The sequence below is a fragment of the Bos mutus genome, chromosome 18 (genome assembly GCF_027580195.1).
Source record: "Bos mutus isolate GX-2022 chromosome 18, NWIPB_WYAK_1.1, whole genome shotgun sequence".
Lineage (NCBI taxonomy): Eukaryota > Metazoa > Chordata > Mammalia > Artiodactyla > Bovidae > Bos > Bos mutus.
The window spans coordinates 37,222,473-37,293,106 of record NC_091634.1 but is presented as its reverse complement, the minus strand read 5'-3'; the positions used below and the strand labels follow the sequence as shown (position 1 = coordinate 37,293,106).

General features: G+C 47.8%; 2 protein-coding genes across 4 annotated transcripts; both read left to right on the top strand.

The window, feature by feature from the left end:
- Nucleotides 1-20,843: 20,843 nt before the first annotated feature.
- Nucleotides 20,844-28,872, top strand: CCL22 (C-C motif chemokine ligand 22). The gene is made up of 3 exons (XM_005899882.3): nt 20,844-20,935; nt 22,334-22,457; nt 27,095-28,872. The coding sequence occupies exons 1-3, from the start codon at nt 20,863-20,865 to the stop codon at nt 27,177-27,179; spliced, it is 282 nt and encodes a 93-aa protein (XP_005899944.1). The 5' UTR covers nt 20,844-20,862; the 3' UTR covers nt 27,180-28,872.
- Nucleotides 28,873-38,660: 9,788 nt separating this feature from the next.
- Nucleotides 38,661-49,826, top strand: CX3CL1 (C-X3-C motif chemokine ligand 1). 3 transcript variants are annotated; one of them, XM_070388383.1, is made up of 3 exons: nt 38,661-38,852; nt 45,227-45,347; nt 47,651-49,826. In XM_070388383.1, the coding sequence occupies exons 1-3, from the start codon at nt 38,783-38,785 to the stop codon at nt 48,864-48,866; spliced, it is 1,407 nt and encodes a 468-aa protein (XP_070244484.1). In that variant the 5' UTR covers nt 38,661-38,782; the 3' UTR covers nt 48,867-49,826. The 3 variants fall into 3 exon arrangements, with proteins under 3 accessions (XP_070244484.1, XP_070244485.1, XP_070244487.1); XM_070388384.1 differs by having other exon boundaries at nt 38,695-38,852; nt 45,227-45,351; XM_070388386.1 differs by lacking the exon at nt 45,227-45,347 and having other exon boundaries at nt 38,696-38,852.
- Nucleotides 49,827-70,634: the final 20,808 nt, after the last annotated feature.

Here is a 70,634-nt window from a genome sequence, read left to right as displayed (position 1 = left end):
AGGTGATTTTCATATGTTGATCTTCTACACTGCAGTCAACAGGATTACTACTGTTTCTGCTATGGTTTTGTAGTTTTATTTGTTTTGGGTGTTTTTGTAATCCCCTTAGAATTTTTTGTATGTATGATTATGTTTACTTCTTCCCTTCCAGTATGAGTGCCTCTTATTTCTTTTTGTTGCTTAATTTCTTGACAAGAAATATCCTTGTCTTGTTCCAAATCTCAGGGGGAAAGCATTCGATTTTTCACCATTAAGTGTGTGTTGGCTGTGGGTTTTTTTTTTTTTTTTTTTTTGGCTGTGGGTTTTTCATGGTTGCCCTCTATTAGATTGAGGAAGTTCCCTTCCGTTTTTAGTTTGTTGAATAATTTTTTGTTATTAAAGGGTGTGGAATGTTATCAAATTCCTCCTCTGGATCCACTGAGATGATTATGTGGTTTTTGTTCTTTATTCTGTTAATATGGCATATTGCATTGATTGCTTTTGTATGTTAAACTAACCACGTATCCCTGACGTAAATTCCACTTGATCATAGTTAACTTTTTTTGTGTTTTGCTGAATTTGGTTGGCTAATTTTTTTTAATGTTAGGATTTTTTTGCGTTTAGATTCATAAGGGATGTTGGTTTTCTTAGTTTTATTTATTCCTTAATTTTTGGGGGTGTGCTCTGTCTTTCCGGTTTTACTATCAGAGTAATATTGGCTTCTGGCTTACCAGGTAAGTTGGTGGTAAAGAATACACCTGCAAAGCCGGAGACTGAGGAGACGTGAGTTTGATCCCTGGGTTGGGAGGATGCCCTGGAGGAGGAAATGGCAGCCCACTCCAATATTGTTGCCTGTGTAATCCTGTGGACAGAGAAGCCTGGCAGGCTACATTTCATGGGATCACAGTGAGTTAGACACAACTGAACACACACAAGCACAGTGTTGGCTTCCCTTTGTTATTGAGCCGGGTACTTGAACTCTTCAATCAGTGGAAGTTGGTAAGAGGCCAGACGAGAAACTCAGGCAAGGCTTTATGGGCTGCAGCACAAGGGAGTGAAAACAAGAAACAAGTGTCCTTGCCTGCTGTCTGAGGAGGGCGGGCTGATTCCTCAATGGGGTGAGGGTAGTGGGGTGATCAGTGGTCATCAGAGGGATGGCTTCGGTGTGCTGTCTTGGTGGTGCTGTGTGCAGGGATCATGTGCAGTACCCTGCTTTTGCTCCTGGCACCTCAGAAACGGCAGTTGGTTTTTGGCTTTCTTGTATCTTATACATAATTTGCCCTCCTTGTGCATGTATGCAGCTATTTTTAGCCCCTCATTTTTTCTTGGTATTCTGTTGCTTCAGGAGGCATTTGTCCAGGTGCAAGCACTCCAGGGAAGGGCCCCGAATGCCAGGTTCCCAAGTCCCAGACTATCTCAATAGAATAAGTTGGGAAGTATTCCCTTCTATTTTTGGAAAATATGAGGATTGGTGTTCAATCTTCCTTAAACTTTTGTCAGAATTCACCAGTGAAGCTACCTGGGCCAGGCCTCTTCTTTGTGGGAAACTTTATGATTACTAATCCAGTCTTTTGGCTTGTTGTTATTTATCTGTTTAGACTTTCTATTTCTTTCTTAGTCAGTTTTGTGTCTTTCTAGGAATTTGTCCATTTCATCTAGGTTATCTAATTTATTGTCATACAATTGCTGACTGTATTTTCTAGGTAGGAATACCTCCTGTTTCATCCCTGATTTTGTTAATTTATGTCTCCTCTTTTCTCCTTGGTCAGCCTGGCTAAAGGTTTGTCACTTTTGTTAATATTTTCAAAGAACCAACCTTTGGTTTTATTGATTTTCTCTGTTGTTTTTCTATTTATTTCCCTTCAATCTATGTTACTTCATTCCTGCAGCTTGCTTTGGATTTAGTTTTCTTTTTTTTTTAAATTAGTTTCTCATGATGTAAGTTTAGGTTATTGATGAGATCGTTCTTCATTTTAAAAATAGGCATTTACATCTTTAAATTTCCCTCTATGCACTGTTTTAGCAGTATTCTCCAAGTTTCTTTGTAAATATTTTAGTATTTATTTATTTCCTTTTGGCTGTGGTGGGTCTTCAGGCTTTCTCTAGTTGTGGCCAGTGAGGGCTTCTCTCTAGTTATGGTGCATAACTTCTCATTGCCTTGTGGAGCGGGGGCATAGGTAGCTGTGGCACATGGGTTTAGCTGCGCCGAGGAATGTGAAATCTTCCCAGACCAGAGACCGAACCCCTGTCCCCTGCATTGGCAGGCGAATTCTTAACCACTGGACCGCCAGGGAAGTTCTCCTAAGTTTTGATGTTTTGTGCTTTTGTTTTCATTCAACTCAAGGTATTTTCTAATTTCCTCTTGTGATTTCTTTTTTACTCACTGGTTATTTAGGAATTTGTTGTTTAAATTTTAAGTTTCTGAATTTCCAAAAATTCCTTTTGTTATTATATTTAATGGTGGTTGGAAAACATACTTTGGATCATTTCAGTCTTTTAAAATTTGTTGAGGCTTGTCTTATGGCTTAACATATGGTATCCTGAAGAATGTTCTACATACACTTGAGAAGAATCTTTATTCTCTTGTTGTTGGGTAGAATGTTCTATAGATGTCTGTAAGTTTCAGTTATTTTATAGTATTGTTCAGGTCTTCTATATTCTTATTGATCTTCTACCTGTTTATATTCATTATTGAAAATGGGGCATTGAAGTCTCTATTATTGTTGAGTTATCTCTTGGATTCTGTCAATTTTTGATCTGTGTATTTTGAAGTACTGTTAGGTGAGTATATGTTTATAATGATTGTCCTCCTGATTGATTGACCCTTTTATCACTATAAAATACTCTTATTTGACTTTAGTAACAAATTCTGCCTCAAAGTCTACTTTACCTGATTTTATAGATACTCTAGCTTTCTTTAACATTTATATCTCTTTTGCATTTTGTATCTTTTTCATCCTTTTACTTTCAAAATATCTGTATCTTTGGCTGGAAAGTGTATCTCTTGTATACATAATATAGTGGGATCATACTTTTAAAAATCCACTCTTTAAACTCCGCTTTTAATTGGAGAAACCACCACGATGAGAAACCTACCTTCCCCAGCAAAGAGTAGTCCCTGCTCACAGCAGCTAGAGAAGGCCATGCAGCAGTGAAGACCCAGCACAACCAAAAATAAAGTAAATAAATAATTTTTTTGTCTTTGTTATTATTTTCTACTTGATAAATCTTTGTCAGCATACTTTCCTTTATTTAAACATGATCTTTTAGTTCTTTGAGTATGTTTATAATAGCTCCTTTGAGGACTTTGTCTTCTAACATATGGATCCCCCCAAAGACAGTTTCTGTTGACTGTTTTGCTTTTTGCTGACAGCTAGCTGTTTTAGACCATATATTGCAGCAGCTCTGGTTTCTGTTACCCCTTCCCTATCACTGGGGCTGTTTATTGTTGTCTGTTTTTTGTTAGTTTCTTTTCTGTTTTTTTGGTGACTTCTCTGGACTAATTTTATGGATTTTGTTTCCTCCAAGCATGTGGCTGCTGATGTCTCTGCTCAGTTACTTTTTATTCTTGTTTTTATAAACCTAGTACTAGGGGTTGCCTCTGGGTCAGCATTCTTTGATGGTTATCCAATGATTGGCCATAAGTTGTGCTTAAATCTCTTGAGCCAATAAGACTTCTACCATTTGCTGAATGATCTATTTGTGTTTTGAGGTATATATTCAGGGTACAGCTAGTTTACAAGTTTATTCCAGATTTTAATTCGTGTGTTTTCAAGGCTCATGCTGAGTAGCTCGCTCTAACCTCCAATATCTCCTGAGATTTGTTCAGTCTTTTGTATGCACATCACCTGCCAGTAAAATCTTACTGAGAACTTTGGCTGTCTTGTTCTCCAGATATCCCTGTTAAAACTTTTGGCTGACCTGTTGGTCTATTGCTTTTCCTAACCAGTACAGAGACGTTAGACTAACTTTGATATTTGTCTCTCTGATTGCATGACACTGAGATCACTATTGCTTTTGATAATGCCTCTGGGCATGGAATTTTCTGCACTCTGCTCCAATACAGTCACCTCTTTACCATCACTTTGATAGACCTTCTATTAATATATCATGAAGCTGAGGGAGGAGAAATATGGACATAGCCTCAGGCCGAACACCACGGATGTATGCTCTCCTAACTGAAGTTTAGTTGATTTTCTTAAGTAAATGTTTCTCAATTTCTTGTATGCTATATTAGTTTTCTGTTGCTCCTATATCAAATTATCACAAACTTTGTGGCTTAAAATTATAAAAGTATATTACCTTATGGTTCTATGGGTCGGAAATATAAAATAGGTCTCATTAAAATCAAAATGGGACTCCTCTGGTGGTTCAGTGGTTAAGAATCTGCTTTCCAGTGCAGGGGACATGGGTTTGATCCCTGACTCGGAAACCAAGATCCCCATTGCCTCAGAGTAACTAAACCCTTGAGCTACAACTAGAGAATTTGAGCTCTGCAACAGAACATTCCTCGTGATGCAACAAAGATCTTGAATGCCACAATTAAGACCCAAAGCAGCCAAATAAATAAATAAATATCTTTGGAAAAAAAATAAAAGAAAATCAAGGTATCAACAAGGCTACTTTCTTCTGGAGACCCTAGAGGAGAATGCATTTCTTTACCTTTTCCGGCTTCTAGAGACTGCCCGCATTTATCTTATCAGTCAGTTCAATTCAGTTCAGTCACTCAGTCATGTCCAACTCTTTGTGACCCCATGGACTGCAGCACCCCAGGCCTCCCTGTCCATCACCAACTCCCAGAGCTTGCTCAAACTCATGCCCATTGAGACAGTGATTCCATCCAACCATCTCATCCTCTGTCATCCCCTTATCCTCCTGGCTTCAATCTTTCCCAGCATCAGGATCTTTTTCAATGAGTCAGTTCTTCCCATCAGGTGGCCAAAGTATTGGAGCTTCAAGCTTCAGCATCAGTCCTTCCAGTGAAGGAAGAGCTTTATCTTATGTCAGCTAATTAACAAACTTAATTCCATGTGCAATCTTAATTCCCCTTTGCCGTGTAACAATGTATTCAGAGTTTCTGGGGATTCGGACATGAACATCTTTGTGAGGTCATTATTCTGCCTACCATGGATGATTTTGATAAATTTCCAGTTTTCAAATGATTGCTTTTGGCTATTTTGCATAGCTTTACCATTGATCTTTTGGAGTGAGGGTTTTCAGAGGTTCTCAGTCATTCTGGAAATCCCACCCCTATATGATGAATTCTTACGATGGAATGCTAGAGAGAAATGAGAATGAGTGAATTGAAAAAAAGCAAACAGCATAGCTGAATCTCACTCACACTTTTTTTTTTTTTGCCTCAACATGTGGCACGAGGAGCTTCCCTGATCAGGGATCGAATACTCACTCCCCTCACCCTCCACAGTGGAAGCTGGGAGTCTCAACCTCTGGACCACCTGGGAAGTTCCCCCATCAACACAGTTTTAAAAGAAAGAACTCAGACACAAAATTATGATTTCTACATGATTCAAATAGAAAAACTGTCTAGATATTAGGAGTCAGAATGGGGGCATCCCTTGAAGGAGTACTGATTGGAAGAGGTCATAAGGGGGCTTCTAGGTGCTTATAATCTTCTGATTTGTTTTTGAAGTGATTTTAAACTTATAGCAATCTTGTAAAAATAGTATGAAGAATTCCTATATTCCCATCACCTTGATTCATGATTAATGTTTTGTCACTTATTTTTTTTTTTAATCATCTTCCCTTTTCAGATAAGAGGTACAGGCTTAGGCAGAAGATACAGCATCCCTGGGCAGCAACTCCTTGGAGCTCAGAATAAAAGGATGCAAAAGGAGGGTTCCTTTACTTCATGGTTCCTCCTTTAGGATCCTTTCCTCAAACAGGCAGCTTTTGACCATGGGAGCAATATTGATCTACATCTGCCTCCTATCTGAAGGCTTCTGGGGATTCCAGATGCCATGAGTTCCCACTCTACTTCTCTATAGTCCTCCCTCTTTGACTAGACCACCAGGCATCACAGAAAACAAATCACAAGAAAGTGAGGGTTAGGAGGCAGTATGGAAAGAACCCTGGGCTTGGGGATGTACTTTCGTGGGTTTTCTTCATTCCTCCTTCCACACCATTCCTTATGCTTTTCTGCTTCCCTCTTCTGATGTTACCTCCTCTCATAACTTAAGTCACCACCTCTTGCCTGGGGACTGTGAAGTGGGGTTTCCCTGAGTCAGGCATGTCACCTCTCCAGCTCAGACTTTCCCTAACTGTGAAATAAGCAATAACCATTCATGCCCTTTCAGCTCCAAAGGGCTCTTGTAAGGATCCCTGGGAGCAGAGAATGAGCAAGTCTTTGATTCCCCAACAACATGGCCGTGGCAAGGGTTACTCATTCCACAGAATTGGAGCTTGAGTCCCAGGAGTGTGAAGTTTGTTAGCCAAGCTCTTGCTGCCAGCTGGAAGTGAAGCTATGCCATAGTCCTAGTCTTAGGGTACAGCCACACTAGTCACACTCTACAGGCTTTAAGGTACCCTTGTTTTTATGCAACACTGAAAAACCATATTTGGAAATCCATAAAACATATCAAATGGCAGCAGAGATAAAAGGAATGTTAGAATTGTTTGCTTTTCTAAGGGATTTCTTCCCAGAAAAAAACAAATGTGGTTTTACAATGGGACTTGCTCTCTGAATCCAGGCCAGAGCAAGCTGTTCATTCAGGATAAGATGCTAGAGGATGAATCATCTTCTTCTTGCCTGCTCATTGGAAGTCCTTGGAGGACTTCCACTGTTTGCAAAGACTGGCTGGCTCTTCATCAAGCCTGTTTTCTTTCCTTCTTGGGCAGTCAGCTAGATAATTTCTCAGCCTTCCTTGTGGTTAAGCAAGGCCATGTGTCTGAATTCTGAATGTGAGCAGAGCAGATGCACCCCAACTTCCAGGTCTGGACATAAAAGCCTCCTGTGCTTCATTCCCTGCTCTGTTTTCCCTTCTTTGGCTTCCTGCAGGTGAGCACAGCACTCTATTAACTACAGTAGAACCACAGATGGAAGGAGCCTGGGCCCTGAGTCATCAGTTGGAGAAGTTGTTATTTAGTCTCGTTGGACTCTTTGGGACCCTATGGACTGTAGCCTGCTAGGCTCTTCTGTCCATGGAATTTCCTAGGCAAGAATACTGGAGTGGGTTGCTGTTTCCTTTTCCAGGGGATCTTCCTGACCCAGGGATCAAACCTGTGTCTCCTGCATTGGCAGGCAGATTCTCTATCACTGAGTCACCTGCCCCCACTTGGAGAAGAGCTGCCCATTAACCAGGAACACCTATTTTGGACTTCACATGATGGGAAGTCAACTTTTAATCATATCTGAGCCATTATATAATTTGGGGGTTGTTTGTTACCACATCTAGTATTCCATTATTTACTACATGTTAGTTTACCTAATTCCAATAGTTTTTTAAAACCACGAAAGACATTTTATATCCTTCATGTGTTTAACAATTTCTACATCCTACATAGACCAAAAATATCTTCTTTTACCTCTGCCAATACCTTTGAAATACAATGTACTCCAGAGTTTCTTCTCCTCCTCCCCTCTCTGAAGGATCTTCTCTCACGAATCTTCCATCACAGGGAATGCCAAAGGAATCTTTGGAATCAGCATGGGAATAGAGAGGCAAGGACAAGGGGACTTGAAAACTGCAAGGATAGATGCTTCTTGAGGTTTGCTATAAATGGACAGTATTTCGAGGCAGATGTGGGGTCAAGGCACCGTTTTCTTAAGATGCAGGAAGTAACGGTACGTTGCATTCAGATGAGCAAGATACAGTATAGAGGGGGAAATTGATGATGCTGGAAAGAACGGGAGAACTGAGGAGTAACGTCCTTGAGTAGGAGAGGGGATTAGTCAGAAGCAAGGAAGATGGAAATCCATGGGTAGATGCCGTACTTGCAGGTGGGTGTGCTCTTCTGATAACTTCCCTTTTCTCAGGAAAAGAGGAATCAGGGTCATCAGTTGAGAGTAGGATCAGGGAGGAGGGATTAAAGGTTTGAGTGAAGGGAAGAAAGGATGAAGTAGTCTAGGAGGATGCAAAAGCAAACAAGCCAGGAATATACAGCAGGACTTTGGGGGCAAATGGAAGGACCATGGGAGATCTTGAATTTTTGGTTGGCATGACTGGATGCTTTTCTCCAGCCTCGTTTGGCTACACTGGTGCAAGTGCAACGAGTGAAGAGTTGTTTCCACCCAGTCATGGATTTGCTAGGATGTAGCAAGAATGGGTAGCAGATAGTTGAAGTTATTTGGGAAAGAGAGTTGAGGTAAATGATGTTTGTAAATGAAAGACCAAGGAAGTTGAGTTGAATAAGGAGAGAAGCAAAGACCTGAGTGGAGAGCAAGGGACAGGGGAAAGGGATGGGATTGGTTTGAGTGTGGTGGAAGGATTGTTGGAATGGTATATTCAAGCTGACAAGCTGGGCTGAGAGGTGATGGTAGTTGGAGAGTGGGGTATGTGAAACTGAAATTATACAGCTGCAGTTACTGGTAATGATATGGTCAACATGTATCTTAGGAGCAAGGGGCTGAAGTAGGTGGAAGATAAGCTTATTGGAGCAGAGAAGGCCGTGGAACTGAGAGGCTGGTTATTGAAATCATCATGACTATGACAGGATCATGCTGGAGGGAATGACAATGAGCTGGTAGCTAGTATTATCTGTGGGACGGGGAGTGACTAGTGGTGTACCAGGCTGCAACAAAGGGTGGGTAATGGATGGAGAGTCTGCTGACATGCATGTCAAAGAATCTGGGAGTTTTATGGGGAAGATGGGAAGAATGGCTGGCTTGGGAGGAGCTATGAAGAGTGAAGAGGATCCTCTCCTGTGCCAGTCATGTGGTATGCAGTGCTCAGGGAGAGAACTGTGGCTTGCTAAGAAGGCTACAGGGGAATCAGAGTCCTCAGGGGAGAACCCAGCTTAGAGCAAAAAGTGAGCGAAAAGATGAAGAGAACAGGAAGACACCGGCAAGGATGTCCACTCATTACAGAACTCTCAGTAATAGTCAACATCTGGAAAAAACCTAAATGTCCACTGCCAGGCGAGTGGATGAAACAAACAATAGATTAGTTCTATGTTGAATTTGCTATATACAACAATGAAAATCAATGTACTAGATCCACATGGATCAACACGGAAAAAAAGCTTACAGACATAAACTTGAGTGAAATAAGCCAGTTGTAAAAGGTTATGTTCAGTATGATGCTACTTACGTAAAATATTAAGACCCCAAAATAATACCATAATAAAAGGCTATAAAAGGATAATGGCATCCTCAGAAAGGAACCCCAGCAACTTCAGAGTGGTGGTTTGTGGTTACCTGTGGAGACAGAGGGAGGGGAAATGACTGGGGGTAGGAATAAGATAACTTTAGTTATATCTAAACTATTTTATTTCTTTTTAAAGAATAATTTTATTTGTTTATTTATAGGCTCTGCTGGAGAAGGCAATGGCACCCCACTCCAGTACTCTTGCCTGGAAAATCCCATGGATGGAGGAGCCTGGAAGCCTGCAGTCTATGGGGTCACTGAGGGTCGGACACGACTGAGTGACTTCACTTTCACTTTTCACTTTCATGCATTGGAGAAGGAAATGGCAACCCACTCCAGTGTTCTTGCCTGGAGAAGCCCAGGGACCGGGGAGCCTGGTGGGCTGCCGTCTATGGGGTCGCACAGAGTTGGACACGACTGAAGTGACTTAGCAGCAGCAGCAGCAGCATTAGCTCTGCTGGGTCGTCATTGCTGTGCTTGCTTTTCTCTGGTTGTGGTGAGCTGGGGCTGCTCTTTAGAAGCGGCAGCTTATTGTGGAGTGCGTGGACTTCAGCAGCTGTAGCTTGAGGGCTCAGTAGTTGCAGTTCCTGGGCTCTAGAGCACAGGCTCAATAGTTAAGGCACACAGACTTAGTTGCTCCGCGGCATGTGGGATCTTCCCGGATCAGGGATTAAACCCGTGTCTCCTACATTGGCAGGTGGATTCTTTGTCATTGAACCACCAGGGAAGCCCTAAACTATTTTACTTCTTAATGAAAAAAAAAAGTGAACCAAAACACAGCAAAATGTCAACTGCTATTAAATCTAGGTTGTAGGTTCCCAAGTTTATTTTAATTTTATCTGTGTTTGAAATATTTCATTTGAAAGTTAAAAAAACCTCTGAGGATATTAGAAAATATGGTAGTCATAGTAGAGTAGTATTGGCACAAGGATGGGCATACAGATCAATGGATTAGAACTGAGAGTCCAGAAATGACAGCATCCATTTAGGGGCAACTGATTTATGACAAGGGTGCCAAGATAAGTCCATGAAGAAAGAAGATTCTTTTCAGCAAGGAATGCTGGGACTGGATAGCCACATGCAAATGAATATAGTTGGACCCCTACCTCACATCACATACAAAGATTACCCCCAAATGAAGCAAAGATGGGAATGTAAGAGCTAAAAGTACCAAGAAGAAAACATAAGGCTAAGTCTTCATGCCCTTGGATTAGGTAATGGTTTCTTAGATATGACTCTTTCCTTGTTATAAGCAACCAAATAAAAAATAAATTAGTATCATCAAAATTTACAACTTTTGTGCTCCAAAGGACACTATCAATAAAATGAAAAGACAAGCCAAAGAATGGAAGAAAATAAAGATCAAATATTAGGATACATAGAAAACTGTTACAATTCAACAACAAAAACATAAGCAAAGGATATGAATAAACATTTTTCCAAAGAAGATATACAAATAGCCAATATTCACATGATCAGATACTCAGCATCATTAGTCATTAGGAAAAATGTGAATTGAAATCACAATGATATACCACTTCACACCCACCAGGATGGCTATAACCAAACGGGAAGATGATAACAAGAGTTCACAAGAAAATTGAAAATTGGAACCCTCACACATTGTTGGTGGGAGTGTAAAATGTTAGATCCCCCTTGGAAACACTCTGCTGTTGCTGCTCTTTAGTCACTAAGTCGTGTCTGACTCTTTCTCTGCCTCATGTACAGTCACCCACCAGGCCCCTCCGGCAGGTCCTCAAAAAGTTAAACATAAAATTACTATGTGAGCCAGAAATTCTTTTCCTATGGAATTCATTTCCTAAGGAATATGTGTATTCCTTAGATGCACATATAACATAGATTTATACAAAAGCCTGTACACAGATGTTTATAGTAGCATTATTCATAATAGCCCAAAACTATTTGAAAGGATTCAAATGGATAAACAGAATATGTTATATCCATAAGGAAGTATTACTCAGTCATAAAAAGAATAAAGTGCTGATAATGCTACAACATGGATACAACTTGAAAACTTAAAATGAAACACACAAAATGCCACCTATTGCCTGATTTCATCTATATGAAATGTCCATAAAAGGCAAACTCATAGAAGCAGAAAGTAGGGTCTGGGGAGGGGGAAAAATGGAGAGTGACTGCTGATGGGCGCTATGCTTCTTTTTGAGGTGATGAAAATATTGTGGAATTAGTGGAAATGGATACACACACCTTGTGAATATATTAAAAAAAACCACTGAATTATATATTTCCTTTATACTATTTAAAAGGGTGAATTTTAGAGTACATAAATTGTATCTCAAAAAACAAAATAAAAAGCTTAGGGCGACAGAGGACAAGATGGTTGGACGGCATCACCACTTCAGTGGACACGAACTTGGGCAAATTCGGGGAGACGGCGAGGGGCAGGGAAGCCTGGTGTGCTGCAGTCCATGGGGTCTCTATGAGTCAGACACGACGTGGAGGCTGAACAACCACAACGACAGAAAGGATCAAATCCAGACTCCATGTAGCCCCAGCAGCAGGCTTGCATTCTTTAAGCCTTGGTTCCTCATCTTAGGGCACTTCCGGTAACCCTGGCTGCACTGGCCTGAGAGGGACTCTCACCATCTGAGCCCTTCTAATGGGGCTCCTCACTCTCACTAGTGCCTTTGGTCTTGTCTGGCTACAGCGATGAGTGATTAGAATGCGCCTAGACTCTGGCCTCAGACCTGAGTGTGAATTCAGGCCTCACCACTCACTGGCTGTGGACTCTGAGTCTCAGGTTCCTTATCTGAGAACTGGGGGTGAGGATGGTGGCCCCTTCTCAGCAGGGGGATGATGAGACAGTTGGTATGAAAAACAAGGCACAGTGCATCTGGCACTCACGATGGGCTGTCTTCATCTTTTTTTCGCCTTTTCCTCCTTCTTCCTCCTTCTCCTCCTTCTTCCTCTTATTACTGTAGTGGTTGCCACTGTGCCAATTAATCCCCAAATCTTTTACTTCTTCTTCCTCACCCTCCCTTCTCCATTTCCCTCTTGCTTCTCAGTCCACTTGTCTGGCCCAGGTGGAGTTCTGGACTCAAGTCACCTCTTGGCCAGGCTCTTGTCCAATTCTCTTTGCTCACAAAGTCCCAGGCTTGTCCACCTGCTGCCCCAGGCCCTCAGATAAATGTGCATATCCTTCCTTCTGTTTGTGGGACAGTCTGGGGGTGCTCATCTCCTCCCTGCCATGTAAAGGGGTGACAGGCTGTTCCCCCAGAAAATTTCAGGGTGGGGATCCCAGCCACTCAGAAATCAGAAGCCTGGAGTGGTCCTCAGAGCTCCACGAGGAGCCCTCTCCAGGGCCCCTCCGGCTTTGCTGAAAAGAGGAAGCTCTGAGGCAGCAGCTCTTCAGGGCAGGGACTTTCTCTTTGCCTCTCAGTGGAAGCAAAAGTCCAGACACTACTTCTAGGAATTTATCTACCAGATGTGTTCCCTTTCATGAACAGCAAACAGCATGTAAATGCAAAAGACTGGAAAACCCCCAAAACGTCCATCAATAAGCAGACCAGCTATATTAATTTTGGTAGGTCCATACAGCAAAAAACCAGATGGCTACTGGAAAGAACGAGGCTGATCTAGACTACAGATAGGGACTTTTCCAAGATGCATTTCAGGTGAGAGAAGCAAGGAATAGAACAGTATTAGTGGTAAAGAAGCTGCTTGCCAATGCAGGAGACGTAACAGACGTAAGTTCGATCCCTGAGTCGGGAAGATCCCCTGCAGGAGGGCATGGCAACCCACTCCAGTATTCTTGCCTGGAGAATCCCATGGACAGAGGAGCCTGGCAGGCTAGAGTCCACGGGGTCACAAAGAGACGGACACGACTGAAGCGACTTAACACACACATATGCTGCCCTCCTTCCCACCCTTCCTCCCTTCCTTATTTAGGCCTTTCTCCCATTTCTTTCAAAGAAATGCCTTTGTATATATGCTTACATAGACTGTTTTTGAAGGACAAATAAGAAATCATCAAGCTTTTTTCTTCTGAGAAAGGGAAATGAAATGTGGAGGGGAAGTCAGAGGTGAGAAAATTGCTTTTCAGCCTACCTTTTTCTTTTTTTTGGCTGCATGAATTTACATTTTTTTCTTTCTGAATAGGTCAATCATGCACATGGAAAACACTTCAAATCACTCAAAAGGGTATTTGGTGGAAAGCAAATCTTTCCTCCTCTAAACAGCTGCCCCCATCCACTATCCCAGTTCCCTCCTTAGGGGCAGCTCACGTGATGACTCGGTTGTATATCTTTTCAGATGTAAGCTAAGCATTTGTGTAAATACGTATTTACATATAATATTTTTGTAGAGATAATATATACATAGGGGTTTCCCAGATGACACAGTGGTAAAGAATCTGCCTGCCAAGCAGAAGAGAGTTTGACCCCTGGGTCAGGAAGATCCTCTGGAGAAGGAAATGGCAACTCACTCCAGTATTCTTGCCTAGAGAATCCCATGGACAGAGGAGCCAGGAAGGCTACAGTCCACAGAGTCACAAAAGAGTCCAGCATGACTCTGCAACTAAACAGCAATACATCAGAAGCTTTAAGTCATTTTAAAGATTTAAACCATTTTAAGGTGCACAGTTCAGTGGCATTAAGCACATTTACATTGTGCTTCTGTCGCCGCATTCCACCTCTAGAACTCGCTCATCTTCCCAAAGAGAAGCTCTGTCCCATCAAATAATAGCTCGCCATTCCCTCCTCCTCCAGCCCCTGGCAATCACCATTCTACTTCTTGTGCCTATGGATTTGACCACCTCTAGGTACCTCATAGATACCTCCGGGAATCCTCCAGCACGTGTCTTTTTGTGACTGGCTTATTTCCCCTAGCATTAATGTCTTCGAGGTTTATCCATGTTGTCGCACAGCTCACAATTTCCTTCCTTTTTCAGGTGAGTAATATTCCATTGTGTGTGTGTGTTTCCATTCATCCACTGATGGACATATGGGTGGTTTCCACTTTTATGTATTTTTTTTTTAATAAGCAAAAAAAAATTTAAACAGAAGAAGAAGGACATCTGGGGAAAGGAGAGTTTGATCTGGGAGCCTCCCATGCATTGCCAGCACTGTGGAAGGACAGAAGCACAGGGCAGCTCTACTTCTTCACATGAAGAGGGAAAACATCCCCTTCCTTGGTAACTGCCGGGGATTCCCCACCCTCAGCCCTAGAGAAACTCCCCTTGCCTTTTTCTGACAGCTGGTCCCCTGAGCCCTGTCTGTGAACTCAGGGCTCTCCTCCTGCACAGGGGGAGCAGGCTGGGGGAGCGCAGGCTGGCTGGCACAGGTGAGGCTCACCGTCTTTCCGAGCCCCAGGGAAATGGGGCACTGGGGAGCAGAGGCTGAGTCAGCAGGAAAGGCTGGGGGCCCTGCCTCATTGCTGGGGACAAAGGTGCTCTCCAGTGGGCAGCCCCTGATCCCACCCCCTGAGGCCCTGTGGAAGGAAACCCCGAGTTCAGATGAAAAGCCATTAGACCAGTTCTGTGCCTCTCCCTCCAGTGACGGTCCACTTTTCACAAGATCACTTCCACATCTAAAAAATATTTCTTCTTTTCTCCCCGTGTTTTCTTATGAAACATTTAACATTTTCAGGAAAGTTGTTAGAGCAGTTTAAAGATCACCAGTGTATCTACCACCTCACTGTAACATGGTTAACATCTAGCTGTGTTTGCTTTCTTTGGGATATTGTACGGGTATATCCATATACACACACACACGTAACACACATTTGCACATATACATGCATGCGTACACACACATACCAAGTGTACATACTCACATGTATACGTATACAACACACAGATGTAGGCATATGCACACTTGAATGCACGTCACCTATATGTATATGCGGTACATACATACATATGCATATATGCACATACACATATCCACACGCCTCTGTCTATACACACATCAATATGTACTCATATACATGAATACCTCACCTGAACTGAACTCTTTGAAAATAAGATCATCATGAATTTCACCCCTAAAAACTTCAGGTGCATCTCTTAAAAACAAGGACATCCTCCTACACACCTTTATAGTCTTTATCTTACCTAAGAAAATCAACAATAAAGCCCTAATATCATATTACATTTAAATTTCCTGGTTTCAGGGAGCTTAGCTCTGTGCTCTGTGGTAACCTAGACGGGTATGATGGGGTGAGGTGGGGAGGAGGCTCACGAGGGAAGGGAAATATGTATTCCTGTGTGCTCAGTCACTTCAGTTGTGTCGACTCTTTGCCAACCCATGGACTGCTTCCTGCCAGGCTCCTCTGTCCATGGGATTTTCCAGGCAAGAATACTGGAGTGGGTTGCCATCTCCTCCTCCAGGAGAATTTTCCTGACCCAGGGATTGAACCCACATCTCCTGTGTCTCCTGCACTGCAGGTGGATTCTTTACTGCTGAGCCACTGGGGATGCCTGGATATATGTATACATATGGATAATTCATGTGGTTGTACATCAGAAACTAACACAACACTGTTAACCAATTATCCTCCGATTAAAAATAAAATTTAAAAAATAAAAGAAAAAAGAAAAATAAATAAATTTCCGTGTTTGTCCTCAAAAGATCTTTTATAACTGTTTCTCAAAATTAGGATTCAACTAGTCTATATATTGTACATATCTGACTGTCTCTTAAATCACTTTTAATTTTCAATGTCCCTAATCCACATTTTGTAAAAAAAAGAACATTGACTATGTGTTGATCCCCGGACAGCTGTCTTTTTGGAGGCCTGGAAGGTTCCACCTTCTGCAGTTATCTGCCTTCTCGTGGGATCATTCATCTTCCTCTAGACCCTGTATTTCTTATAAAACGGGATTCAGGGCTAGAGCTTGATTAGACTCTGGGTAACATCTTTCTTTTTTCTTTCAAGATAATTTTCTGGAGTAGTTGGGTTCACAGCAACACTGAAAGGGGGGTAGAGAAATTTCCTGTGTACTCCCTGCCGCCACACATGGGTGGCTCCCTCGCTATTAACATCCCCCTCCAGACTGTGCATTTGTGACAACTGATGAGCCTACTTTGACACATTGTAACCACCAAAAGTCTATAGTTTATAATATTATGGCTTATTCTCTCTTGGTGTGTGGTGTACGGGTTTGGACCAAAATACAATGATGTGTATCCATCGTTATGGTATTGTATGGAATATTTTCACTGCCCTAACACTCCTCTGCACTCCACTTATTCATCTTTTCTTCCCTCTAACCCCTGGTAACCACTAATTTTTTATCATAGTTTTGCCTTTTCCGAAAGGTCATATAGTTGAAGTCATACAGTAGTTAGCCTTTTCAAATTGGCTTCTCTCACTTAGCTAGTCATTGGAAAAGGAAATGGCAACCCACTCCAGTATTCTTGTCTGGGAAATCCCATGGACAGGGCTGCCTGGTGGGCTATATGACTTAGCGACTAAACAACAGTAACCGTGATATGCATTTAAGTTTCCTCCGTGTCTTTTCACACTTTGATAGCTGTTTTCTTTTTAGCAGTGAATACTGCAAGGAGATCCAACCAGTCCATTCTAAAGGAGATCAGTCCTGGGTGTTCTTTGGAAGGTATGATGCTAAAGCTGAAACTCCAGTACTTTGGCCACCTCATGCAAACAGCTGACTCATTGGAAAAGACCCTGATGCTGGGAGGGATTGGGGGCAGGAGAAGGGGATGACAGAGGATGAGATGGCTGGATGGCATCACCAACTCAATGGGCATGAGTTTGAGTGAACTCTGGGAGTTGGTGATGGACAGGGAGGCCTGGCGTGCTGCGGTTCATGGGGTCGAAAAGAGTCGGATACGACTGAGCGACTGAACTGAACTGAATAATTCCATTGTCTGAAGTACCACATTTTATCCATTCACCTACTGAAGGACATTTTGGTTGCTCCTAAATTTTTGACAATTAGGAATAAAGTTGCTAAACTATAGGCTTTTGTGAGGACATAAGTTTTCAGTTTTCCTTTGGGTAAATACCAAGGGTTGTGATCATTGGACCAGACAGTAAAAGCATACTCAGTTTTGTAGGAAACCTCCAGACTTTCGAAGTGGCTGTGCTGTTTAACATCCCACCAGCAACGAATGGGTCCCTGTTGCTCCACAGCGTCACTGTTGTCAGTGCCCCAGACTTTGGCCATTCTCATAGGTGTGTAGTGGTATCTCCTCATTGCTTTAATTTGCATTTCCTTGATGACATAAGATGTGAAATATCTTTTCATATGCTTTTGTTTTCTTACTTTTAATTGATAATATATACATAATGTAAAATTTACCGTTGTAATCACTTTTTAAGTATACAGTTCAGTGGCATTAAATACATTCACTTTTTAAATTCTTTATTTAGTTTGGCTGTGCTGGGTCTCCACTGCTGCAGGCAGGCTTTCTCTAGTTGCTGTCAGCGGGGGCTGCTCCCTGGTTGCAGTGCTCAGGCTTCTCGTTGCAGTCGGTGGCTTCTCTTGTTTGAGGCTCGGTAGTTGCAGCAGCCGGGTTTCGTTGCCCCGTGCGGCATGTGGAGTTTTTTGGATCATGGATGGAACCTGTGTCCTCTGCACTGGTAGGTGGATTCTTGACCACTGGACCACCAAGTTGTGCAACCATCCGCACCATCCATCTCCACAACTTTTCCGTCTTCCCAAACTGAAACTCTGTATCCATTAAAGACTAACTCCTCATTCCCTCTGCCCTCCAGCCCCTGGTAACCACCGTTTTAGTTCCTGTCTTTATGAATTTGACTCCTCCAGGAACCCCACAGAATGGTAATCATGCAGTATTTGTCCTTCTGTGAGTGGCTTTTAACGAGGTCTTCCAAAGCAATGCTATGCCCTTCCAGGGCAGATCCATCAGGAGGCCCATCGGAATCGTAGTTGAACAAGCCCCGCCCGCCTCTGCCCGCCTGCCTCTCCCAGCTGGCTGCCCTCTGTTCCCGCACGCACTCTGCCCCAGCTTCTCAGCCCTTTCACACTTGACCCTTGCCCTTTCCTCCCTGGTGGGCTTCTTAGTATCATCTGAATTTCAGCTTGCATGTCACCCCTCATAGACTACACAGCCTGCTTTCCCATGGTCACCGTCTGTTTTGCTCTGTTTCATTTCCTTCCCGGCGCTCGCTGCAGCCTGACATTACCTTGCTTGTTTTTTTTTTTTTTCTTCCTCTGTTTATTGTCTGTCTCCAAGGTTCACTGCTGTGTCCCCAGATCCTGGTGGTGTACCTTGCACACGGCAGGTTCTTGTATTAGTCTCCCCTTGTGTTGTGATAAATGGTGGTTTAATACAACACGAATTTGTTATCTTACAGTTCAGAAGTGGCTCAGTGGGTAAAGAATCTGCCTGCAATCAATGCAGGAGACATGGATTTGATCACTGGATGGGGAAGATTCCTTGGAGGAGGGCCCAGCAACCCATTCCAGTAGTCTTGCCTGGAGAATCCCATGGATAGAGGAGCCTCGTGGGCTACAGTCCGTGGGGTCGCAAAGAGTCAGACACTACTGAAGCAGCTGAGCACGCACCCATGCACAGTTTAGAAAGTCAGAAGTCCTAAATCAGTCTCAGTGATATGAAATCAAGGTGTTGGCAGGGCTGTTTTCCTTCTGGAATCCCTAGGGGAGAATTTGTTTCCTTGCCTTTCCCACCTCCTCGAGGCTGCCTGCATTCCTGGGCTCACAGCATCATATCATGTAAACTTCTGCTTATGTCATCCCTTATCCTGTCTGTATCTGACGCATTTGCTGGCCCTTCTTATAATGACCCTGCGATTGGATTGAGTCTATCCAGATAATCCCGGAAGTCTCTCTGTTTGAAGGGCTTGAACTTAAACACAACTGCAAAGTCTTTTTTACCATTTAAGGTCACATATTCACAAGTTCAGGGAATTACATGTGGACGTTTTGGGGGGTTCATTATTTTGTCTACCAAGGGCTCAATAAGTATTTGTTGAATGGATGAATAAATGAATGCCTGCATCCCTTTACAAGTAGAGTACTGCTGAGTCCTGAACTCCAGGCTGGCTCAGCCACTTACTGGCAAGTCCCTTTTTTCTCCTCCATTAGATGTATTCTGAGCACCCACAATGTACCCCACTCTTGGAAGATCCTGGACTGCCAAGCAAATAAATGGAGACCCTGCTTTCCAAGAGATGAATCAGTTTGGCTTCTGGGAGGAGCCCAAGAAAGAGAAAATATGATGTAATTTGTTTGAGTCCATGTTCTAGGTCACCCCAAAGAATTTTAAGTCCTGAGGGGGTGTGCTTACCTAGAGGCTGACATTTCAAATGGCTCTTGGTGCACGAGTAGGAGTTTATGCAGTAGGGAAGTGGAAAGGGCATACATGGCCAGGGACAGGCCACAGACCTCTTTGAGGAACTGTGAGGAGAGTGATGTGATTCCTCATGGGAGGGAGACCAGTTTTAGGGTGAGGGTCATATCTGGAATAGAGGTCTTGAAGGTCACAATCAGGAGAATGGGTTTAGCGAGGGCGCAGAAGGGTTTTGAAGCGGGCGTGTGGAGGTTGGAATCAGGGCTGCTCCCTCTGGTCACTGCATTGTGGAGTGGGGAATGAGGGGCCAGCACCTGAGCCTGGGGTGGAGGCGGCCAGGACAGGGTAGGGACAATGGGGACAGAGATAAGGGGACAGATCTGAGAGAGACTTAGGAAGTAGGATCAGTGGGACATGGTGGTAGATTGAGAAGGGTTGGCTGAGGAAGAGGGTAGAGACAGCTGGAAAGAAGGACAGAAAGAAAGTGAAAGTCACTCCGTTGTATCTGACTCTGTGACTCATTGAATTCTCCAGACTGAATACTGGAGTGGGTAGCCTTTCCCTTCTCCAGGGGATCTTCCCAACCCAGGGATGGAATCCAGGTCTCCTGCATTGCAGGCAGATTCTTTACCAGCTGAGCCACAAGGGAACCTGGAAATGTAAATGACCATGAACTGGCCCAAGTTGAGACCTTGTGAGAAGCCCTGGAGAATGCTGGTGATAGGGGAGAGAAAATAAGCCAAGGGGTCCATAGGCTTCTCCCTTTGAAGACAGATCCATGATGAAGGTCACCAAGGGGACAAGATGGGCCTCAGTTCCATGTGAGGGCTTGGGGCTGTTTGTCTCCTGTCCCCATTCTCACTTGATTTACAAACAACCACTGGGGTAAGTCGGTGGGACTCTGAAAACGTCTCCCCCATTTCCAGATGGGTAAATTGAGACCCAGAGGCGTCCAGTGACATGGCCAAGACCACACAGCCAGCAGACCCCAGGGAGCACAGGCCTCCAAGAAGCCCAGCTCAAGGGGGATTTCACATCTCTTGAGACTCAGGGAGAGGTGAGCGTGGGGGTCCCCTTTGAGTGATTCCTGGCCACAGAGAATTTCCTCCTCTTTGAAGGAAGCAGGAGTTCTTCTTTCATAATGTGAATGTCAGAGACTCTGGCCTCACGGGTGACTAAGAGTGTCTGAGGCTTGTGGGTGTAGCAAGTGCTTAAATACCAGACCTCCCTGTCCTTTGGTGATTGTAGACACCTGAGCTGGGACACAGGTCAAAACGATGGCCAGCCTGCAGACCCCTCTCCTGGCTGCCTTCATCCTCCTGGCTATGATACTTCAAGCAACAGAGGCAGGTGAGATTGGGAAGAGGCAGGGCTCTCTGCAGAAGTCAAGGTCAGACAGTAGTGGTGGAGAGAGTACTGAACTGAGAGCCGAAAACACCAGTCTGTTGGCTGTTGGGCTAGTTCCATTGCTTCTACCAGACCTGAGTCTTTACGTCTGTTAAATGAGCAGCGCTGAAGGCTTGGAGTCTAGGATCTGCCTCAGCTGGGTTAGGGGTGGTGGTGGGCATGGCCCAGGGCCCCCCTAGAGAACTCAAGAATAGGGTCTTGGGGTGTGGAGAAGGAGCCCCTGAAGGAGGACCGCCTGGGTGGGGAAAGGTGGGAGCAGGGGTAAGGGCTATTCCCTTGGAAGACTGGTCCTGCCCTCTCACTGCCCCATTTTTGCTCTGGAACTTCCCCTCAACACTGGGCTGTTGATTTCTCTTTCCATCTCAAGGTCTGCTCTTCTGCCCTGTGTTGGGTAGGGGAATGAGGACTGGGCTGGGAGTCAGGAACGATGACTGCTCATTTACTGGGGGTTCATGAGCACTTTTCCCTGCATTAAAGGCCCCAGAGAGTAGGTACTATTATTACCCCCTGGATCTGAGGAGGAAATTAGGTCTCAGAGATGTTACGTGACTCAGAGTAGAGTAAGACTCGAACCGGGGCTTGGGTGACTGGACTCTGTCTGAGCCCTTGACCTGACACTCTCCTGGGTCCTGCTGTGTGGTCTGGGCAAATCCGCCTCCTTCTCTGGACCCCAGTCTCACCATTTGCTCCAGGAAGGGGATTAAAGTAGATGTGAGCTGAAGGGAAATTCTCCAAAGACCTGGAGAGTTCTTCAAAGTGCACATCTGTTTCAGCCTGGCTGGGACGAGGCACTGAGCTTTTCTGACAAGCTCTTAGGTGATGGTGATGAGGGTCCACAGACCTCACCTCGAATAGCAAAGTTCTAAGGCTCCTTCCTGTTCAGAGTCTCTGGATCCCATCTAGAGCTTCAGCATTGTTCCGTTTGTTTGGTTGAGTTTTGGTGGGTTTTTTATTCTTGGCCACACTAGGCATTGTTTTTTGTTGTCTGTTTGTTTGTTTCTTTGGGGAGTGCTATACCACTTAAAGAACCTTAGTTCCCTGACTAGGGATTGAACCTGTGCCCCCTGCAGTGGAAGCACAGAGTCCTAATCCCCGGACTATCAGGGAAGTCGCCTTAGGGCATTGCTGATGCTCAGTGAGTCTGACTCCCTCTCCCCTGAGCTGGCTGATGCAGAGTGTAGACTCTGGGTGCTTAATGGCTTCTTAGAGATCCAGAGTGGGGTTTTGAGGACCCAGAATCGTTTGGACACCAACCTTCCGCATGAGAACAGAAAAGCTAAGACAGAGGTGAGGGCCAAGGGAGACCAGCCTGTGACGCCCCTGAACACCCCTCTCCCCCAGGCCCCTACGGTGCCAACGTGGAGGACAGCGTCTGTTGCCGGGACTACATCCGTTACCCTCTGCCCCTGCGTTTGGTGAAATATTACTACTGGACTTCAAATTCCTGCCGGAGACCTGGCGTGGTGTGAGTAGGGAGCTGGGGAGACAAGGCCCTAAAGAGCCTGAGGGGTGTTGCCTGGGAGGATCCAGGTGCTCGTGGGTGGTCTCTACCCGGGGCTGGAGGAATGCAGCTGGACGCCTGGATGCCAGGGGGAGCCCCTGGCTGGACTAGATAGCTCAGCTGAGGCTTGGGTGTACCAAGAAAAAAAAAAAAAAAACCCCATGTGATCATTCGACAGATCTTATCGGGCACTTCCTTTGTGCCAGGCAGCACGTGCCTGGTTCTGAGATCGCAGAGGGTGCATCCGTGGGCATGGTGAGATAGGTAGTGTAGAGCTGCTATAGAGCGCAGGGTGCAGGGGACAGGCTGATCCCCAGTGCCCTGAGATTTAGTTATTTGAGGCAGTCCATTCTAATTTTTTTTCTTTTTGTTTATTGGGATATAGCCCATTAACAAATAATGTTGTGATGATTTCAGATGAACAGCAAAGGGACCTGTAAAGGGATATACATACACATATATCCATTCTCCCCCAAACTCCCCTCCCATGCAGGCTGCCACATAACACTGGGCAGAGTTCCATGTGCTGTATATAGTAGGCCATTGTTGCTTATCCACTTTAAATATAGCAGTGTGTACATGTCCATCCCAAACTCCCTAACCGTGCCTCCTCCACCATCCTTTCGCCCACCCAGGAGCCATAAGTTTGTTGTCTAAGTCTGTGAGTCTCTTTCTGTCTTGTAAGTAAGTTCATTTGTATCATTTCTTTTTAGATTCCACATATAAGGGATGTTGTATGATATTTCTCCTTCTCTGTCTGACTTACTTCACCCAGTGTGACAATCTCTGCTGCTGCTGCTAAGTCGCTTCAGTCGTGTCCGACTCTGTACGACCCCATAGACAGCGGCCCACCAGGCTCCCCCGTCCCTGGAATTCTCCAGGCAAGAACACTGGAGTGGGTTGCCATTTCCTTCTCCAATGCATGAAAGGGAAAAGGGAAAGTGAAGTCGATCAGTCGTGTCCGACTCTTCGTGACCCCATGGTCTGCAGCCCACCAGGCTCCTCCGTCCATGGGGTTTTCCAGGCAAGAGCACTGCAGTGGGGTGCCATCTAGGTCGATCCATATCGCAGAACATGGCATTATTTCATTCCTTTTCAATGAGGCAACCCATGCTTACCAGGAGAATATTAAGAGCTGACACTAAGTGCTTCCTCTGGGCCAGGCACTGCTCTGAGCATGACTGTTTCATTCTCATAGTGATCCTACAAGGAGGTGCTATTATTTCCATTCCACAGATAGAGAAACAGCCTCAGGATGGGATGAGGAGAAATGACTTGCTCAAGGTTGCCCAGGCTGGAACCAGGACTCTTGGGTCCTTGTTCTCCTTTGCTGCTTTCTCTCAGCTTCTTTGGTTCCTTTTCCTTGGCCTGGAGTCTGCTGGGGGTGGGGTGTTTGAACCTGGGGATTCATGAGCCCCTTTGGGTCTGTGTCATCATCTCCTCTTCATCCTTTTCATTCATCTTCCACCCCTCAAAGGGGTAAAAGGCAAGAAGACTGAAGCAGGAAGCCCTGCCAGGGTCTTGGTTACTTCAATACTGGGCCTCAGTTTCCCCATCAGTATAATGGGAATGACCACCTTCATTTATTTTTATCAAACGTGTAGAGAGTGCTTGTTAAGTGCCAGTTACTGTTATAAACACTTTATAAATATTAATAAATAGTAGTCCTTCAAACAACTCAGTGTAGTAGGTACTGTGAAATCTCCTTTTTACAGGTGAATAAATGGACACAGTGAGTTATGGGGCCTTTTTGAGCGTCGCAGGGCATGATAATAGGAAGTGGGAGGTGTAAGACTCAATTTCTGGCATATAATAGATGCTCAGTGAGAGGCAGTTGCTGTTGTTTAGTCGCTCAGTTTCTTAGTTGTTCTTTTGTGACCCCATGGACTGTAGCCCACCAGGCTCCTCTGTCCATGGGATTTTCTAGCAAGAACACTGGAGTGGGTTGACATTTCCTTCTCCAGGGGATCTTCCCAACCCAGGGATTGAACCTGAGTCTCCTGCCTTGACACATGGATTCTTTACCACTGAGCCACCAGGGACACACGTGATTATTGGATCTTGAGCCAGAAGGGATTCTAGAAGGAATGTGGTTCAATGAATGGCCGGGCCTTGTCCGGTGCCACAGAGCAGCCAGGGCAGGCTGTCCATGGCCAAGATCAATCCTGCTTTGCTGCCTTCTTTGTTCTTTCTGTTCATTGGTCATCTGTGTGTATGTGTGCACACATGTGTGCAGATCAGGGGTGTTTGTTGCAGCTCTGGCAAAAGTGGAAGCCCGAGCCCACAACTGCCACGTGGTCTTGGGCTATTGCTCCCCACTCTTGTCTGCTCTCAGATCTCTCCAGGGCGGGCCTGGATGGGGAAGTTCTCTGAAGGCCCTGCCCCAGAGCATCCAGTTTACGGCCAGCACGATGAGGCAGGTCTTACCAGCTCTGGCCCTTGGGCAAGTTCCTTTACCTCATTTGGGCCTCACTTTCCTCACTGGGAAGCAGATAGAATACTGGAGGCTCACAGGGTCGTTGAAGGATTTATGAAGAAAATCAATGTTAAAAGTTCAGGCCAACATATACCAAGTGAACCTTAAAAATGCATTTCAATATACATTAGGTGCAGCCAAATCCTGTTTGATTCCACTTCCATGAGGTACCTAAGAATAGTCGAATTCATAGTCAGAAAGTACATTGGTAGATGACAGGGATCAGAGAGTGGGAGGATGGGTGGGGAGATAGTGTTCAATAGGGACAGACTTTCAGTTTAAGAAGGTGAAAAATTCAGAAGATGGATGATGGTAATAGTTGCACAATAATGCGAATGTACTTAGTGCCACTGAACTGTCCAGTTAAATATGGTTAAAATAGTATGTTTTATATTATGTGACTTTTATTAGTTCAGTTCAGTTCAGTCACTCAGTCGTGTCCAACTCTTTGCAACCCTTTGTACCACAGCACGCCAGGCCTTCCTGTCCATCACCAACTCTTGGAGTTTACCCAAACTCATGTCCATTGAGTTGGTGATGCCATCCAGCCATCTCATCCTCTGTCGTCCCCTTCTCCTCCTGCCCTCAGTCTTTCCCAGCATCAGGGTCTTTTCAAATGAGTCAGCTCTTTGCATCAGGTGGCCAAAGTATTGGAGTTTCAGCTTCAACATTAGTCCTTCCAATGAACACCCAGGACTGATCTCCTTTAGGAGGGACTGCTTGGATCTCCTTGCAGTCCAAGGGACTCTCAAGAGTCTTCTCCAACACCACAGTTCAAAAGCATCAATTCTTCAGCGTTCAGCCCTCTTTATAGTCCAACTCTCACATCCATATATGACTATTTGAAAAACCATAGCCTTGACTAGATAAACCTTTGTTGACAAAGTAATGTCTCTGCTTTTTAATATGCTGTCTAGGTTGGTCATAACTTTCCTTCCAAGGAGTAAACGTCTTTTAATTTCATGGCTGCAATCACCATCTGCAGTGATTTTGGAGCCCCAAAAAATAAAGTCTGATACTGTTTCCACTGTTTCCCCATCTATTTGCCATGAGGTGATGGGACCGGGTGCCATGATCTTAGTTTTCTGAATGTTGAGCTTTAAGCCAGCTTTTTCACTCTCCACTTTCACTTTCATCAAGAGGCTCTTTAGTTCTTCTTCACTTTCTGCCATAAGGGTGGTGTTATTTGCATATCTGAGGTTATTGATATTTCTCCCAGTAATCTTGATTCCAGCTTGTGCTTCTTCCAGCCCAGCATTTCTCATGATGTACTCTGCATATAAGTTAAATAAGCAGGGTGACAATATACAGCCTTGATGTACTCCTTTCCTATTTGGAACCAGTGTGTTGTTCCATGTCCAGTTCTAACTGTTGCTTCCTGACCTGCATACAGGTTTCTCAAGAGGCAGGTCAGGTGGTCTGGTATTCCCATCTCTTTCAGAATTTTCCACAGTTTATTGTGATCCACACAGTCAAAGGCTTTGGCATAGTCAATAAAGCAGAAATAGACGTTTTTCTGGAACTCTCTTGCTTTCTCGATGATTCAGCAGATGTGGCAATTTGATCGCTGGTTCCTCTGCCTTTTAAAAAAAAGTTAAAAACAGACCTTTGGGCCAGCTCGTGGCACAATTATATAGCATCTACTGTCTGCTGTGCACTGTCGTGAGCACACCAGTTTATATATTAATTCATCAAATCGTCATCAGATTCCCAGGAAGTTGGACCACAATTATCACGCCCATTTTACCAATGTGAAAACAGAAGCTCAGAGAAGTTAAGGGACTCACTAACAAGTGGCAGAGCTAGAACTTTAATCCCAGATAAGCTGGTTCCAAAGTTCATGCTCTTGGCCACTATCCACTACCCGATACTCTCTCCCAAGACAGTGTCAGCAGTGATTATGAGCCTCTTGCGCATTCTATTTCCTGGCCTGTCCAGGCACTTGGGGCTGGGGCTGAAGGTATGGGAAGTCCTTGATGTTTATTTCCCCCTGTCCTTCTTAAGACATGTGAGTCACCTGCATTTATGAGTCACCTGCTGTATGCAAACCATCTGCAGTGGACCATGGCATCCTTGCTGCATGCTAATGAGGCTTCCTTCTCCCCCTGGTGTTTCTGCCTTCCAGCTTGCTGACTGTGAAGGACCGAGAGATCTGTGCTGACCCCAAACAGCACTGGGTGAAGAAGATTCTCCAGAAGCTGAACCAATGAGGCAGGCCCTGCTCTGATGACCATGGCCTTGGTTCTTCCAGGAAGGCTCACAGATCCCCACCTCCCTCCTGTTACAGCGGCTTCCTGACATGAGCCTGTGCCAACGACTCCTTCAGTGCTGACAGAGCTTAATCCCTGCAGCTGTCACCCTCAGTCAAGCCTCCAGCTGTGACTCTCATCTCCCCTCTTACCCTCCAACCCACCCTCTGCCCCACCAAAGCCAGAGGATCCACCATCCTGGTTAGTCATTCCTCTGCTCCAAACCCTTCTATGGCTCCCCATTGCCCTCAGCTGAAGTCAGAGCTCCTGAGCTTGGCACCTCAGTCTCCAGTCCTGCCTCATTTCCCTTCATGCATGTTGGGTTCCAGCTCCCTGTTCTCCCAACCCATGTCATACCTTTCCACTTCTGGCTCTTTTCCTGGGCTGCTCCTGATACCCAGAATGTCTTTCCATTTTCTGCACCTGTCCGACCCCATCTGTCCTCCAGGGCATCATCACTCGACCTAAGCAGCCAGTAATTGAGATTCAGTTTTTTAAATTTCCATGGGCCCTCTGCCTCTCTTTAGCAACACTGATCACCATCTTCCCAGAATTCTCAGGACTTGGGAGCTTGTCCTCCAGCCCTATCAGCTAGACCAACATCCACACCTGAGTTACTTTGGTCTCCTGGCCTCCAGCACAGAGCACAGGGGCTGGTTCAGAATCAGAGCTCAGTAACAGGCTGCAGACTGAGTCAATGAAAGTAGTTTCTCTCTCCCACCTCCCAAAGGCTCTCATGCATCAATACAGAGACTTAAAGTCATCTAGCGAAGGGCTGGTGGGGTCCATTAGGAAGCCTCAAATTTGCCCAGAATCACTTTTCTCCCCCATTTTACCTGCATGTTAGAGGTCTTTAACCTTCTTGCTTCCCTTGGGTTTTTACTGCCCCTCCAACCTCCAACATCCAGGCCTGATTTCTTCAGAGGAACTCTTCAGAGTCCCTCATTTTTTCTTCCTCCTTTCCCAAATAGCTAATAATGAAATTCATGCTACAGTGTGAATGACTACACTTGGCTTGGTATTATAAGCTCTAGTTATATTTGTATAAGTAAAGAAGGCAAATGCTTAAAAGGCCAAATAAATGATGGGAAGAACTTCTAGGAAATGTGTGGGACGGGAACAAGGCAGTGATTTCCTGACCCCTGAAGTGAATGTGTGGGGTATAGTTAAGGGAAAGAGCCTTGAATGGAGGTTGTTCTCAGGTGGCTGTGGCCAGGCTAATGACTGGGATTTGGGACTCATCTGGAACTCTTTGGGGACAACAGGTTCCCCAGGTATCTGTGCTTTTTCCTTTCTGAGGGACCCTGATGCAGCATGGCAGGGTGGTTGTCACTGTGTGACCCTGAGGAGAACATTTAACCTCTCTGAGCCTCACCTGAGAATGGGAATACCCATCTGAAGGGATTTGCTGTTAGGCTCAGGTGGAAGCCACAGGGAATGTGGCTTTGCCAGGCATAAACATCAGTGTCTTTCAGGGCTTCTGTCCCCTCCTAGAGCCCAAGGGCATTTGTCCACTGCAGGTACTAGAAGTGTTAACCTGCCCGCTGCCCATGCACATGGCCTCCAAGTGTTCTGGGATCTCCCTCCCTCCTGTCCTGCCCCTGCCCCTGCCCCTGCCCCTCAGGCCTTCTGGAAAATAAATCCTCTGCAACAGTGTCTGCTTTGTTCCTTGGCATGTGCTGTTCCTGTGAGGTGGGGCAGGAGACCCACGGCCCCCTCTCTCCCAGCGGAGAAGCCCTTGACCTTGGTACATGAGCTGGCTTGCACAAGGTCACCCTGTGAGAGGGTGGGGAGTCTCAGCCAGACCTCAGGACCTGGGAAGTAGCCGAGCAGGTGCCAGCAGGGAACCCCAGACATGTGTCCACCCTGGGACCACTTGACAGGAGGAGTTGATGAAATCATTCATTCAGTCCTCAATTGTAGATCTTTGAGAAGCATATTCATTCACTCATTCAATAACCCAACCTTAACCTTCCCCCTTCAAGGGAGAACACAGAGACAGAGGAGAGTGTATTAGTCAGGAAATGCTACTTGCAGAAACAACCCCACGAATCTCAGTGGCTCAACTCCATACAAGGTTTTGTCTTCTCACATGAAGTCTGACCGGGCATTCCTGGTCTGTGGTGACCTTCCACCCATGTGGTCATTCAAAGACCCGAGCTGCTTCCCACTCATGGCTCCAACCTCCTCCAGGACCAGGTCTCTTATCCATCATCCAGAAGATGGGAAAAGAGAATGGAAGCTTGTGGGAAGACTTCATGAGCTGGGCCAGAAACGGGCTCATCACTTCTGCCCACGTGCCATTGGCAGAACTCAGTCACATGACCGCCCTGACAGCAAAGGATGCTGGAAAGTACAGCCAAGCTGTATATCCAGGAAGAAGAGGGAGTGGATTTGGGGAGTATCTAGTTCATCTGGTGCCGAACTTCCCTGGGGCCTAAAATGGGTGTGCTTCCCTGGAGGAGTTCCTGGACACACCTTGCTCTGCCAAAAACGACCAGAAAAAGGACTTCTCTGCTCTTGCTGCATCTTCATTATTTCCTCAGTGTACATTCTGTTCCATGGATATCTTGGCACAAGTGGCCTTTGCTCCCTTTTGGATCTGGCTCTCACAGTGAGATTTCCAGGGTTGAGGCTCCAGACACCCGAAACACTAACTGAGAGGCGTGGAAAAGCATCATGAAGGGCATAGGTCACAGGTTCAGACAGACATAGGAACTCTCACCAGCTGTGTGTCTGGAACAAGTTATCTGGTCCCTCTGAGCCTCGGTTTCTGCCTCTGTGAATAGTGGGCAATGAAAGCCCATGGTACATGTATTTATGAGAATCTGATGGCATAAAAAGGTACAGAGGGCCAATAACAAAATGGGCAAAGACTTGGATGGACAGTTCTCCAAAGAAGATACTCAACTGGTTAATAAGCACATTCTTAGTGGGGGCAATATTTGCCGCTCCAAAATGTATCTCCTTGACATGAGGATTAATTCAGGCTGGTTATTTTTTTAACACTAAAAACATTTTTATTCTACTATTTGGGGACTAATAAAAATATTTTCAGTTTTGTGCATATTCATAAAAAGTAACCACTTTAAAATACTCCTTGTCTAATATGCAGGAGTAGAAGAAATGGAATAGCCCTCATAGTCAACAAAAGAGTCCGAAATGCAGTACTTGGGTGCAGTCTCAAAAACAACAGAATGATCTCTGTTCATTTCCAAGGTAAACCATTCAATATCACAGTGATCCAAGTCTATGCCCCAACCACTAATGCCAAAGAAGCTGAAATTGAATGGTTCTATAATGACCGACAAGACCTTCTAGAACTAACACCAAAAAAAAAAAAAAAAAAGGATGTCCTTTTCATCATGGGGTATTGGAATGCAAAAGTAGGAAGTCAAGAGATACTTGGAGTAATTGGCAAGCTTGGCCTTGGAGAATAAAATGAAGAAGGGCAAAGGCTAACAGAGTTTTGTCAAGAGAACACACTGGTCATAGCAAATACCCTCTTCTAACAACACAAGAGACGACTCTAAACTTGGACATCACCAGAGGGTCAACACCAAAATCACATTGATTTTATTCTTTGTAGCTGAAGATGGAGAAGGTCTATAGCAGCAAAAACAAGACCAGGAACTGAGTGTGGCTCAGATCATGAATTCCTTATTGCTAAATTCACATTTAAATTGAAGAAAGTAAGAAAAGCCACTAAACCACTCAGGTATGACCTAAATCAAATCCCTTACAATTATACAGTGGAAGTGACAAATAGATTCCAGGGATTAGATCTGATAGATAGAGTACTTGAAGAACTATGGATGGAGGTTCACAAATTATACATGAGGCAGTGATCAAAACCATGCCCAAGAAAAATAAATGCAAAAAGGCAAAATGGTTGTCTGAGGAGGCCTTACAAATAGCTGAGAAAAGAAGAGAAGCAAAAGGCAAAGGAGAAAAGGACAGATATATCCATCTGAATGCAGAGTCTGTCACTGTTTTCACTGTTTGACTGTGTGGATCACAACAAACTATGAAAAATTCTTAAAGAGATGGGAATACCAGACCACCTGACCTGCCTCCTGAGAAATCTGTATGCAGGTCAAGAAGCAACAGTTAGAACCAGACATAGAACAATGGACTGGTTCCAAATTGGGAAAGGAGTATGCCAAGGCTATATATTGTCACCTTGCTTATTTAACTTATATGCAGAGTCCATCATGCAAAATGCTGGGCTGGATGAAGCACAAGCTGGAATCAAGACTGCCGGAAAAAATATCATTAAACTCAGGTATGCAGAGGACACCACCTTTATGGCAGAAAATGAAGAGAAGCTAAAGAGCCTCTTGATGAAAGTGAAAGAGGAGAGTGAAAAAGCTGGCTTAAAATTCAACATTCAAAAAGTGAAGATCATGGCATCTGGCCCCATCAATTCATGGCAAATACATGGGGTAACAATGGAAACAGTGACAAACTTTATTTTCTTGGGCTCCAAAATCACTGCAGATGGTGGCTGCAGCCATGAAATTAAAAGATACTTGCTCCTTGGAAGAAAAACTGTGACAAACCTAGACACCATATTAAAAAAGCAGAGACATTACTTTGCCAATAAAGGTCTGTCTAGTCAAAGCTATGGTTTTTCCAGTAGTCATGTACGGATGTGAGAGTTGGACCATAACAAAGGCTGAGCGCCAAAGAATTGATGCTTTTGAACTGTGGTGTTGGAGAAGACTCGTGAGAGTCCCTTGGACTGCAAGGAGATCAAATCATTCAATCCTAAAGGAAATTAGTCCTGAATATTCACTGGAAGGACTGATGCTGAAACTGGTCCAATACTTTGGCCACCTGATGTGAAGAACTGACTCATTAGAAAAGACCTGGATGCTGGTAAAGATTGGGGGCAGGAGGAGAAGGGGTTGGCAGAGGATGAGATGGTTGGATGGCATCACTGACTCGATGAACATGAGGATGAGCAAGCTCCAGGAGTTGGTGATGGACAAGGAAGCCTGGTGTGCTGTGGTCCATGGGGTAGCAAAGAGTTGAACATTCCTGAGTGACTGAACTGAACTAATATGCAAATCTACAAAAGTAAAGAACTGCCTCTATCTTTCGTATTAACATTCATTTAAATACTATACATCATTAATATATTTTGCCTATAGCAACTTTAATATATCCTCTGACCTTTAAGAGAAATTTTTTTTTTTCAAAGAATTCTAGAGCATTACATTTCATGGTCTCATAACATAACCTCATTGGAAAATATAATTCATTCTTTATACCCTATAGGCTGATTTATTTACTTTATTTTTGGCTGCTCTGGGTCTTCGTTGCTTTGCACTGGCTTTCTCTAGTTGTGGAAGCTGTGTCTACTTTCCAGCTGCGATGCGTGGGCTTCCCATCGAGGTGGCTTTTCTTGTGAAGCATGGGCTCTAGGTTGCCAGGGCTTCAGTAGTTGCAGCGCACAGCTTAGAACTCTCAGGCTGCAGCGGTTGCAAGATGCAGGCGTGGTAGTTGTGGGGCACTGGCTTAGTTGCTCCGCAGCACGTGGAATCTTCTCCGACCAGGGATCGAATCTGTGTCTCCTGCATTGGCAGGTGAATTCCCATCTACTGAGCCACCAGGGAAATCTTAGGCTGATTATTTTTAAGAAACAGAAGACCTGGGAAATTTTTTGGTTACTGCCCCCTTGACTGCCTGAAAGATTTTAGATAAAGAACCTGTGACAGGAATAGAACTATCACTAGAGCTATCTGCAAAGAATATGGAGCTAAGTATGGTCGGGGAAGTTGAGGAAGGTCTAGAGATCAACATCCAGTCTGTGTCTCATTGTTTCTGCATGATGCAGCAAGCGTTTATTTACCAAACATTTGCGCTTTTTCTTCCTCCCTGTGAATTGTCTTCCTCCTCTTTGAAGTCTCAAATTGCTACCCCGAACATTCTCTTGTCATCAGCTGAAGATGGTATTTAATATGAGGGCTTCAGTTCTCTTGGCAAGTTACTCAGTTTTCCATGGTCTCCCCTGTGAATACAATGTTATTAAACTCTTGTTTGATTTTCTCCTGTTAATCTGTTTCATGTCAATTTAATTCTTAGACTGGGCAGAAGAACCTAGATGTGTAGAGGAAATTTTTATTCCTCCTCAGTGACAGGAAAAGGTGCTTAACATCACTAACCATTTAGGGAAATGCAAATCAAAACCACAATGAGATACCACTTCAGATTCATTAACATGGATATTATGAAAAAGCAAGGTTGGTGAGGATGTAGGGAAATCGGAACCTTTGTGCACTGGTGATGGGAGTGTAAAGTGGTACAGTCGCTGAAGAAAACACTATGGCTGTTTCTCAAAAAAAAATTAAACATAGAACTACCATATGATCCAGAAATCCCACTTCTGGGCATCCACACACAAGAATTGAAAGCAGGGACAGGAACAGATATTCATACACCCATTACTCACTTCAGCATTTTCTGAAATAGCCAGAAGGTGGAAACAACCCAAGCACCCATCGATGGATGAATGCATAAGCAGAATGTTGTCTAAACCTATAGTGGAGTATGATTCAGCCTTAAAAGGAAGGAAATTTTGACACCTGCTACAATATGGATGAACTTTGAAAGCAAAAGAAGGCAGTCACAAGAAGACAAGTACTGTCTGATTCCTCAAGGAGTCAGACTCCTAGACACAGAAAGCAGATTGGTGGTTGCTAGGAGCAGTGGCAGGAGGAAATGGGAGTTATTGTTCACTGGGTCCAAACTTGCAGTTTTGCAAGATGAGAAAATTCTGGAGATAGATTGTGCTGATGGGTACACAGCAATGTGAATATACTTCATGCCACTGAACTGAACACTTAGAAATGGTTAAAATGTTAATTTTTTAAGTGATATATGTGGTTGTTCGCTAAGTCCAATCCAATTCTTTGCAACCCCATGGACTACAGCACGCCAGGCTTCCCTGTCCCTCATCATCTCCTGGAGTTTGCTCAGATTCATGTCCCAATGAATGTAATAGTCAGTAATGCCATCTAACCATCTCATCTCATTCCCTTCTCCTCCTGCCCTCAGTCTTTCCCAGAATCAGGGTCTTTTCCAATGAGTAGGCTCTTTGCATCAGGTGGCCAAAGTACTGGAGCTTCAGCATGAGTCCTTCCAATGACTATTCAGGGTTGATTTCCTTTAGAACGAACTGGTTTTATATCCTTGTAGTCTAAGGGACTCTCAAGAGTCTTCTCTAGAACCACAATTCGAAAGTATCAATTCTTCAGCGCTCAGCCTTCTTTATGGTTCAACTCTCACATTTGTATATGACTACATAGCTTTGACTAGATGGAACTTTGTTGGCAAAGTGATGTTTATTTTACCACAATAAAAAGAGGGGGTGGCCAGGCATGTGCACAGATAGAGGGAAATGTCTGGAGCATGTGTGTTGCCCTCTTTAGAGGTCAGAAAAGGTGAGCTGGGTGGGGCTGGCTAGGGCAGGGAGTGCGGCCCCCAGGGGGACCTGGAGAGACAGCTCACTGGCCACCACGTTCCTCCTACCATCCTGGGGTCCCACAGGCATGCCCTGGGCTCCCCACCCCATTCCCCACTTGTTTCTGTCCTGCTTCCGATGCTGGGAGAATCCCCGATGTTCCACAACAGTGATGCAGCCTCCCTGTTCTTTGGGGCATCCATAGAGGGTCCCAGCCACCAGTGGGTCTGCAGAATATAGGTGAGAATACCTCTCTCCCTACCATCCCCCTGACCCTGCAAAAACCCTCTTTCCTGCTACCCAGTGCTGCTCTGGCGATTCTTCAGCTCAGAAGATTCCCAGCTTCCTTTTTTCCCTGAATAGCATCCTCTTTTCTCACTCCAGCTTCAAAGTGTTTAACAGCAGACTTCCTGCCCATTCCTTCCTCAGAGACAACACACAGTGAGAAAAACAGTGAGCGAGACAGTGGTCTTGACTCTTCAGGAATTCAATCATGAAAGATGTAAAAGAAGTCTAATGTAGGGTTAATAGAAACAACCGTAAGCAATGCATGAACCTAAATGGGACCATGGCTCAATAGTCGATAGATAGATATGAAGGAAGAAAGAGAGAAAGAGGGAAGACAGGAGAAGAAACTTAAAATACATTTCAGGACAATTGGAGAAATTTGAATATTAACTAAATGTCATAAGAGATATAAGAATTGTTAGTTTTGCTAAGTGCAATAATAGTATCCTGTTCATGTAAGACAATGTCCTTATACAGTGGAGTACATGCTGAAGAATCCAGAGGCAAAGTATCAGGCAACCACTTTGAGATGGCTTGGCAAAAAGAAGAAAGATGAATCAAATATGGAAAAACGCAGGAAAGCTTTTTCTTTCATCCCTTTTTTATTGTTTACAAATTTTTCAAAACAATAATGTAAAAGACAAGCAAAATTCTGCCCACTTTCTGGCTGAAATGTCTCTCATTCCTACCTTCGTTGATTCCCAGACAAGAACAAAGGCTTCTCTCTCTCCCCAAGACCCGCAGCCTTCGAATCTCTGATAGGACTCGCATCTTCTTTCTACTACTGAACTGGGGCTCCTTAGGGCAAAAACTTTGACTTATTTTCCTACCTCCCCTCCTGCCCCACCTGCCCCTCCCTGTCCACCACAGTGCCAGGCACACATCAGGGTTGAATAACAAGCACCAGTGGTTCCTGTGTGTCAGGCACCGTGAAAGTCCTTAGATTTGTGAACTCCCCAGGGAGTGAGTGATTCGGTGAGGGGGCTATTAGCATCCCATTTTACAGATGGGGAAGCTGAGGCTCAGAGCAGTTAAGTCACTTGCCCAAGGTGATACCCCTCATACGTGGTTGAGTCATGTTTGTCTCAGGTCCCACCAACCTAAAATCCTGGCTACTGTGTCTGAATTGAATCTAAACTCAGTTCTTAACACCCGGATGAGACAGGTGGGGTGACCATTCCAAATTTGTAGGAGCAAAAGCTGGGCCAGAAGAGGACAGGGGACATTCCCAAGGGCTGGACAAAGAAAAGCAGTGCTGTCTCTGTGTTTTGATACCTGTTCCATGCCAGACTCTGAGCCGGTACCTAAAGGGCACAAACTCAATTCCCACAGCAGTCCTCGCAGTGGGGGTGGAGGGAAAAGTGTAATCTGGAGTCAGGACCTCAGACTCCAGAGTTAGCTGGCTGGGGCACATCCAGGCTTCCCGCTTCTGGGATGGTGATACTCAGAAAATACCTTAACTTTGGCATGCCTCAATTTCCCCATCCATAAAATGGACCACGATAATGGCATCTTGCTTACACCTGGGTTTGGTGCCATAATTTGCTGAATTAGTCATAGAAAGCACTTAAAACACTGCCCATCTCAGAGTAAGTGTGAAATCAGAGAGGCAGGGTAGCTGTCCGAGACAGCATGGAGATAGTGCCAGAACCAGGATCATCTGACCCCAAAGTCCTTGCTTTCTAAATCCTTATTTGGAGCATAGTATGGGGCCAAGAGAACAAGGGTCTCTACCCCCAAATATTTGGTCCAACCTGGTTCTTGTCCTTTATGAAATGTGGGGTTTCCCAGGAGTTGCCTCTCCCCTCACCCCTCTCCCCTTCCCCTCTTCCTTTCTTTCCCCCTCCTCCTCTTTCTGGGTTTTCCCAGTGGCTCAGTGGTAAAGAATCCACCTGCCAATGCAGGAGACATGGGTTCAGTCCCTGGGTCGGGAAGATCCCCTGGAGGAGGAAATGGCAACCCACTCCAGTATTCTTGCCTGGCAAATCCCATGGGCAGAGGAGCCTGGCGGGCTAGTCCATAGGGTCACAAAGAGTCAGAGAGGACTTAGCAACTAAACAATGTCCTCCTCCCCTTCCCTGGCCCCTCCCTGTTCCTCCTCCCCTTCCTCCCCGCCACCCCCCGCCCCCCCACTTCTCATCATGGGCAGAACAGAAAGAGCCTGGGACATCAGTTTGTATCACTTCTTGTCCCTCTTTGGGCCTCAATTTCCCCAGCTATACACTGAGGGATGTGAAGGTTACAACTTCATGTCTGCGTGGGCTGGACAGATTCTCTGAGCTTGAGTAGACATTGACCAGTGCCAGGGATGCCCCTCCCTGTCAAGGAGGGTCCAGCCTTCTAGCTCCATACCCCAGACAGCTTTAGGGTAAAAGAGAGGTGCCCCGGGACCTATGACCCCTCTGCCCAGCCCCACCTAGACCAACTGGCTCCATAGCCTGCAGCCGTAGCTCACAGGCAGACTGGCTTTGCTCTGGCTGGCAGCCCAGAGTCGCCTCGATGAGAGTGGGTTCACGATTAACTCCTGCCCCAGACTGACTGGGCTCCTGCTAGAGTCTCCTGGAGTCTTGGGGATTATCGCCACTGCCTGTGGGGAAGGCAGCCTCGAAAGCTGCTGTGCAGCGCCCATTCACACCAGCAAGCTCTGAGACCAGTTTGGTGGGAGCTAATGGCTAGTCGTGCCTTTACCTCTTGTCACGGCCTCTGACAGAGAGAAAGCCTGGGAAGTTGGAGCTGGGAAGCCCCCTCCTCAGTGATCGACCCAACTCCCTCCTTGAACAGATGGGAGAACGGAGGCCTCACGAAGGGCAGGGATCTTTCAGGGCATGCTGCTGAGTTCAGGACTGCCCGAGGGGCCCCAAGTTACCAGGGGTGACAGCCATGTGTTTCCCCTGGGCTCACAGCAGGCGAGTGGGTGATGGGGGGGAGGAGATGAGGAAAGCGCAAAAGAGGAAAGGAGAGGTAGTGGGGATGGAGGTGGGGAGGCCGGGCTCTTTGCCGTGTCCTGAACAGCTGCCCCCTGGGCCTGCCTGCTCTTCTCTGTGGTGGGGGAGGTGGGTTCTCCTCTCTGATGCTCTCTGTGACTTGGCCCCCTCTCAGGGCTTCAGTTTCCCCATCTGCCCTGTGAAGTGGGGCTGGCGCTTTCTTTCCGCAAGCTTTTGCTGTATTGAGCCCCTACTGTTTGCCAGGTTCCATGCTGGCCTCGGGGAACACCTTGATGAACAAGGTCCCCCAGGTGCTGGGGCGTTGAGAGGTTAAGGGTTAGAGGTCCTTCCTGGCATCGGAGAGCTCCCTCCCAGACCAGGGGAGAGTTTATCAGACCCCAGACGGCGGGACCCCAGAGTCCTCCTGGCTTGCCTGCCTGCCGCCGGCACTCTCCAGTCCTCTGTCCTTTTGTTTTCAGCCCACTTAGGAGCTAGGGCCCCAGCTCAGACCCTAGGACATGTGCCAGCTCCCAGTAGGAAGGCAGCCTCAGCAGATGGGAGGAGAGGAAGCCCTTTGAACCCTAACAGGCCGGGTCCAGCCTCCCAGGCAGGTCCCCATATGCGGAGCCAGCCCAGTCCCCCCGCCACGAGCCGCTCACCCAGAGCCAGGGAGCTGCTCGCTCGGTTCCTTGGCAACATCCTGAGGAATCCAGTTGCTGCACACGCTCCCTTCCTCTCCCCTCCCACCGCCTGCCTGCTGCCTGCGGAGGCGGAGGCAGAGGAGCCCCATTATAAATCGCAGCAGAGCACAGGCGGCCAGGGGACCAGCGCTGAGCTTCGACAAGGGCCCCTGCCGCCTGCCTGGACCCCCACCCGCCCCGGCCATGGGTCTTCCGCCTCTCTCGCGGTCGCTCTGCTTGGCTGTCCTCTGCCATTTGGTTGCGCTGCTAGCCGGTAAGTGGGGTGGACTCAGCCATGAGCCGGGTAAGGGGAACCCTTAGCCCTACTTCTGCCCCTCAAGCCTGACAACAGGACCCCCAGAGCCTTCCCGGGTAAGGCTGAGATCCCTGGCCGCCCCTTCTTGACATATATGCCCGGTGGGGGAGGTAGGAGCTGGGTGCGGGGGTAGGCGGGGGATGCGGCTCGACACCTCTCTGGTTGTGTGGTCTGCCCATGGGCTGGAAAAATTTACTCTAACCAGAGACTGTCCCTGCCTGGCCCAGTGAGCAAGGTGGTGACCACTTGGCAGTGCAGGGAGGTGGTGTGGGCAGCAGACGATCCAGGTGTGGGGTGCCGGGAGAGTGGGGGTGGTGGGAAGCCTGAGGAGCCTCTCGGTGGGCACTCGGATGGAGCCCTGGGAGACCGTGGGCTCATCTCCCTTTCCGGGGTTAATATGTAACCCTCGGTCCTGATTCCCATAGTCTCGGCTTGGCCCCAGCCCAGGCCACAGTTGGGACTTTCTCCTGCCCAATTTCGAGGCCTCTCCAGGAGAAGGGACCCAGGACCAGTGGAGGTCAAGGTCATTGCAGCTCATGAATTGGGCTCATCACTGTGCCTCTGGTCTAGCCCCCAATCCCTCTGCCCATGTCTGTCCCCACCCCAACTCCCCCCTCAGGGTACTGTCTTTCTCCTCCAAAGCACAGTTTAGAAAATGTTTTCACCTCCAGTCACTTGCTTTCTGGAGCCTGGGACCTGGGAGGGTATGATGTATCGATCCCACCCAACATGAGTAAGATGGAGGCCCAAAGAGGTTGAGAAACTGACCTGAAGATGCACAGCCAGCAAGTACGACAGGAGAGGGTAAGAGTGGGTGCAGGAGGGAGCGTGGATGCACGCGCCCGCTTCTGTGGATCTCACTGCCTTCAAGAGCTATTTGAGCCAGCCCTATCCTCTGGTAATACCCAGGCCATCTGGCAGATTGAGGCTCAGAGAGGGCGGGAGGCTGCCTTAGGGCACACAGCCAGTCTGGGAAAATGAGCACCAGTCTCTGGTTTCCAGGACACCTCTATGGAGCGCACTGTCCCCCAAGTCCCTCTGTTTGGGGAAAAGCCACTGGTGGGGCAGAGAGCAGGTGAGTGGAGATGGTGCTGGCCAAGCGCTGCTGACCTTCCTGCTTCCTGGGCTTGAACTTCTGAGCCCTGAGGTGTATGGGGACAGTGAGGACTGGAAGATGAGGAGTCAGGTGGAGGAGGTTGCTTGGCCATAGCTGTGACCCTGAGTACAGTATTGCCTTCTTTGGTCCCAGCTGCTGCACCTTTGAATATAGCTATTGCCTATATGTGCGTGGTGAGGCTGAGGACACTTAGCAAGTGGGAGAAAGAGGAGGATCGCTTCTACTAAGCTGGGTTGGGGGGTGGGTTTCTTCTCTGCTAGGATGGAGGAGGGATCCTGGGTGGGGGCACTCTGGAAGCTCTATCCGGCAGCCTGGGGCTTCAAAACCGTCAGGGGCCCACCCTAATCTTGGCCACTGGTTTTTCTGGGAGATATTCCCATTATTCTGACCTTTCTGAGGCTCCGTCTCTCCCGTTTTACAACTGGGCATTTGGCTAGGTTCATCTTGAAAATTCTTAGCCATGCTGACATGTGTGGCTCAGAGAGACCCCCTGGGAGCCCCTACAGGACTTAGGGACTGGACCACAAGCCGGAGAGGCAGAGAGAGAGGGGGAGCTGGGGACTTTGTGGCTACCGCCCTGGCTGGTGCAGGGTGGCTGCGTCAGTTCCCAAATGTGGGTTTGCGGGGCTGTGTCAGGCAGGAGGCGCCTCTGCTTTATATAACAAACCTGCAGATACAAGTCAGAACAGAGAATTTTCCTCCCTGAGCACTGACGCATTCACTCCCACTCAAGCTCTGACAAGAAAGAGGGAAAAAAAAAAAACTGAATTAAGCTGCTGTCGTCTGCCCCCACTGATTAGCAGTAGGGGTGGGTGGGAAAGGCAGAGGAGGATAAATTGAGAGTGTCAGATCCAGGCCTGGGTCGAATCTAAATTAAAAATTCCTCTATTTCCTGTTGGTTGGGATTTTACATGTACAAAGTGGCTTCCTTGTGCATTTTGTTGATTCATTTGGTAGATAAGCCCCTACTATGTGCCAGGTACAATTCTAGGTGCTGAGGCCACATCAGTGAATAAAATTGCCAGTGATCCCAGCTCTTGGGGTTGCTGAATATCAACTGGAAAAGACAGGTAATACTCAAAATGAATTAGTAAAGGATTTGGTCTGTTAGAAGGAAAAAAAAAATGCTGTGATTAAAAAAAAAAACAGGGATCGAAGGGTGGTGTGGAAGATGTTGAGATTTTATGTAGGGAGTCAGGGGAGAAGGGGGCATTGAGTGGGGCAGGGGAAAGAATCATGTGGGTATCTCCAGGGCAGTGGTCCTCACTGCTGGAGTTGGCCCCCAAGGAGACATTTGGCAATTTCTGGCCACATTTTTGGTTGTTACGTTTTGGTTGGGAGGTACTCAGGCACCTAGTGCATCGAGGCCACGGGTGATGCCAAGCATCCTACAGGACATGGAACAGCCTCCCCAGCAAAGAATCACGGGGTCCAAAATGTCAGTGGTGTTTGCTGTTGAGAAAACTCTGCTCTAAGGGTCCAGATATTTTAAAAGCTTTATTCTCATAACCATCCCATGAAGCAGTTATTATCACGTCCATTTTATAGGGATGGGAGGCTCTGAGAACCTGAGTGACTCGTCTGAGACACACAGCTGAGCAATGGCTCAAGCTCTCCCAGAGACCCAGAACATTCCCATCTTTTCCTGCCTATAACCCTCCGAACAGTCCTTGAGCTCCAGCCTAATGTACACTTCCTCCAAGAAACCTCCATGATCACTTGCAGTTGCAGGTGGTCTCTCCCTCATGTAAACCGCAGCTTCTCTGAGGTCTGTTCTGGAACATGGTGTTTTTTCTTGGCGTTTAAGGCAGCCTAGAATAGTGGATATTGGAGAAGGAAATGGCAACCCACTCCAGTGTTCTTGCCTGGAGAATCCCAGGGATGGGGGAGCCTGGTGGGCTGCCGTCTATGGGGTTGCACAGAGTCGGACACGACTGATGCGACTTAGCAGCAGCAGCAGAATAGTGGATTGTCTTAAGGCCTGGGAGGAAAACCTGACCTGCCACATCTGCCAGCTGTGTGGCCTTGGGCAAGTCATTAAAGCTCTCTGATTCTCAGCTTCCACATCTTTAAAATGAGGATAAAAGTAATCTTTTTGCAGGAATTAATGACAACAGATGTGTGTGGGCTGAGCCTAGTGTCCAATACACCACAGGTGGTCTACTAAGAAAAGTTCTGATACTCTGTGGTTCTCTCTTAGCCGTCCACCAGGTTGAGAGACTTCTGAGGCTGAGATGGGCCTTCTTCATCCCTCTGCTCCTCACAAGGCCTGGTCAGAGGCAAGTCAGCATTTGTTGGTTGACCAAGTGAACACGGTGATCTGATAGCATTTATTGGGATTGAGGTACTCTCTCCGAGCTCAGCATCAGCACCTCTGGGAGAAGGAGTTCAGAGTTAAGGACAAGAGGGCCTGGGTCTTTGTAGATACTCAAAAGTAACTCAAACAGATGTTGGCCAAATCAGGGAGTGGATGGATGGATGAAGGATATGTGAGTGGGCTGGAGAGAGATGGAGGGATGGGTAGATGAAGGGGGTGGAGGGTGCCTAGGTGGACAGGTGGTAGGTAGGTGAGTGGGGCACGGGTAGATTGATGGACTGGAGTGAGTAGGGCTGGGTGGGAGGTAGCCAGGTGGGTGGCAGGGAATGGGTAGCAGATTGACAAGAGGGGGCAGATAAATGGATGGATGGATAGACAGGTAGGCAGGTGGCTGGAGGGGTAAGTAGACTGAGACATTATTTCATTCAATGAATATTTATATCCACCTTAAGCTTGATGATGAGAAACACTGTGACACCAAGACATTCAAGGTCCCTGTCCTCCTGCATTCACACGAGAGTTAATAGACGACTGGCTGGTTGAGACATTATCCCCAGTTACAGAAAAGAAAACTTCAGTTCCTAGAAGGAAAGCCCGCTTGGTTAGTTACACCACCTTCCCAGGCAAAAGCGAGAAGAGAACCTGGCCAAGGCCATCAGGCACCATGGCAGACGGTGGGGACTGTGAGACAGGCTGCCTTTGTGGCTCATTAAGCCCTAGAAGTGGGCATAGTGGATGCAGAGTCAGAAGAGGGCACTGAGCTTCCCTAGTTTGTCCCTCCTGCCCACTGGGCAGCCTCCCCCTGGCTCCAGGTCATCAGGGGCACCATTTTTCTGGGGATTCCCCCCGGAAGTCACCTGCCACTCCAGTCCAGAGGACTGACTCTTGACTCTGCTCAGCAGGACCGGGGGAGGCTGCTGCTGAGTCATTTTGAGGTCCTGCTGTGGGGAAAGTAGGGTGACAAGGCAAGGAAACTTTCATATCCTGGTTCCTCAGAGAGAAAGGGCAGCTGGTGACTCAGGGACCAGCCGCGGGGAGTCCCCCTGCCCACCTCGGGGGGCTACTAGTGATGCCCCCTGATGGCCTGGCCCTGACCTTGCAAGCCCTGATTCCCCCTACTCCCCACAAGGCAGGGTGGGCTGAGGCAGGGGGTGTGATGAGAGAAGAGGCGGCAGATTTTAGAAGGTGTGCGTGCACGCCTGTATTTGGGAAGGCGGAGCATATCTGGTTTCTGTGTCCTCGTGCATTAAGTATTTGTGCAAGAGCAATGTGTGTTCTGGTGGAACCCCGGGGATCACTGGGGACCTCCCAAGCTCTGCAGAAATAAAATAAGTTTGTTCTTTCGGCTCCACTGCCCTGGAAGTCCTAACCTCTAGATTTTTCAAAACCCTCTGAAGTCTTGCTTTGGCTGCAAATGACCTTGACTCTGATCGGAAACTCAAGCTCTTCATTTTTTGGCCTGCCCCTCTTGAACTTATACCAAGCAGAGTAGATTTTGCTGGAGATTTTAGGGGAAGGTAGAGATGCAGTGCAAACCACATTGAATGTTTATATAAAATATCTGGGTTCTCAGCTGTCTGTTGAGTCACCGTCATTCTGTCCTGGGCTTTCTGTCTGGCTCCACGTGGGACCCAGCCATCTTAAGGCCCCGCCTATCTCATTCTGCCCCCACCCCATGCATAACCCCATTTCTATCCCTCCTCCCTACTCCTGCTGCCCCAGCTTGTCTTGGGAATCCAAATGGCCCATTTGGTTCCTCTCAGGAGCTGCTTCCCAATTCATCCTGGCTCTTTTTATAGACTATTTATTTCTGTATTCACTTTTTGGCTGTGCTGGGTCTTCTTTGCTGCACTCTGCTTTCTCTAGTTGAGGCGATCAGGGGCTACTCTCTCGTTATGGTGCTCAGGCTTCTCATTTCGGTGGCTTCTCTTGTCACTGAGCACAGGCCAGAGGGCACTCAGACTCTGTAGTTGTGGCTCCCCAGCTATAGAGCATAGGCTCAATAGTTTTACTGCACGGGCTTAGTTGCTCCACAGTATCTGGGATCTTTCCAGATCAGGGATTGAACCCGTGACTCCTGCTTTGGCAGGTGGATTCTTTACCACTGAGCCACCAGGGAAACCCTCATTCTGACTCTTAACGGCAGAACAAAGGATTGTCTACTCAGCACGCTGCTTAGAAGGTGGTTATCGTTTTATATTTAAATTTTTTGTTACCTGCTACTTCGGCCTGGTGGCATGTATGCCTTTATGTGGTTTTTTGTTGTTGTTGTTGGGCATATATATGTGTCATTACGGTAGTTGCCGGTGACCGTGATGTATACAGGGAATACACATGGGATGTGAATGGACAGAGATCTAGGGGTGTCTCAGAGGCTGCGGAAATGGATCAGGCTGAGATGGAGGGATGGGATCCCGATGCGACGGGGTGAGAGTTGAGCAGGTGACTTACTAGAGTAAGAGCACGGTGCAGGGAATGGCAGGGTTACGGGTCCAGATGGGCCGGGAGCCAGGCCTGGCAGGAGAGCCTGTTCTGTCACTTGCTGGCTGTGTAACCTCAGGTAGATCCTTGTCAGTTTCACACTCCTCTCCCCTGGTGAACCCACTCCAGCAACTGAATTTTAAAATTAAATAAGATGTGCCAGACAATAAGAGCTTTATAAGAATTCATTTTCCTCCATCCTTACAACAAACCTGTGAAGTAGATTCTACTGCTGTCCCTATTTTACAGGTAGGGAAACTGAGGCCTAGAGAAGTTTGGCCGGGGACAGAGGGCTGAGGTCAAGGGTGTGGGGCATTGGTTCTGGCTAGGAGGGTGCGTCTGGGACAAGCTGGCATGGGGCTGGGAAGCCAGATGTCCACAGACAGTCCCGCTGACTGGGGGCCTCTGTGGGGTTAGGGCAGCAACACGGTGTGAACAAGTGTAACCTCTCCTGCAACAAAATGACCCAGAAGATTCCCGAGTCTCGTCTAGTCGGCTACCAACGAAATCGGGAGTCCTGCAATGATGGAGCTGTCATGTAGGTACTGCCCTCTCAGCCTCTGTATTCCTTTCAGCCCCTGGTCTCTGCTAATCCATGTCCACATCCTGTCACCCCAAACTGGGCTCCTGGCCAAGGGCTTTCGGCAAGTGTTCCTCTTGCTCCTGACCTGCTGGCCTCCTCGCTGACCTTAATATCCGTGCCCTGAGCAAACATGAGCCGTGACATTCCTGAATAGCCTGGAGAAGCCATCCGGGGTGGTAATTCCTACTGGGCCAAAGGGTGTTTTATGCAGCACTGGAACCTGCTGGGTTTCATGGGAGAGGAAAAGCATGCTGTTCTGAAAGTGCAGGCTCTAGATGCCAGCAGATCTGGTGTGAATGCTGCCTTTACCGCTTACAGTCTGGGTGGTCCCTGTGATCTTATCTACCCTCTGGGCTCTGGTTTCCTTATCTGTTAAAATGGGTAGTTTTGAGGAGAATGAAAGCTCTTGGCAGTGTGCCTGGAAGCTGCTAACAATAAGAGAGGCCAAGGTTATAATCACCATTGAACAGATAAGGAAACAGAATCCCTCCCAGACTTCAGACTTCCAGGAGGGGTCAAGCCAAGCCGGCTTCACCTGTGGGTGTTAGGACTCCTGGCCATCTTGGCTGCTTGCTCATTTGGGGTCCCTCTTGGGTACTGCCCAGTCGCCCAGCCCTCAGGCCTTTCCCCAGGACTGACCTTTGGGTCCTAAAGCAGTCTCAGCCAGACCCTGACTCCTGGCAACAGGAAACAGCCTGTTCGAAGCCTGTTTCCCAAGCTAAAGCAGGCTTTCTTTAGCCCAGCTAAAGAAAATTGTACTTCCTCCCACTGATTACTAAGAGGGCAAGTGCACTACAGCCTGACCTCTCTGCTCATCTGTCAAACCTCACTTCCCCCACGCCACCCTATATGTTTGCTTCTCTTTTGTAGGCGAAGGGGAAGTGGGATGCTCCAGAGAGGGGATGACAGCACTGGGACAGCACTGTGCCTGTGGGTCCTTCAGGGTCATGCTCGCTTTCTGGACCTCTCTGGCTTCCTAGCATATTGGAGACAGGCACATTTTTATTACCCCTCTAAGCCTCAGTTTTCTAATCTGTAAAATGGGGATGTATATAGTAGCCATCTTGCAGAAAGGGTATGAAGTTTAACCAGACAAAATTTCCAGCACAGGCCAAGGTGTGGAGCAGGGGTCCCAGCCAGTTCTGAGCTGTAGTCTTGGTACTAAGCCACATGCAGGCTTCAAAAGAAGCTCAAGATTTGGATGGAACTCAGGGTCCTGAAGGAAGGAATGACCACCCACTCCAGTATTCTTTGAACTTCCCTGATGGCTCAGATGGTAAAGAATCTGCCTGCAATCCAGGAGACCTGGGTTTGATCCCTGGGTTGGGAAGATCCCCTAGAGAAAGGAATGGAACCCACCCCAGTATTCTTCCCTGGAGAATTCCATGGACGGAGGAGCCTGGTGGGCTACAGTGCATGGGGTCGCAAAGAGTCAGACATGACTGAGCATCTAACACTTTCACTCACATTTCACTTTCAGGGCCCCATCAGGGCCACCATATAGAGAGTTGTAGCACCCTAGGGGCCCTTGTAGCCTGAGGATACACTCTAGGAGAGGAGAGAGGTCCAGAGGGCAGCCTTCAACTGAAGGAGAGGAGGAAGAGGAGGTTATGACATTGAGTCTTTTCCACCACCAAGCTTGCCAGTCACACACCTCGTGGCAGAGAACACCTGGGATATCTCCCAATCATAAAACTCACAGCGAAGAGCCCCCATCTTCACGTTCATGACGTTATGACTTACATTTTTATTGTCTTTCTGGTCAGGAAGATCCCCTGGAGTAGGAAATGGCAACCCACTCCAGTATGCTTGCCTGGGAAATTCCATGGACAGAGGAGCCTGGTGCATATCAGTCCATGGGGCTGCACAGAGCTGGACACGGCTGAGCGACTGAGTTTTCATGCACACACTCTGAACCAGGTGCTTCACATCCTTTTCATTTTTTACAATAACACAGAAGCAGGTGACCAACTTGTCCTGGTTTGCCGGAATTGTCACAAAAAGACCCCTTCAGTCCCAGTTTTTCTGGGATGGTTGGTCACCCTGCAGAAGACAGGACTCTCTTTCCAGTTCTCAGGTGAGAACACAGAAGTTCTGTGAGCTGAGCTGCCTTGGGTAAGAAGCTCACAGCTCACAGCTAGTAAGTGGTGGGGACTTGATTTCCAGCCAGGTCAGCTCACCTGCAGAGATTTTGTGTGATGCTCCTACTCCACGTGGCATCTAAGCATCACTGGCTCTCTTGTCTTCCTTCCTTGCAGCCTGAAGACTGTGAAGGGTAAATCATTCTGTGCTGACCCAAAGGAGGAATGGGTCCAGAAAGCCATGAAGCACCTAGACCACAAGGCTTCTGTGTCTCAAAAGAGTGGCACATTTGAGAGGCAAATCGGTGAGGGCGAGCCCAGGACCACCCTGGGCGCCAGGGAGATGTACCGGTCTGCTGCCTCAGAGGTGAACTTCACAGGCGAAAGCAGTAGTCTGGGGGCAGAGAGTGCCTTGGGGACTTCGCCAGGAGTGGCTGGTTCCATGGGGACCAGGTCCTCCTCCACTTCAAAAGCTCCAGATGGAGGGACTCAGAAAATTGAGCTTTTCAACGAGGCTGCCTTCACCACCGCCACGTCTTGGCAGAGTTCTGCTGCCGACCAACCTGAGGCAGGCCTCTGGACTGAGGGGAAAGCCTCTGAGGCCACCTCCACCCTGGTCCCCTCCACCCAGACCCTCCCCACCCCAGTCCCCTCCACCCAGGCCCCCTCCACCCAGACCCTCCCCACCCCAGTCCCCTCCACCCAGACCCTCCCCACCCCAGTCCCCTCCACCCAGGCCCCCTCCACCCAGGCCTCCTCCACCCAGACCCTCCCCACCAAGACCCTCTCCACCCAGACCCTCCCCACCTGGGTCCCCTCCACCCAGGCCCTCCCCTCCCTGGTCCCCTCCACCCCGGACCCCTCCACCCCGGCCCCGACTCTTTCCTACGCTGTCTTAGAGGACAGCAGTGGGCCTGGAAGCCTAACTGTGGGAATCAAGGTACAGGACTCTTCAAAGAACTCTCTAGGGTCCAAAGAAATGAGTCCCTCTTCAGCTCACACGGATGCCTTCCTGGGGTCGGCCACCGTGTCCAGCATCTTCGAGGTCACTGTAGCCTCTGAAGGGACCCCCAGCATGGATGCACTGGCCTCGGGCAGCTGGGGCCCTGAGACTGAGGAGCTCCCCAAGGCCAAGGAACCCATTCTCACCACCGCAGGCCCCCGGAGTCTGGGCATCCTTATGACCTCTGTCCCCGACTCCCAGGTGGCCACGCGAAGGCAGGCCGTAGGGCTGTTGGCCTTCCTCGGTCTCCTCTTCTGCCTGGGGGTGGCCATGTTTGCCTACCAGAGACTGCAGAGCTGCCCTCACAAGATGGTGGGGGATGTGGTGGAAGGGATCTGCTATGTCCCCCGGAGCTGTGGCAGTAACTCGTACGTCCTGGTGCCAGTGTGAGCTCCCCTCCTGCCTGCGTCTGTCCAGTCATTCAACTCAGCGGCCCGGGGTCCCCCATCCTCACACTCACCCTCACCCAAGGGTCTGGCCCAAGCTGGGATGATTGGAGCAAGGAGGCAAGGTCATCTGGGTGGGTCTTCTCCCAGCTCCTGGGGGCCACCCTTGACCATTTGTGACCTACTGTGGACAGAACAGGTGGCCTCCCCAGCTCACTCCAATGTCCCAGGACAAAAAATGTCCCTCTGCTGTTGGCTGGTTAGAGGGTCCCTTAGACACCATGCCAGCCCCCATGAACAATTATTTACTGAACGCCCAGCCCCTTTGACCCACTCCCCCTGTGTTACCATGGACATTCCATCTTACAAATGAGCCTCAGGTCAGGCCTCTCCTGCCCACTCCCTCAGACCTCATCGCGTCTCTTGGTCCCGCTGCGGTCGCCAGCCACCCCGGCCACCTGCGGTGCTAGTTTTCCATGTCCCCTGTACAGACCCCATGCCCCAGGAGGGGACCTGTCTTTTCTTGCATGAGGTTAGTGTGGTGTTTCCCGGGACTGCTCCCATTGAAGGTTCTGCCCTTGGGCAGGCATTTTGGGAATGAGAGATGAAGTAATCTGCTGGCTTGGATTCCACTCTCACCACCCCTCACCCCCCCCACCCCCCACCCCCGACCTCCGCATCTGTGAAGGAACATTGACTATGAATGTAAAGGCTGGGAGTTTAGTCCCAGGCCCTCACCAGTCCATCAAGACATTCATCACTCTGGTGTCTCATCTGTGAAAGGGAAGAGGGATGGTAGATATGTGGCAATAACCTCTATCCCTGTCAGGCATCACTAGTTGATCCAGAGACCCCTTTCTGCAGACCCTGGGTGCAGCTCTCAACCTTCACAGTAGAGATGCTCTCAAGCATCGATGAGACAGGCATATCCATGGATGCTGTGACCAGGAGGTCCAGCCCCCACCCCCACCCCCGCCCCCCGGCGACTTGTGACAGCCTACCAGGTCACAAGTGACAGGCTGTGGGAGGAGCAGAGGCCTGCAGGCTCCAAGAAAGGAGCCAGGGAGCAGCTGCAGGCAGTAGCCACACCCCTTCCTCCTCCACTCCTTCATGAGGGACCCAGGTCCAGCGTTTTCTCTTTCTTTCCCGCAGCCTGGGTTCCTCTTCCACCTCTCACTCCTTGGAAACACTGTCCTCTGTATTCTGAGCTCTTCCTGCCTCCCCTTCACCCCCACCACAGGCAGGGCCAGGCATTTCCATGATGTTTTCCATGATATCAGAATCCACCATGGAAACCTGAGGTTCCCATGTTTATTTCTGAAAGGGACTCTGTCCTGTGGGGAGAGATGGGCAGGGGAGGGGAAGTTGTGGACATGACGTCAGAGGTTCCCTTTTAGGCACTGAAGACTCAGGCAGGCCTGGGTGGGGCTGAAGGCTTTCTGGACTGGCCAGCACCCCACCATCAGAGCCAGACCTGCAAGTCCCACCCCCTCAGGGTCTCTGGTGGCAGCTCCCCACCTCCCTCTGGCTGTCTCTGAAGGTGTTCTTTGCGCCCCACCAGAGGAGCCTCCCATGGGCCAGGCTCTTCCATGTACAGGTGGCATGCTCCTTTGCAGACAGATGCTGAGAGAGTGCACACGCGGCTCTGGTCCACAGAGAGAGGGAAGCCAGCTTTCCCTGTCTGCCTGGCCCTCCTCCATGCCCGTGAGGGTCTGGCTTGGGTTGGGGGCACTCTGACCACTCAGAGAGGAGGACAGCAGATCTGAATGCACTTTTGGGGTTCTTCTTGATGGGGAACCTTCAAGGGATGGGGCCCAAGTGATGGGGCTCCCACCTGTGATAATGCGGCTGGGGACAACAGTTCCCCCTTCCACAGACTTTGTGAGGTCCTCTTGAGAAGGACAGGAACAAAGACAATTTGGGGAGGGCTTTGAAAGGAGTTGGTTGATGCTTTTGCTTTTCCAACCCTATCGCCAACATCTGTGTCATTTTGTATTTTATTAATAAAACTTAAAAGTCTTGAGTGTGCAATATAGTTGTTTTTCCTGGGTCAGACTCAGCAACCGAGGCCTCTGGGAAGATGGAACAAAGGAGGAGCCAAGACTGTCTGGGGAAGTGGGACTTCTCCGGCACACCAGTGGATATGACTCTGTGCTTCCACTGCAGACGATACCGGTTCGATCCCTGGCCCTGGGGTCCCACGTGCTGCAGGGCGGTGTGGCCAAAATAAACAAAAGACTCTCTGTGGAAGCATTGGAGACCCCTGGGGCAGAGGGGCAGCAGGAGAAGGGGCCCTGGGAACAGGGGTGAGGACGGCTGAGCCTCTAGCCTAGTTCTGCTCTGCCCAGGTATGTGACACTGGGCATGCATAAAATCAGGTGAGACTTCACTCTACACCTGAAACTAACACAACATTGTTAATAACTATACTTCACTATAAGAAATCTAAATTTTTTTTAAAGATTTTAAAAAACCAGGTGAGAGATTTCCAGCAGCTTCCATCCCTGGCAGGAATTATATTCCCTTATGAAGTCCCCCACCCTGCCCCCTCCCACTGCGCAGGCCTCTAAACAACCATCTTGAGGGCCTTGGTATCACCATTAGGGATCTAGTGACCCACGGGAGCAAACTGGGCCACATTTTCCTCTTTACAGCCTCAACTCACTGCTGGTCCAGATAAAGATCAAAGAAGGGACTTCTCAAGGGACTTGGGTACTCAGAGGTGTGACTCAAGTATGAACCGCCAGTGCCCAAGGTGGCATCATGAGCTGCTCTCTACAGTTGCGTAGACTGGAAACTGCAACGTGCCAAAGGCCAAGTCCAGCTTATTATACAGTATTGCATCAGTCTTGAATATTCATGGGAAGGACTGATGCTGAAGTTGAAGCTCCAATACTTTGGCCACCTGATGTAAAGAACTGACTCATTAGAAAAGACCCTGATGCTGGCAGGAGGAGAAAGAGAACAAGATGGTTGGGTGGCATCACCGACTCAGTGGACATGAGTTTGGGCAAACTCCAGGGGACAGTGAAGGACAAGGAAGCCTGGCGTGCTGCAGTCCATGGGGTCTCAAAGATTTGGACATGACTGAGCGAATGAACAAATAATTGCATGGATTCTTAGACACACACTTCTTTTTTCACGTTGTAATACCTTTGGAATCAAGATGTGTCTTACAGTCAATGACTTGTCACAGTTTAATTGACAGGTCTTTTGTTCTCTACTAGTAGTTTATTAAATGTCAGAATGTTTTGCATTAGAGGCATTTTAGGTTTGATGTCTACATGGAATTTTTGTTTTTAATTAGAGGCAACACTTAAGAAACAGGAAATTACACACACCAGCCTACTTTTCTAGGTTCTCTTAAGTAATTTGGAAGGTCTCAGCCCCACTGTGTGCTGTCACCCCCAAGATGATGGTGGGTAGGGCCTGAGCCGTGGCTGCCCCTTGAGATGGAGCAGGCCAGGGTGACAATCCTGAATTCTCTACCACCCCTTCCACTTCTTGGCGTTCCGGATTCCAATGGCCATGTCAATTGCCATTTATCATCACCCTTCTCTTGTTTTTCTCATAGAGAGGATATTTTTCTCTTAGCCCAAGTCTTCATCAAAAGCGGGACCAGGAAAGACAGCATATGATGGGCCCTTAATTTTTCTTACATGCAGCTTCCCTCTCTTCACCACCTCCTGAGCCCCATAGACATTTGGGTTTGAAGTTTCTGCAAGAATCTGAGATTGCTGCCTCGCCACTCAGCTTGTGGGATCTTACTTCCCAGACCCAGGATGGGACCCATGCCCCCTGCAGTGGGAGCCCAGAGTCCTAACTACTGGACCACCAGGGAAGTCCCTGCAAATTCTAGTACTGCCCTTAGCAGCACACAATAGCTTTCCTGTTCCACTCCAAGTCCAGTCCCTCCTGCTTTTGCCCGTTCCCAGCCCCAGGAAGGAGCTGGAGGCAAAGTCATAACCCCTCAACACCTGAACACCGCCCTTTCAGCAACGTGCAACACCAGCAGTGGCTTTGAAATGAAAATATTTGTCCCTGATTTTTCATCACATTCTCAGATAAGGTTAAGCTCTTCATGTTCCAGAAGAGAATGGAGAGCAAAAGAAATTTGCATTCTCCTTCAGTCCAGACCAACTCCCTAGGGGTTTGGGGTTTGATTTTTCTCTTTCGGTTGTGGAGCTCAACTTCAGCTGAAGTGATTCCCCACAATTAGTGCAGTTTGATGGAGACTTGAAAGTGGAAGTGAAAGTCACTCAGTCGTGCCTGACTCTTTGCGACCCCATGGGACTATACAGTCCATGGAATTCTCGAGGCCAAAATACTGGAGTTGGTAGCTGTTTGCTTCTCCAGGGGATCTTCCTAACCCAAGGATTGAACCCAGGTCTCCCGCATTGCAGGTGGATTCTTAACCATCTGAGTCACCTGAGGCCTCTGAAAACTTTGATAGAGTGATCAGGGCTCTGAGATATAATATACTATTACTAATAATATAATATTATTTATATTATTATCACTGTTGTTGTTGAGTCGATAAGTAGTGTCCAACTCTTTGCGACCCCATGGACTAGAGCATGCCAGGCTTCTCTGTCCTCCACTATCTCCTGGAGTTTGCTCAAATTCATGTCCACTGAGTCTGTGATGCTATCTAACCATCTCATCCCCTGTCATCCCCTTCTCCTCCTGCTCTCAATCTTTCCCAGCATCAGGGTCTTTTCCAATGAGTTGGTTCTTCCCATCAGGTGGCCAAAGTACTAGAGCTTCAGCATCAGCCCTTCCAAGGAATATTATTATGTTATAATATTTTTATAATATCATATTATAATAATAGTAATATTATTGTTGTTATTAAAATAGCCATTGTTTATTTAATGTTTACCACATGCCAGGCAATACACTAAATTCTTTATGTACCAGGGCTTCCACTTGCAGATGATGAGAGTAAGGTTTTCAAAGTCCACAGGACTTGCCTAAGGTCAAACAGACTGTAAGCAGCAGAACTGGAACCTGAAGTCTTTCTCCAGGACTTGAATCTTAACCACCGTTTCTAAAATTGTGAGCCACAGATTGTCAAAAGTAGAGACTCCCGAGCTCCACTTCAGTCCTGCTGAATTCAGGGATGGGAGAGCTGAGAGTCTGCACTTTAAAGCCGTTGCCTCTTTCCTCCCGCCTTCCTCTCCTCTCTTTCCCTCCCCGCCTTCCAAACTAGGGGATTTGGCACCTAGCCAGAGTTTTAGAGCCCTCCGCACCAGGCCAGCCTGCCTCCACCCCACCTAGGTGTGCAGGGTCCTTTGGGCGACAGCTACCGGCAGCCCTCTCACCCTCTGCCCTTTGCTGTTATTCCCCTTTGCCTCTCCTGTGTCCTCTGTACATTCCCCAAAAGGGTGAGGCCAGGCAGAAAAACACAAATGAATGGTTGGGAAATTCCAGTGTGAAGCTGAATAGTAAGCGCCTGGGAGCCATGAAGTGTGTGTGTACACATGCCCTGCTGCTCCTGTGTACTGGGATTAAAGAAGAGATCTAGGGCCAGAATGCCTTTCCCCAAATGACCGCAAACTTCAGCTGCCAGACACACGCAGGATCTCATCAACCTTACCAAATTGGCTGGAAGAGCTGGTACCTCTGAACCTAGGAGGATTCCAGAGCAGGGCACCTGTGGGAAGAGATGCCTCTCTCTTACCTTCAAGGGATCTTTTGTCCCCAGGGGAAAGAACTAGAATTATTTCTAACGAGCATCTTGCTATTTAGCAATACAGAAGTGGAATGTAACATGGTGATCTTTGGCTGTGTGACTTTAGGAAAGTTGCTTAATCTTTCCAGGCTTTTGGTTCTACTTTAGTAAAGTAGAATTCACGATCAAAGAGTTTGAAACGTCCTTTTTCTACTCAGTTTTGTTATTGATTACCCAAATAAGACTGTGGAATTATAAGAGAGAGATATATATCAGTCTTCTTGGTTTTCAGTAAAGGAAGATAAAGACATGATATAGTGTCAGCAAGCAGATAAAAATAATTTATGACTTGCATAATTTTTTCCCTAAGCTAATGGATGCTGTTCAAGTTGATGGAACTTTTTTCCTTCTAAATTGCTTTTGAACTTGGCAAGGTCAAAACACTGGCATCCTAATTAGAACCAGACTAGCAAGATGTCTGAATCTGAGACTTGGACAGAAAGGAAAGTTAGTTTCAACATCAATTTCTCCGAGCATTTCTGGCTTGCTTCCCCTAAGCACTCAAGAGGGCCACTCTTCTTGTTCCCTTGGGGTTGGTGAGGTGCCAAACAATCAATTATGAGCTGGCAGTGGGAGTAAAGTTTGTCAAACCAGATTCAAACATTTAATTATTGGTGAGAAACCCTTGAGAACTTTTAGTTCCTGGAGCCAGAACTTGGCAATATTCCAGATGATGACTGACTGGTCCATTACCCTGGTTCCCAGAGTGAGGGTGACTCAGAACCTCCAGCCACAGAAAGAGCCCCAGCAGCTCCATGTGGAAGAAACAGAACTTTGCAGTTTTAAACCAATGAGAGTTTGATGCTATTTGTCATTGCAGCATAACCTAGCCTATCCTGATTGATGCGGCAGTCAGGAAGAAGAAATATATCACTTGGACTTAGCAGGAATGACTTGTCAGTTACCTGCATGATACTATTGAAAACTTGAACCATTTCCTTAACTGGGGTAAACAGGCTTTCCAAGACCAAACTTGCCCCTCTATCCTTGCTCTGCTTGCAGACAAGATGAAGGCCACCCTTAGCCTGTCAGCTATTAATGGATTTAATCTGGAATTCTTACTGAGTGGACATGGAAAGAAGAAGCGTTTTGTAGCTCCTCTGAAATACACTGATGCTGAGGAGTTCTAACGACTCAGATATGCTGGTGATCCCTTGCAGCAGACAAGGAAGTAAATGTGGAGAAGAATATTAAAATGATTGAGCACCAGCTGTTTGCCAGATGATCTAGACTAACCAGTCTCTAACATAGCTCCAAAACCCAGAAGTCCAACCAGGGTAACCTTGGCCTCTTGGCACAGAAATCTGGCACAGTTCTAGGGACTGACAAGTTCGTTTCGATGTTTTTGTTTTCCTGGAGCATTTCAACCGTCCTGCTGGCTCCAGTTCATTTCCCTTGATGTTGATTCCCCCATCCTCATTATAACCCTCACGTGACCTGGCTAATTTCTGTAAGATCCATGAGAGCAGGCATTTGTGTGTGTTGGTCTGTGCTCCAGTGACCACCACCCACCACAGGTCCTGGAAGGAGAGAAAGAGGGGCGGAGCCAGGGCCCACAGCCATCTGTGTCCACTGGCACTCTCTGACCTGATGCCTGTGCCACGCCCCTTCTGATTTATGGAGGCCCACTCATCCATGGGTGGGGGGCGGGAGGTACATTTCAAGGCCTTTCCTGGTGAAAATATTTAATTGTCTCCAAGTGATGTCAGAGACTTAAAGTGGCCTTCTATGAAGATGTGATCACCCCAAAAGCCCTCTGAACCTCCTCCACCACATCCTCATCAATAAATTGCTCCTCAGGCCCAACAAGGACCCCCAGGAAGCCTGGACTGGGTCAAGGCTCTGACTGTCACGCAGACCCACAGAGGAGTGAGCAGGGGAATCCAGCAGCCCTGGGATCTCAGGCATCTCATTGTGGAGGCTTCTGCCTGCCTGGACATTTGCCTGGGTCTTCCCTTCTCCTCCCCACCCCTGGCTCTCACTGTACCTGTGCAGCCTGTTTCCTGGTTTTATACATCATCATGACTACCATTAGCCTGACAGAGTTGGAGTTCCATGCGCATGAACACTGAGATGCCCAGTTGGCAGCCCCCAGGTCGCCTTTCCAGGGCGTCAGGATTAGAAGCAGTGGGGCTCCCAGGTAGGGTGGGTAGCATGGGAAAGAGGAAGAGTTTATTTATTGCTGAAGACATCAATGACTAAGACACTGGCCTCCTCAGTGGGAGGTTCACCATCCCTGTCACACACCACTGTGAGTCTTTGAATGAATTTTCTGATTTAATCCCTGTTCCAGCTCTAAGAGGAGGTCCATAGAAGTCCCATTTTCGAGATGGCAGTGCTGAGGCCCAGACTGATTAAGGGTACTTACCTTGACCAACCTGGCAGACAGCCCAACTTCAAAGACCCTGCTCTTCTTTTTGTCAATTGTAGCATAGTCATTGTACAGAATAGCATACAATGGTAAAAGCAAAGAAATACATTGGTACCTGTCCACATACATGACTCTCAAGTTCAACACTGCAAAATGTGAAAGCACAGATACCATATGACAGTATTAATATGAAGCATAAAAGCATGCATTAACAGTGATATATATGATTTAGGGACACACACATATTAGTAAAATAGGAAGAAATGCATGGGACTAGTGGGTGCCCCATCCAGAGTCCTCTAATCCATAGAGGAATGGATTAGGAGAGATGCCTGGGGCTTCCCTAAGCAGAAATATTGACTCTTACCTGGTTAACTGTGCTGGTGTCCCACCCTGAGCCCCACTCACTTTGGCTACTTTCACTTCTAACTCTCACTTTAGAGCCTTTCTGGGGCCAAAAAGAAGCTCCCTGGAGGAGTCACACCTTCTCTGGGTTTCTGTCCCTTTCCTGCCCTCATTCCCATGCTCTTCCCTATCTACCCTGGAAGCACATCTTTAATGAGGCCAACCACAGACAATGAAGAGAGCCAGTCACCCCACTCCCCAGGCTGCAGCCCATGGGGAGGGCAGGGATGAGGAGGGGCTGGCTGGAGGAGGAGAGGTTAGACAGGCTGAGAGAGGCTTCAGGGAGTGGATGGGGAGTGGGTGGGACAGACGCCCAGCTCCCTAAGGACATCTATACTTTCAGTATGATCCCAATAAAAATGCCAAATTATTTTTGGAGTTAGTGTGGATAGTTTTAGTTTAAAAAAATTGAGACTGGAGTGTTGAAGGAACGGAGACAAGGCAGGAAGGAGGAGGGATGCTGAGACAAGTGGGGTTGAGGGGAAAGCCCTGTGTGTGGCAGAACAAGCCACAACCCATCTGGCCAGGCCTGGAGTGCTGCAGAGTGCTGGCTTCTCTCTAGAAAGGGAACAGGACCCCCTCCTCTGGGGCCCATACTTCTCAGGTCTGGGTCCTGCTCAGATGTGGCCACAGCTGCTATGAACCCTCTGCCCCCACTGGGAGAGCCATAATCCACGTAGGTCTATGCCACGTGTCATACACCCCAGTGCTGCTGACCTTGTCCCTGCTGGCTTGTCTGCAGTGGCTGAGACTGGTCAGGAATGTGGGGAAACCTCTAGCCTTTCAAAGAGGCCAGGTTCACCAGGCTCCTTAGACAGGGTGCCATGTTCTCTTTTCAGGATGCTGGGCTCTGAGAGCTGACCCTGGTGCTGAACAAACCTTTGGAGCACAAGTGTCAGATTGGATAAAAAGGACCCTGCCAGGCAGGCTTCCAGGCTCAGAGCAGGCTGCTGCAGACTTCTGACATCCAAATGAAAGGTCTGTTATTGCTCTTGAGGGCTAAGTGCCTTGGACTGGCAGCCCAAACTAGAATGATCCCAGTGCCTTCAGGAGACCAAACACCTGCCTGTGAAAATACTTGGAAACTGGGATAAGTGCTCCCTTGAGAGAGAGAGTTGGATTCTAGCAGTGAATAAAAGGAACTGATTTACAGGGCTGGAGCGGGAGCCCAGATGAAGTGAGTGAGATTCCAGGCATGAGTGAGATTCCCCTCGCTCATCACAGGGAAGAGCGAGACACCATGAGAAGTGCTTCCCGGAACAATACCAGCCATTATTCATCCTCTCATTGGATTCTACCAGGATGTATGGTGGGCCCTCTATGTGCCAGGGGATATGCTTTGTTGAAAGGCCTTTATCCCTGGGAACTTACATTCCAGTGGAGATGGGAGTAGGGAGATATGAGTGGGAGACAGGCAAACAGCAGCAGACAGAATAAGTAAGCCAATGGGATATAGTGCGTTGGAAGGCAGAAAGTATTAAATACACAGCAAAAAGCAAAAGAAAAAATTGAGCAGAGGAAAAGGTGGGGTGGGTTGCAATTTTAAACAGGGCAGACCTCACTGAAAAGTGACATTTAAATAAAATTTGAAGGAGGTGAAGGAATGAGTCACACAAGTATCCAGGGAAAGAAAATACCAGAGTTAACAGGGTCAGGAGGCAGGCAGAGCACACAGGACCTTCTGGCTGCTGTGGGGTCCTTGGTTTTTCCTCAGAGTCAGATGGAAAGCCACGGAGATGCTCTGATCAGAGGACACTCTCATTCCCTTTGACAACTGTGCTGACAGTAGATTGTAGGAGGTGAGGAGAGAGGTGGGGAGATGATGGAGAAGGCAGTATAGGAATCCAGGAGAGAGATGCTGGGCTCTGGTTGGATTCTGAAGGCAGAGCTGGGTGATCACCAGACAGATGGGAAGTAGAGGGTGAGAGAAAGAGGTGTAGAAGATGGCACCCAGGTTTCTGGCCCGAGTAACAGGATGGAGGGGTTGGCAAAGAACAGGAGAGGAGCAGGTATGGGGGTGAATGGGAATGGGGAATGCAGCTTCAGACTTGGTGGTTTGAGACATCTGTTTGACATGTTGAGTAGGCAGCTGATAATACAAGTCTGGAGTTGGAGGGAGGAATTTGGGAGTCGGTGGCATATAGATGATATTTAAAGTCAGGAACTCATACTATTTGCCAGATATAGTGCTAAGGCAGCTGAAGCAAACCCAAACCTTCTAATGCAGTTACTATTATTATTTTCATTTTAAAGATGTGAAACCTAGGCTCAGAGAGGAGTGACTTCTTGAAAGTCCCCCAGCTTGCTGATGGCAGAGCTGAATTTAAACCTGGGTTATCTGACTGCCAGCCCCTCAGCTCCACAGTAACCTTCTTGCTTAATCTTTTATGGCATGCCATATATAAGAAATGGTAAAGAATCTGCCTACAATGCAGGAGACTGGGTTTGATGCATAAGTCAGGAAGATCCCCTGGGGGAGGAAATGGCCACCCACTCCAGTGTTCTTGCCTGGAGAATCCCAGGGACGAGGGAGCCTGGTAGGCTGCCATCTATGGGGTCACAAAGAGTTGGACACGACTGAAGCGACTTAGCAGCAGCAGCAGCAGCAGCAGTGACTAATACACATATAGATAAGAAATGGATAGAATTTGGTTTGGGGATAGGAGGTGGGTAAATCCAGAAAAAGAGAGGACAGGAGCTGCAAACCCAGGCACAGAGTAGAAATTGAACCCTGGGGAAACTCGAGATGAGACTGACCAGGGAGGGAGGGACCAGACTGATGCCAGAGCTTAAAGACTGGCCTGAAGAGTTTCCAGTGGAGGTGGAAGGAAGCAGGCAATCAGTGATGGTTCTTGAGGGTGGGCAGTACGAAGTCAGAGCAGCGCTTGAGAAAGACCCACCAGACACAGGCAGGGAGGTGGGTGGTGTCTGCAGGACCAGAGAGGAGAAAATATACTGGGAGTGTTGGTATACTGTCTGGGTGTGAAGGATGTGAGTTGAGCCAGTGGGAATGAGGAGGAAGTGAGAAAACTGAAAGCTGCCTGAAGACATTGCCGAGTGGAGTCTGTGCCTGATGCAATGTGGGGGCTGGAGGCGAGGAATGAGTCAAGGGCAAAGTTTCAGACCAGTGAGACATATGGGGAGGTAGGGAATGAGGCTAACCTACACAGAAAAAAAGGGAAGTCGGTTCAGAGGGAACTCGGTTCTGCCTTTCTGGTTCCTGAGGCTGCGAGAACCATGAGGGCACAGTTTTCTGCCTCTCTGGAGCCCCCAGTCCAGTGTGGGTGGCAGACGCACACAGAACCAGCTAGACGGCAAGGCAGAGAGCTAAGGCATCCGACAGTGCAGGCAGGAGAACGCCAGAGGAGACAGCGGGGTCCTGGGCTGTGTGTCTGTTCTGTCATGCTACGGAAGCATCCGTGCTGAGATCAAAGGTCTGAGTGGAGACATCTTGGAAGGAGAAAGGGTTGCTTGAGGTGAAAACACATCCTAGGACAGAGTCCCAAGCACACTTGTACCACGAGCTAGCTCTGTGCCCTTGGGCCAGTTTCTCAACCATTGCGGTTGGTCCCCAGTTTCCTCATCCGTAAAATGTAGATAAAAATAGTTCTTACCTTCTAGGGCTGTTGTGAGGACAAAGGAAACTAATCAGCATAACTGCTAAGAACCCTGCCCCACCCGTGGTGAGAGCTCAGACACATTACTGAGGAGTGTGAGTGCCTGCATTCTAAATCGCTTCAGCCAAGTCCGACTCTTTGGGGCCCCATGGACTCTAGCCCGCCAGGCTCCTCGGTCCGTGGGAGTCTCCAGGCAAGAACACTGGAGTGGGTTGCCATGCCCTCCTCCAGGGGATCTTCCCACCGCAGGGATGGAACCCAGGTCTCTTCTGTCTCCTGTACTGGCAGGTGCGTTCTTTACCAATAGCGCCACCTGGGAAGCCCATTACTGAGGAGAGGAGTCCACACAGAGCTCAAGCGAGAGAAAAACATGTCCCGAATCCCACAGGGAGGAATGTCAAGAAGGGAAATGGGTGCTCAGTGATGACAAGGGGACTCATCCATCCAGCTGGAGACTGAGAACTTTACCTTCATCATCTCAGTTCATTTTCCCAGCAATACCATGAGGCAGAATCTTACCCACATGCCCATTTTACAGACAAGGACAGTGAGGTTCCTAGTCTTGTTCACAGGGTCACATAACCAGGAACAGGTAGATGACAGACTGGGGCCCAGGGCTGTAGACACTGGTCCCAGAGCATCTGCTGGTAACCACTGCCCCACACTGTCCTCTGGGAAAGGATGAGAAGTTCAGGGTGTGGGGGCTGAGCTGCCCAGAGAGAGTCACATCCCTGGAGTGTCAGTACCAGAAGCCACATTCTAAGAATTCAATCACATGTGGACAGAGAGGAAATTGGTAGTGGGAGGTGTAGACCACACATCGGAGAAGTTTGGTCATATTCATAAAAGGGGAAAAATAAAAGGGGAAATAGGAGGAAAGCATGCTGGAGTGCTGGAGGCTAGGGGAGAGGGGAGTTGGGGTCAAGGAGAGGTTTTATGGAAGCAGGCAAAAGGGATCATGTCGTCGGCAGAGGGGAAGGGGACCCTGGGGTGGGATAGTGTCAGAAGCCAAGGGGTGGGAGCATGTGGAGGGAGGAAGACCCTTCTAGGACGAAGAACGAATGAGATCAAAGCCACAGTTGAAGCAATTTAGGTTTGGCAGGAAGCAAGAAATGGCCACAACCCACAAGGAAGCTGTGAACTAGGTGGAAAAAAAGTCAAAAGAGTGCCTTGTTTGGTTTCCTCCACCTCATTCGTAACAGAGGATTCAGGTGTATCTCATGAGCTGAGGGGACACATACACTGGATCAAAAATCACTTATTCTGGGGTGAAGAAGCCGCTGGGATAGAACAGAAGCTGAGTCCAAGCTGTACTTCAGAACTGTGTAAGTGTCCATCCATCCATCCATCCATCCATGAAGCCGTTTACCCAGCCACACATCCATCTGTCCATCCATCCGTCATCCAATCACTCATCTGTTCACCCGTCCATCCAACCACCAACCCTTCATCCATACAATAAACATATTTTATGGCTTATCAGCTGGGTGCTATGTCCTGGAGGTACAAGTTGAAAGACAAAAGAGTTCCTGTTTTCAAGGAGTTCACAGGAATAAGCCAGGTATAACAATGCAATGAAAAGACAGCATAATGGGGTAGTCAGTGACCTTTGAGGACACAGAGAAAAGTTGGGGCTGAAGGAAGGAAGTGAAGGTTTAAGCTGTGATCTGAAGGAGCGTAGGAATGAATGGAGGTAGGGTGTGGGGAGCAAGAGAGTGTTCTAGACAGGAAGCAGGGGTAGGGCAGACTTGTCCAAAGGCTTGAGGAGTGTCAGTGAGAGCCTGGCCTTTTTCAAGGAACTGAAAGAACATTGATGTGACTGGAACAAAGTGACATGGCTGGCAGGGCTGGGGGCAAAAGTTGAAAAGTTGGTGGGAATCTAGACTCCATCCTGAAGGTGATGAGGAAGCATTGAAGGATTTGGGGAGGGGAGAGCCTTGCTGAGATTTGTGTTTGTGGAAGATGACTGGGCTTTGGTGAGGATGGACTTGGAGGCCAAGGCTGGGAGCTGGGAGATGGATGTGGACCGTGGTCTAGGAGAGAAATGGAGGGCTGGCCATGTGGATGGTGAAAAAGAGATGGATTCAAGTCATGTCTGGGTGGCTGACTCAGTAAGGTGAGGGAAAGGAGAGCCTGGGGCAGGGACTGTCCTTGCATTTCTGACCTGAGGAATCAAGCAGACCTATAACCTATCAGGAACAATTGATTCATCAGTGAGCATGTCAGATTTTCAGGACAGGGGAGTGGGACACGTCTTGGGATTGGAAGATGGAGATAAATTTGGAGACCTGAGCACCTCAGCCCCCAGGGGCGGGGCAGGATGAACCTCGCTTCCACTGCCAGAGGACGGAGCCGAGTGTGTACAATGCTACATACACGTCCTGCAGGAGACAAGTCCTCGCACCTCCTGAAGCCTCAACTGACACAAGTAACCCACAAGACAGCTTTGCCAGCCAAGTGACAGTTGTCACGTGCAATTTGAAGGTGATGAAGAGCTTCCACACCCCAGCAACCTGGTCCCTGCTCTGTGGCTTGGGGCTAAGTTTTGGGAGGTGTGACAGCTGCATCTATGGTCCCCGCCCAGCCTGTGGTAGAGCCAGAGGTGGGGCAGGACCCCTCCCCCCGTACCTTTCAAGTGGAAGACCAGAATCAGGCCGGTCTGACCCCTTCAGGCTAAAGCTGGGGGGATGTTGAGCCCTCCAGCTGGTTTAATCCTCAAGGCACTCCCCGTGGCAGCAGTGTTAGGGCAGGAGGGTCCGTAGGTGAACAGGCAGGTGTCTGGCCAGCTTGGGTCAGAGGTGTTAAGACAGTCCACATCGCTGCTTCCTCCCCTTCAGATCCAATTCCCCCTTGATCCTCTTCTCCCAACAGGCCTGCACCTGGCCTGCTTCCCTCCTGTACCCATTCCCTTCCTCCAGCTGCAGCACCCCTCCCCTACACCCCCTCCCTTACACCCCTTCTCCAGCAGCGCCTCCCTGTCACTTCCTCCAGGGAGCATTCCTGGTTCCCCAGCACCGCCCCAGACAGATCTTGGAGCCCCGGAATCCTCAGAGCACCTCAAAGGTATTTTGAGACCCTGATCACAGGCCCAGACTCCAGGACACTCATCTGGAAGGTCCCTTGGAGTTTGTCTCACAGCTGGGAGAACCAAAGAGGAATAAATGGGTTAATCCCCGGTGAGGAAACCACCTCAAAAATGTCCCTGGTCCATTCTGCCTACCAAGGAAGGCTGAAAGATGCACTCGGCCCTCCAGGACTTCTCCCTCCGTTTCTGCTCCATGTCATCAACTTCCCTTTCCAGCCTGCGCTCACTCGGTCGAGCCTCACTGTGGAGCCCACTGGGTGGTAGGCGCCATGCTTGGCGCTGGGGACACACATAGTGGTAAGCAAAGCAGACGCCCTCCCGTCCCCACGGAGCTGACTGCCTCAGCGTCACACCCAGGCCATTTGCTCCAGCAGCATCCCATGCTGTTTCCCCCCGTTTATCTGTGCTCAGTGCTTCCCTGGTGTGAAATGCCCACTCCTCCTTCCCTTGGTATGAATCCTTCCACCCACCCGACCCATCTCACTGGCTGCAGCCTCCTTGTGGCATCCAAGGTAGCCAAAAACAACATCTCCCCACTCCAGGCCCCTTGGCCCTTCGTCTCACCTACATGTTCCTCTGTGGGGCTGGGCCTTGTCTCTCCATCCTCATCTCCTGCGAACTCCCCCGGGGTCAGGGCTGGCCTCTGAACTCTGCCCATCCATGACCCCAGCACACACCAGGCACCTGGCAGGGGATCCGGGGCACCTTGGTTGCTCTGCTCCCTGTCCCCGGCGAGGCAAGCTGCACCCGCCCGGAGCTGGTCCAGAATCCTTTGTGTCTTCTCATGTAACCTGTTCCTTGGAAGGGGCAGGGGAACTTGGCTTGTTCCAGAGAAGAGTTCTGAGTCGGTGGCAAAAACAAAGGGGACTCGAAACCCACTCAGGGAGTTTCCCCCGCTGTGGGGGTTGGGGAAGCCTCATGGTTAATAAACTGCTAATCATCATGGTAACAGTTCCCTGTTGTCCAGCAGAGAAGAGCATGGGGGCCTCATTGGGAGGTGGGGCAGCCATGAGACAGTGGGCAGATGCCACTGGGTAGAGGACATGCTGGGTCTACAGACTTCCCCCCAGGAGGGCCTGCATCAGCAAACATGCTCCCTCTGCCTCCTCCTAGGACGCAGGCCCTCCCCAGGCAACCCTGGAATTTTGTGTTTCCTCTGGGCTCCAGGCTCTGTCTCCAGGCCAAAGTTTGCCCTGGGGATAAGAGGATATGGCCAGCGGGACAGACTGGGGGCAGAGAGAACCCTCCTGGTCTGTGGCTTGAGGAATGGGTGGGGCTAAGGGGTCTCTGACATGTGATGTGACTCTAAGAAGCAGAGAGATTCTCGTGTGAGGTTCTCTAAGGGCAGATCCCATCTTTCTCAGATCTAAAATTTTGGTGGGGCCCCTGAGTCTCTCTGCAGGTAATGAAACAGGCCCAGAAAGGGTCTGTGAGCTTCCTGAGGTCACACAGCAAAGCCATGATAGAGGATCCTGCCCACAGGGTGGTTCTGCCATGGAGGGGAGGACTCCCCCAGCCAGGAACTGAAGCAGTCCAGCCTCCCAAAGTGGCCTTGGGGGAGGAGAAGGAGGAGCACCTGACCTTATCCTATAGTCTAGTTGAGCATCATGGGTTCCTTTCACAGGTGAGCCATGAGGGCTGATGAGATTATAGTCTGAGCACTGCTCCTGGTAGAGTTGGTTTCAACAAATGGCCCTGATTTTAAACTACCCTACAAAGCTGCAGTAGAGACTTCCCTGGTGGTCCAGTGGTCAAGACTCCAGGCTCCCAGTGCAGGGGGCCTGGGTTTGATCTCTGGTCAGGAAACTAGATCCAATATGCCACAACTAAGAATTTGCATGCCACAATGAAGATCGAAGACCTTAGACGCCACAACTAAGACCCAGCATAGTCAAACCGATAATAATATTTTTTAAAAGCTGCAGCAATCAAAGCATTATGATACCACACAAAAATGGATGCATCAATCAACAGAACAGACTAGAGAGCCCAGAAATAAACTCAGACTTATGTGGGCAATTAATCTATGACAAAGGCAGTAAGAATATGCAACAAGGAAAAGACAACCTCTTCAATAAATGATGTTGGGAAAACTGAACAACTACATGCAAAAAAAAAAAAAAAATCAAACTGTTTAAAGTTTAAAAAAAAAAAATCAAAATGGACTACTCTCTCACACCCTATACAAAAATAAGCTCCAAATGGATTGAAGACTTAAGTGTAAAACTACAACCATAAAAATCCTAGAAGAGAACATAGGTAGTACATTTTTTGACAATGGCCTCAGTAATTTTTTTTTTAATATGTCTCCTCAGGAAAGGGAAACAAAATCAAAAACAAGTAAATGGTCAGAATAATGATAGTAAAATGGAGAAAATGCAAGAATCAATTAACAAAGACCTGGAAGAATTAAAGAATAAACATACAGAGAAAAATAAATGGGACTACATCAAACTGGAAATCTTTTCATAGAGAAGGAAACTATCAACAAAACAAAAAGGCAGCCTACTAAATGGGAGATTATATTTGCAGCTGATATATCTAATTAGGGGTTAACATCTCCAAAATATATGGGATTCCCTGGTGGCTCAGATAGTAAAGTGTCTGCCTGAGATGTGGCAGACCCAGGTTCAATCCCTGGGTCGGGAAGATCCCCTGGAGAAGGAACTGGCAACCCATTCCAGTACTCTTGCCTAGAAAATTCCATGGATGGAGGAGCCTGGTGGGTACAGTCCATGGGGTCGCAGAGTCAGACACGACTGAGCGACTTCACTTTCACTTTCTTTCTTTATCCAAAATATACAAAGATCTCATATGACTCAAAAAAAAAAAAAAACTGATTAAAAAAAGGGTGTGTGTGTGTGCCTGCTAAGTCAAGCCAGTCATGTCCGACTCTGTGCAACCTTATAGACTATAGCCCACCAGGCTTCTCTGTCCACAGGATTCTCCAGGCAGGATTCCCTGGAGTGGATTGCCATGCCCTCCTTCCAGGGGATCTTCCTAACCTAGGGATTGAACCTACGTCTCTTCTGTCTCCTGCATTGGCAGCCGGGTTCTTTACCACTAGCGCCACCTGGGAAGCCCCCTAAAATGGGTAGAGGAACTGAAAAGACATTTTTCCAAAGAAGACATACAAATGGCCATTTGGCACGTGAAAAGCTGCTCTGCATCACTAATCATTAGGAAAATACAGATCAAAACCACAATAAGACATCACCTCAGGCCTCAGAACAGTTATTATCAACAAGACAGCAAGTAACAGTATTGGTGAGGGTGTGAAGGAAAGGGGACACTTGTGCACCGTTGATGGGAATGTAAGTTGGTGAAGCCACTGGGGAAAACATTCTGGAGTTTCTTGAAAAAATTCAAAATAGAACTACCATGGAATCCAACAACTCTAATTCTTTCTTCTACTTTATCTGAAGGAAACAAAAACATTAATTTGAAAAGATATTTTCACCCTTATGTTTGTAGCAGCACTAGTTACGATAGCCAAGACACGGAAGCAACCTAAATGTCTGTAGACAGACGAATAGATAAAGGTATGGTATACAAACAATGGAGGGCTCCCTGGTGGCTCAGTGGTAAAGAATTTGCCTGCAATGCAGGAGACCTGGGTTTGATCCCTGGGTCAGGAATATCCCTTGGAAGAGGAAATGGCAACCCATTCCAGTATTCTTGCCTGGGAAATCCCATGGACAGAGGAGCCTGGTGGGCTACAGTCCATGGAGTTGCAAAGAGTCAGACACCACTTAGCAACTAAACCAGCACCACCACCACCACCACCACCCCTGTATATGCAATGGAATATTACTCAGCCATTAAGAAGAATGAAACCTTGCCATTTGTGACAACATAGATGGATCTAGAGGGGATTGTACCAAGTGAAATAAGTCAGACAGTGAAAGCCAAATACCATAAGATTTCACTCAGATGTGGAATCCAAAGAACCAATGGACAAACAGAACAGAGACAGACTCTTAGACACAGAGAACAAACATGTGACAGCTAGAGGGGAGAAGGGGCAGGGGGAGGAGTGAAATAGGTAAGGGACATAAAGAGGTACAACCTTCCAGGTTGCCAAATGAATGAGTCACCGGGATGAAAGGTCCAGAGTGGGGGAATGTAGTCAACAATATTGTAATAACTTTGTACGGTAATGAATGGTAACTAGATTATCATGGTGATGACTTTATAATGCATAGAAACATTGAATCACTACGTTGTGCTCCTGGAACTCACACGGTGTTATATGGATCAACCAACCTTCAGTTAGAAACAAAAACAATAGTGCCTGCTGTTGTTTTCATCGCTGGTAATGAAATGACTGTAATAGCTCAGTGAGCAACACAGAGCTGGCTGTGAGGGGGTCAAATGCACCTCACACCCCGTTGCAGACGTGGGTGTGTGTCATTCTGAGCTGCCACTGGTTGCTCAGGGACAGGGTGGAGCCAGGCTTAGATCCTGCATGTCAGAATCAAAGTCCAGGGTGGCCCTATGAGATGTAGGTTGAGGAGAGGGGCGTGGGACTCTCCTTCTAGGTAAGGAACTCCCATAATCTGACCTGGGGAGCACTGAGCAGACAATTGGCCATTTTCTTTGGTGGCCAGGAGACCCACCCGCAGCCCATGGGGTTCATGGAATGTCTGCTCAGGGCCTGGCTGAGGACAGACCCTGATCATGTGTTCCAAGCTGACTTGACTCTCCTAGGAGCCGGAGGCATTCTCTCCCAAGGATCCTTCCCTTCCGTTCTGCAGCCTAGAGTGAGATGCCCCATTTGGGGGAACTTGGCTTCCCAGTCTCTACAGATTAGGACTAAATGGCGATTCAAACCTGTTGCAAGGTTTCCCTGGTGGCTCAGGGGTAAAGAATCTGCCTGCCAATGCAGGAGACAAGGGTTCGATCCTTGATCCAGGAAGATCCCACATGCTGCAGAGCAACTAAGCCTGTGAGCTGCAACTATTTGTAGGGAATATGCTATGCACAGGCCTGTACCATAATTAACAGGGCTTCTTTGCAAAGTAAGAATGACTTTCTCATCACCCCCAGGCAAAGGGCTGCTGCTGCTGCTAAGTCGCTTCAGTCATGTCCAGCTCTGTGTGACCCCATAGATGGCAGCCCACCAGGCTCCGCCGTCCCTGGGATTCTCCAGGCAAGAACACTGGAGTGGGTTGCCATTTCCTTCTCCAATGCCTGAAAGTGAAAAGTGAAAGGGAAGTCTCTCAGTCGTGTCTGACTCTTAGCGACCCCACGGACTGCAGCCTACCAGGCTCCTCCGTCCATGGGATTTTCCAGGCAAGAGTACTGGAGTGGGGTGCCATTGCCTTCTCCAGGCAAAGGGCTGGGAGCAGTAAAAAGTACAACGTGGAAAAACATCTTGAAAACAAGATGTTGAAGTACTGATGTGACTGATGGAAAACCATTAGTGACTGTTCTCATGACCAGAGCCTTGAGGTAGTTGCTGAGAAAGGTTGTCACTAGCTGATGGGCTAAACAGAGTCATGAAAGGCCTGAAGCTTTGACACTGAGGACTGTGCATTGTATATCCTTATCCCCGATCTGAGATTGTAAAAAACAGATATCTCTAGAGCATGTACAAGAAAGTAGATGTTAGCAATAAAAAGCATGCAAGGATTAGGATCTGGGCTTTTGCCTGTGCATTCTTCTTTATTCTTCTGCGCACTGCCCCTCAGGTCAGTTTGTTGTTGGGCTTGTCCCAACATTTGGTGCCCAAACAGGGACCCGAGGGTGCAAGTAGCTTTCAAGGCTTTTTGACAGTGCCAAAAGACGCGGAGAATTCCAGCCGAGAGATCGAAGGACAGTGAAAGTACTCGGTGAGGACACCCCTGTGGACTTGTCAATCAGGGACACAATGGGGCGATCTCCTTCTAAGCATGCTGACTATATTATGCTTCTAAAAACCTTACTACACAGCTCTGGAGTGCAAGTGAAAGAAGAGAATTTTGGGGAATCATTTCAGGCAATTCATAAGCTCTGTTACTGGTTGAACCCAGAAAAAGGGACTTTGAGTCTTAATGAGTGGAAAGAAGTGATGCGTTGTTTGTGTAGAGCCTATCAGTCTGGGGAACCCATTCCTATAAGTGTGTGGTCTCTTTGTAACCTTATATACTACTTTGGCTCCTTTACACTCTGAACTGTCTGACTCTTCTGATTCAGAATCCCATACTCCTGCTCCTCCTGCATCTCAGGAGTCGCTTGTCCGGCTGCCTCATATTTATGAAAATCTGGATAAAGGGAAATATAATCCTTTGGAAGGGGAGAGAGAGGCTCGATTTTTGAGTCCTAAATCCCACATTAACTACAGTACGGGACAACATCCTCAAGCTTTCCCTTTATCACCAGTCTCACAGCCTTCGGCTCCTTGGCCAGAGCCCCCTATAGCTCAGGAACCCCTCCACTAGATCCTGACACACCGTTGGATGGTGGGGTACTTATTTAGAGCCGCAGTCACAAAACCAAAGACGTAGGCGCCTGCTCTCTCATCTTTTCAACAAGCTCTAGGAGCAGTGAGGCGAGAAGGTGACCTTGGTACTTTGGTT

Bases quoted from the DNA above. Each gene is read 5' to 3' on its own strand.
- CCL22 (XM_005899882.3), top strand. From the start codon at position 20,863: ATGGCCAGCCTGCAGACCCCTCTCCTGGCTGCCTTCATCCTCCTGGCT. The intron at 20,936-22,333 runs GTGAGATTGGGA...CCTCTCCCCCAG, and splicing joins ACTTCAAGCAACAGAGGCAG to GCCCCTACGGTGCCAACGTG. The intron at 22,458-27,094 runs GTGAGTAGGGAG...TCTGCCTTCCAG, and splicing joins TGCCGGAGACCTGGCGTGGT to CTTGCTGACTGTGAAGGACC.
- CX3CL1 (XM_070388383.1), top strand. From the start codon at position 38,783: ATGGGTCTTCCGCCTCTCTCGCGGTCGCTCTGCTTGGCTGTCCTCTGC. The intron at 38,853-45,226 runs GTAAGTGGGGTG...CTGTGGGGTTAG, and splicing joins TTTGGTTGCGCTGCTAGCCG to GGCAGCAACACGGTGTGAAC. The intron at 45,348-47,650 runs GTAGGTACTGCC...CCTTCCTTGCAG, and splicing joins TGCAATGATGGAGCTGTCAT to CCTGAAGACTGTGAAGGGTA.